This window comes from Ptychodera flava, chromosome 4 (assembly GCF_041260155.1).
Source record: "Ptychodera flava strain L36383 chromosome 4, AS_Pfla_20210202, whole genome shotgun sequence".
Classification (NCBI taxonomy): Eukaryota; Metazoa; Hemichordata; class Enteropneusta; family Ptychoderidae; genus Ptychodera; species Ptychodera flava.
The window spans coordinates 23,174,476-23,236,941 of NC_091931.1; the positions used below are offsets into that span (position 1 = coordinate 23,174,476).

Here is a 62,466-nt window from a genome sequence, read left to right on the forward strand (position 1 = left end):
AGGGGAGAATGTTTTCAACTGTGACAATGTATGTTCTGTTTCCTTTGTAATACTACATAATTTTGAAAATGGCGGGTAATCAATATGACCATTAAAGTTTGAATTTACTTGTCAAATGTTTCACAAAGGAGTGCTTTCCTAATGCAGTAAAAGCCCATATCCCTTCAGAGGGTAGAATTCAGCGAAAACCAGGAGAGAATAGGAAGAATGATATTTTGAGGTCAACAAATTTCAAGAGCTGCAGTTTGTGGGGCTTGAAACAACAAGGAGTGACTAAACTTATGCGGCAAATTTGTAGCGAGGTTTTGTAGGCCTGCTCAACATTTCGCATCATGATCACGTCAACAAACGATTGGGAGAAGATCTGCTTACGAAGATGCATGTTTCCTGTAAATAGTGGGAAAAGCTGAAGTTGTAACACCAGATAGAAATATTTTGCGACAGAGTGTGTATTTGTTTATGAATAATATCCGTCAATCTTTCCAGTAGTGAGATCAAGCCTGGGCCAATGTTGTGATGTTATCAAACTAATGTGATGTCGAAGATGTCACTGATGAAACATTGCGATATCGGAGAGTTCCTAATGTATCTGCGAAGCAGGCCCGTTTTCTCCTATGTGTAGCATCTCTAAACGACTATTGCCACACGCAGTTCATTCGGCTACATTTTCTGTCCAAATTTAGCAAAATCTTGTCGGCAACTTTGCCTCACCACAAGTCAAGTTTACCTCCTGAAGACATTTTAGAAGGGGAAGCATATCCTCCCCGGGGTCATTCAATTTCAACAGCTGTGAATATTTATTGTATCATTAATATTGCCGTCACATTGGGTTGGGGATTGTCATGTAATGAGGATAGGAGACCATTTTTTCGCAAATCCTTTGTTCTGTTGTTTCCTCATCACGTCTATTTTTAAATCAACAACAATCATCTCATCTCCCTGCCACCGGATGGAGACTACACATCCGTCACGCACGCCACTCTCGTCTATTCTTTCCTCGCCGTAGCAAACTAAATACTTCCTCCCGTAGAGTCTGTCAAGACATCTCGGAGTGCTTAATTTGCTGCCCTTCGGAACAGGAAATCAAAAAAATATCTCGCAGGAAATGGATGTCCTGTTGGAATAGTCTCACAGATTTGTTTCTGGCAAACAAATATACCTTTTGTAGTGCTAGTATATTAAACCTATGTACTCCAATCTAAAAAGTATTGTAGCTTTCGTAAAAATTAAGTTTATCAAAGATTATTATATTTCTCAGTCGCAGCGGGCAAAAATTGCGTAAAACAATATCTATCGATATGGCCCATTTCCCAAATATATGTTGCAATGTACATTATTTTTGTAAAGTTTGATTGTATTTTCATCAGTAAACTTTCCTCTTGAGAACCAACCGGGTTAGGTTTTCCATAGACAGTGGAAGTCCTCCGTTCATTTGTCCATAGTGTATCAACCACACAGAAATTTCTGTCCCTATCAATATAATTATCAAAAAACAGGATTGGAACTGCTGAGGGATGGTTGGATATGGACTAAAGGTAAAAACACTCTAATACATCATCAGCTATATTCGCAATATAGCAGAGTTTGAACATGCAGGCAAGGGCCCTCAGAGAAAATTTCCCTTTTTTGACATTTCACGCCGGAATTTCAATTCAATATTACGATATAATGGCAATAAACCAACTGAGTAACGGGTATGCCACTCGATTCTGACCAGTTCATTCCAATTACTTCATCGCTATCGCTCGTGCACTTATTCAAAATTTCGTGATACACCGTCGCTGGGTGTGGTTTATTGCTTAAATATACTATCGTTCAATTCTGACAAGTATTTTTGGCACCTCCAATACTGTTATCTGTGGTTTAATGGGAACTATTACAGCTTCAATAAGAGTCCGACTTGGCACTCCCAGAAGCTTCCAACTGACACAGTTTTCTCAGAATCTTTTCAACGGCATCTTAATACTGGAAACCCCAGATTTCCGCTCCATATCAGAGGATTGGCAATGTCATTGAGTGAAACAGTTTAAAATAGCTTTCGTACGGTAAAAACTCAAGTTTCCAGCTGGCAATGGACAGAAAATACATGCAGCTATGATATATTTATAAATTTCCTGAGAGTTGGTATTTCATGATATGACGAAAGAAGACGTTTTCCCAAATCTGTCTACAGACAGGACACACTAAACAGAAATAAAACTCATTTTCAACCTGGTTCAAATCACATGACAGGCATGGTCTGCCTTCCCTTGGCATGTTCTCAAATTGACAGCTTTCTATTCGGAGGCTATGATTTGAATCTGAATTTACAAAGTGCCCTTCTAAATTTTTCAATATTAATAACACATAAATATTTTTCAAGAACAAGGTTATATTTAAACTGTCGATATGTATCTAACTTGGAAATAGTGTCATGATTCATTTTCTATTGCTGGGACCCAATATCAAAGGATCTTAGTTTGAAAACAGAAAGAAGGGTAACCGCATTACCTTAGGTTTGCATTTCCAATACAATGGAAAATAATTGATCATATAGAAGGGGTGAAAAATTTTGAAGGTATTGAGGGTGTCTGAATAATGATGTGATTTTTAATCACGACTCCTCCGCCCTCCCTTCATCAGTATTTGTGAATACAGCCTTACTGTCGCCCTGAAAATATTTTTTAAAACTTTATCATAACTGCCCTGAAGAAAATCAGCCAATTTACACGTAATGACATAAAGACATTCGTTTTAATTGAAAATTTCACGATTAAATGCATGTTTCAAACTTCTCTGTCGAAAGCTCACCCTAAAACGCAACTTACACAATGTGTGTAAGCGTGATTACGTACAACTAAATCCCTCTACTGGAAAGTCGCCGTGAAACCCTACAACTGATATAAGGACTCGGTATGGCTTTCACTGTAATTAACTCACTGGGTCACTTCAACAGAAGTCCTTACATAGATTGCTCATCTGACATCAATGAGACCCGCAACTGTATTATGTCATGTGAACTGTCCCTTACCTGATGACCCAAATACGCTCCTTCCGTAGAGTTCGTCTGTTTTCTCCAATAACCGCACATATTTCCCGCTTGCTCTCGACCAGATACGCACAACCACCGCCGGAAACACACGGTTTTCGATCATGACGGGTTTGTTTAGACTGGTCGTGTACAGAAACTGCAAATCGTCGAAGTCCACTCCGCATACGTGCCGGTAGCCCATGTGATCGGCGTACTTTTCCGACAAGTTGACCGGTAAGACGAGTCTGCTGTCCCGCTCACCATTGTCAACGTTTTCAAGTTCTGGTCCCGCCTCGGTCGCTCGAACAGCAGGGTGCGGCAAATTGTCATTTAAGTCGACGGCGGTGTCGCGACGCCTCTGATTTTCTACTTTGGCCGTCATAACGACAGCTCCCGAACGTACCAACTCGGCTGTGGCGGCGTGGCGTTGAGCCTCACGCCCATGCCTATGCATTGGGCTTGATGGTTGGCTCATGTTTTTCACTGGCCGAACAGAGGAATTACGCACCTCTATTGAACGATTCGTGCCCTCCGGGTAAATACTTAAAATCACAGAGCAGTTACACAACAAACTCAACCCCTTGTTGAATGAATACCTTGCAGACAACGCGTGGTATTACGCGCAGAACCAAGCTGGTCTCTCACAGGTCAATAACATGAAAAGTGTGTCACAAGTAGAGTATACGGTCGAAGTTTGTTGTCAAAACAATTCCCGCCAGGTAAACAGCTCATTTTATACACCACTGAGTTTATCACTGACCCTCTTTGACTACAGGTCACTGGAGACAGTAGTTGGACACTCCGCCCTTCTGTATGAATGTATATGCTAGGCAGACGACAATTGTTATGTACTATCAAGGTACCGCCATGGTACTATTCAAATAGTGAACAGATACTCTTTGCAACATAGGTTATTCAGAATGTCAGATTAAAGGTGACTGGTTTGAAATTTAAATATCGTCCTCTATCTTTTCCTCTATTCGTTTCGCCGTGATATTATCACGGACGTTACGTCCGTGTTAGTATGAAGCACAGAGCGAGGCATCACACGTCTGATTCAGCCTGCAGGCACCAATCCGGTTTGAAGAGCCGCGAGACGTCATTCGTTTATTCTAGGGGCGTTGGAGCCTTGGCCCCTACAACCCAGCGTAAACAAATCTGTTGTCAAACAGTACGTACGTTCCAAAGGGCTTTTTTACTCAAGTCGGGGGGACGCACTTGCAAAGGTATTGTTCCTTTTATAGAAAGTAAGTACGGCCAGGAAACTGAACATTGATATAAACCGGATAACCCCGCGCAGTAACACAGCGAAGCACGATTTGCTTCTTAAGTAGAACACGCCTCGGTATTACAGTATTTTTAGACTCAATACAAGATTTTCTGGTCTGCTGATTATGTGGAATTATTTTGAAGCTCGTGGAGTTAACTTTTCATCGTCTTGCTTCTAGAGATCACTGGCATAGCGGCTGTTTTGAATTTCAAAATATCGGTAGATATTTTTCCTCTTAATCCCAAATATCGCAATGTGACCCTTGATTTTTATAAGTACCTGATTTTGAAAGAGCAAAGATCAAAGTCTCTCTGTGATCAATTTGAGCGAATGTTTAAAAACTTTGTGTTTAGAGGCGCACACAGAGTTTATCGTGCCACAATTATGTGCGCGTTCACTTTTCAGGTAGTATGCACCCCGACAGTGAAAGACAAACTTTTGCAAAAACTTTCCTCACTGAAACTATCAACCATTCTCTTCCTAAATCAAGACTAAAAATGAGGGGTCACCGTGCAACGTTTGGTACTAGAGAAACAAATTACCTAACATTTACCGATATTTGACATTCACAATGGTCGCTATCCCTTTACATTCAAAACGGTCGCTATCCCTGTGTTATCTATGTGGGGTAAAATAAAATTTTCGTTTTATGAAAATCTAAGACTTTGAACAGTCTTTTTATTCCAAGGGCTTTCAAATGAGTCCCTACAAGTGGTAGATCAGGAAAAAATTGTAAGAATTTGAGGGTCCTAATAACTGTCCCCGAGGCGCATTCTTAACAACACATCGCTCTACGACGAGCTTTCACCCGGTACATCAATTACTAAAGAGCCATATTTCCAATTGAGTCAAATTTCAGTTGAAAGCAAAAACTTTTCAAGTGTGGACTACACACTGAGCAACAATAGAGTACCGTAGATTTGACGCTTACAAAACACACCTGACGATGATTGTGGCCATAGAGGAAGACAGCTAGCCGTGGAAAAGTCTAGGAAAGGAACTGCGATAAGTGCATTGTGAGGAATAGTAGACGAACAGACATTGAATGAAGTTCATTGCCAAAATGCACTTCAAATTCTTAGACACGTGGAAGAGTCTAGGGGTCTGTTTGGAGGTCATCAACAGTGAGCACGAGGGACGAAAAGAAGGACCTATTTGATTTGTTAATATAATGTTGGACTACGTTTTTTTGGTGCACTTTCATTTCGCTCTCGCGTACCATATCAGAAACAGGAAACAACCTCTCTTATATGTTTGATCTCAAGTGGTACAAGTTAGGCGTACTTCAATAATTTACCATTCACTATCAAGACATATGTGCAAAACGCACGGAGGTATAAGAAGAAAAGGGAGTGTAAGACGCTACTTCCGTAGAAGCATCACTGTACATCACCAACTGATCGTAAACCCAATGGCCTACCATGAGTATCTGTTCTCTTTTGTCGGATTATTACGACAACGATTTCTTGCGGATGTAAGAATAATTCGATTGTCTCTCCTTCTTCAGTCGAATATCGCAATTGTCTACGAATAACATGAAACGTCAATGAATTAATGAATATAAGATGAGATGACCTTTGATTCTCAGAGGACTTGCCCGACCACGACTCACACGGCTTGAAACGCCATCTGTCCCCGTTATGCACTGCAGCTCGTCCATGAAACGGCTTGGACGTTTTAAAATATACTTCAATAGGAAAATTATCGATTAATCGACAGCTAACATGAAAACGACCTTCAAAGTAGAGCTCACATGCACTGAATATCAATGGTTGACGTGTTAAAAGTATATTGTAATATGCGTTTGATGTGACATCATTACTCTGACCTGTAAATGTGGGTGTACAAATGATATATAATGCACGCAAGCTCTGCCTGTTTTGGACGAGCTGCGAACGTCAATTGGAATTTCAGGTAAATTTGTAGCAATTGGAAGTAAATTTTAAAGCGTCACACACGCGTGCAAACGGCAAATTGCAATAATGTCGACGTCTTTGGAATAGACTTTAGGTACCTACAAAATAATGCTCTATATATAGGATGACAAGATTAATCTTTAATCGAAAATTTATCTCCTGTGCAGAACACTTTATGCCGGTTTAAAAAAGAACCAGATGGAATTTGAAGTAAATGATTGTTCACTTAATAAAGCGATGGAGATTTTCTATGGGGTTGAATTTTATTCATCATCGCATCGAGATTGAAGGATATTTCGAACAACATTCATCATTCCGATATTCATTTGACCTTCAGGGAAGACTCGATCGTGTCAAGAGGTTGCCGTTCTGTGAACTTGCTGGAAATTCCCGCGAGACTCTTATGTAAAACGACAATGGCCAAGAGGACATTGAACAATGTCGTCACTGAATCAAAACTATCTCTGCCAAGTAAAAGTATTATGTTAATAGTCATGCTGGTCACCCAACTCACTTTATTCTGACCTTTTTACCCTACGTGTCATTTGGTAACGAGCTTTCCTTTCATCTCAACTAACAAATATTAAAAGTATACTTGCCAGAGACATTGTTGGGGAAGTATTTTTTTCTATTTTGGCCTCTACGTAAATGAGGTAACCTTTAGTAACCAGCCAGACACACTCCATTATTTATATTGACGTTTTTCAACATGATGTCTTCTAAAATGAAAACTTCAAACATACTTCCTCTGCTTAGGAATAAGATAAAGAGTTGCAAATTAAGAACTTTGTGAGCAGTTTGTGTGTGTATAGGCCAACGTTAATCATCTTCCTACATGTTGCATAGCCAAATTCAGAAGTCTACTTAGAAGGTTAATATTTCCTGTCATGATTTTTAAGGTGTTATAGCTACTTAAAGGGCCTGTAACTCGAATTTTTGATAATTTATTTACTATTTTTGGTTTTAATGTCAACCATAATTTCTTCTTGTACTCCCGAAAGCATGTTAATATAAACACAGTATTGAGCTGCTCAGCTCAGCCTGTACAAGTACAGACTGCATTGTAATTGCTGACAAGTGAATTCTGGTCCGGACTACAATTCAAATGTAAATAAGTAAAACAACGCATTTTACACACATAGACGCGATACTGACAAGCTTTAGCAGTGGATGTTTCAACATGTTTAAAGTAGAACAAGAACTTGCAATTCTCGGTACCTGATATGTGGTTTGCCACCTGAGTGAGTCATAAAACTCTAAGGCTGTCGACCATATTTTCAATATGGCGGATTGCTACAGGTAAAAAAACACCTAATATATTACAGACGCAACAGTAAAGTTAGATTATACAGAAATTTAATGCCAGAAATGCCTAAAAAGCTGAATGAGTTCAGCTAGTTTCGCGAATAAATAGAACTTTTTGCCGTGACAGCAGTGTTACAAGTATTTACGAGATCACTATCTCAAACTCTTGCCGGGTGAGCAGTCGCTTTTTCCCACAATGCATTTGAATATCCTGTATTTTGTACACTCCGGAGCGCAGGACAAAACTACTTAAAGTTGTGAGAATTGTCATACAAAATACAATAATGAAGAACAATCATTAAAAAAACGTACACTTATCGGCCCTTTAATACGTCGTCAGAAGAATAATGCGATCAATAGAGATTGTTATAGGTACGCGTATACGACGTAACTCTAAACGCAGTTGAGAAAATGAAAAGCATCCGTCTTGGTTGATGTGCCCAAAACTTACAAATTTCCAAACTTTTCAGTGAGTAGCCTTTCTTAATCATATTGGTATGTAAGGCACATTCCAATGCGTTACTGGTAATGTCTCTAACCTTGAAAGAAAACTTCAGGTATTCAGACACAGAAAGTTGCAATTTAGCAGGGTTTTCTCTTCTAAGGACTCAGAATGATATTTTCAGCTTATAAGATTCGGATAGCACAAAAGTATCAAGTTTACTATAAAAGTATGAGAGAGCAATGATAGCTCAAAGTTTACATTCCATGTGGGAGGGTTGCACAGTTATCACGTGTACTTCCTAGTGTTATGCAAAATATAGTCTGGCGACCCCTAATTGATTCATGAAGATATCACACAATAAATATGCAAAAATATATCCATGAAAGAACAAAAAAATGTTGGTCGATAAACATGTAAATTTCTGCAATTTTTATAAAAAACGATGAATTTCAGAGTGTAGAATCAAAATGCTAAACAATGTGCATTGTCAGTATTAGTCCCTTTAAACATTAAAGGCAGATCATAGCTGGCTATAAACACAGACAAATACAGACACAGACTGGCAACGCGGCATGCCTTTTGTTCCATGGTCGTCTCGGTAGACTATTGCCATTTCATATTAAAATGAGCTTCAAAGGTGTTAAACTTTTTGGAGACTTTGTTTGTGGTTGATAATTGCACGAGATTATGCGAAAAATACGACGAGATGGCATCATGCTACCAGTCGCGTAGCAACCATAGTTATTTTGTGAGCTCTCAGGGCAGAACCACTGCTTCACGCCAATCAAAACATAACACGCCAGCAGTTTCATAAACATGTCCTTCCTTGACGCACGTGTACAAGAGGGTATGACTGACCGTAAACCATTGAGTAAAACCAGACAGTATCGATAAAAGACTCTCGAATTTGGATCAAACACACTCATTATATATTCATAAAAATATGAGAGGAATTTTTAAAACGGTAAAACTCACTTTCCTGAAGCTCAAAACACTCCCGTTTTTGCCAGTACGCCAATTCCGCTCAGCACCACACGATAACAACAACAACATAAATTTTGCCTAACATACTTTCGCTCAACAATTGGCGAAAATCCGAAAATTACCGAATGATGCATGGTCGGCACTCTTCGGAAAAGAGAGGCGAGAGCAACCTGAGGCGAGGGCGAACATGGATGGGTTACGTAACCGTTTCACGCCTTGAACAATACCCGTGGCAAGTCTGTGTCTATATTTGTCTGTGCTATAAATTATTATGAGATGGAGTACATGTAATATATTTTTATAAACAAATAAAGTTATGCATGAAATAAATAGATCTTTTGTTAAATTCCGGTATAAAGGGCACAAGAAACCCAATTTTATCAACCTATATAACTTACAAAATCGGATAAAAATACTAATGTTTTCTGCAGCTTACACCCGTCTTATTTCCGTTAATTTTCTTAGCATGAATTTAATATATCTATTACACAAATGTTAAAGCAAGTGTTGGATAAAAATCTAGATGACAGAAAAGACATGCATATTAAACTGTTGATTCTTGAGAATTAAAGAACAATATTAATACGGTTTCATCACAATCTGAAGGTGTATCTGAAAGCGATGCAAGGGGAAATGTTCTTATCAGTGACACCTTCATCCTATGGACAAGATTCGTGTATTTAGCGTGTGGCATATCCGGACAAAAATTACGCATGCATAGACGTCAGACTAAAATGAATTTTAAGACCCTAGTTAGTGTAACGATAAGTTTTGACTTGTGTTTCTTTTGTTCTATGCATCAGGCATCATAGTTTGTGTTGCTACTAGCTGTAACAAATGGAAATACTCTGTATTCGGCTAGTAAGTAATGTTTGGGTAGTGTCTTTGTTTATATTTGAATCACCGTCCTGGCGTTAACTTATTGTCAACACTAGCAGTGCACCTAGCCCATATATCAACTTTTTGCGATCAAAATATTGTGTTTCGTTTCCTTTGATATGCTCTCTGTCGAGTACGCCGAGTTTGGAACAAAATACTGAACATGATGCTGACAATCATACTTGGAATTTAAAGGAATAGCAATTTTGATAAACTTAACGTTTTGCGAGCAAGTTTCCATCATTTTTTGTGAAAACAAAACCAAACAAAATAAGTACAGTCTCCGTGTCTTCTCCCTAAAATGTCTTGAAATACAAAATAATTGCCTTGCCAACACGGGGCATTTTGTACAGTATGCAAGATTAGGCTACTGTTGATAAATGAATTCTAGGTTGACTAATAGTAAGGCGTAAACTGTGAATCTGGACGTAATTCATATAAATACCGTCTTTGAAACTGTTTTTCGGCATTATGTTAGTGATACACACAACAAGTCATGTTACAGGCCTAACAATGGTAATAGAAATCATTTAAAACTTTATGCATTTGGGGCTTCTATTCCAGGGCTTTTATTCCGAGCATCACGAGGAGTGAAATGTTCCAACTTGTTTCGACTGTTCGAGTCATTCGCCAAACTCAAACTGATTTCACTGATGATCCAAGCCGCTTACATCAAAGTGAATATATGGTGAAAGATGTCGCAATATAATAGTGATGAAAATACATTAATATTTTAGGAATTAACTTAAGGTGAGATAAAGACTCACAGGATAGAAGATATAGCAATATATGCGCATTTGCCTCGCTTTTTCTAATGCAAACTTAAGTCATGCAACAAATCCATATTACATAAAGAAATTCCGTATATTATCCACAGCCTAGTTGCTGTCGATTACGAGATTGTGTCATAGCTGCCGGTCAAGAAGCGGCGCTTTGCCTTTGAGAGTAGGTTTCCTGCCTCATCGTTATTCATAGGAAAGTTGCACTTCGCAGAGTTCACTTTATACGGTTTTATGTTTTCCCTATATTTAGATTAATGAATCCTATCAGGTGTGCCAAACAGCTGTTTTCCTTTATAGTTTTGTGAAGGCGAAAAAATATGAGGTTCTGAACATGTTGCCCTTTTAAAATAGGTTAGGCAATTATTTACGTGACTCCGTGCGTTCTAATGGATATTAAAGTTTGTAAAGCAGCGTGTCGATTAAAATGGTTTTTCCTTTTCTTTGAATGAGAATTTTGATATAATCACCTTATAACCCAATGCGTGCCCCTGTGGATATTTCTGTTAAATTCTAAAGTTACTTTGTGCAGTAGACTTGCTTATCGCCAGCTGATGTTACTAATCGTATGTCTCAAAATCCACGTCGTACACAGATGAAGAATGGAAAGGGTGCCTTTATTGTGGTTTCCTACTTATAAATCTAATACTTGTACTAGGACATTTTCAGGAGTTCTTTTATCTATGGCAGCGATTTGTAAATTACAAGGTAATATAACGCCCACTCCACGTGAGAAGACGATACTTTATTCTGGGCGGACGACGCCATGACGGTTTCTTCGAAATCCTCTGTCGTTTTGTAGTAAAGCCCCTCTTTTTCTCGGTAAATCTCGGGCTTAATTTGCTCACTTGAGAATACGTTGATTTGATTTACTTTGTGTGGCGCACAGTGTATGTCGGGAATATGCTGTCTAGTCAAAATATTATACAGAAATAATCATCGTTTTTGCGTTTCTAGCTAATTGGACGCAAAGTACAGCTTCCATCGCCGCGACGCTTACAAGTTTTGACAAGGTTACTGAGAAGCAAGAGTGATGTAGATACCCGGTATGCTTGAAACCAGTCATATAGACTGCTCGGATTTGCCTTAATATATCCGTCGTGAAATTGAATGCAGTTGTTATACGTGATACTGAAAGCCCCTCTGAACAACATAAAATCATGATGCGCTTCTCTTGCGTAAAACAATCTTTGGGATAGGAAAGCGTTTCCTATCCAGAACCGGAGGTAACGGCGATGACTTTTTAAAGCCTAGTCGCTTCATTCATACCATCTATCCAAATAAATTCATATTTGACAACGCTATTATTTTATTAAGTCCTTCCAAGTTTTCTGACAGGTGAAAGTGACAATCCCATCGATATACAGTTTCCTTTCTCAGTGTTTTACACATGGTCATGGCAGTTCATTCGCCATTGCACTGTGACACTAACCTCGTATACGCCGGGACACCATTGTAACAACTGCCAATTAAAATGAATATCTGAGGACAGTGTCGCTCAGCGCATCCAGCAAGAACAGTCAGTAGATTAACGTGTAAATATTTCACCCTCAACAGGGAGTGAAGATTCAACAGGTTCAATACTTGATAAACTTAGTGGACATTTTCAGTTATTCAGTACGCTAATAAACTATATATATACCTTTATCGTCTCACTTAGTTTCTTTGTTTGTTTGAAATGGTCTTCATTCCTGCGTAATGTAGACCTCCGGCCATTATATGAGATTATAATTTTTACGCGTTTTCCAGACACAAGTATATTTTTAACAGAAAAAATATGGTATAATATATTTTGTTTGTTTTTCTTGCAAAAAAGTAACAGAGTGAATGAAGAAACTCAAGAAAGTACAAACACCACGTGGCATCAGGACAACAACTTTCAATCGATTACATTCACAATTCCCTAAAATACAATTTCAAACCAGGGCATTTATTTCAAAATGATAGTTTTAAACAAGCGACTGATTTAAAGAAGCTGACGATTGTTTCAGACATTTTAATAGTATGATAAAACAAGAGTTGTGTAGCACAGTTCAAAAAAAATAAAGCCCGACTTGAACAGAAATACTAACAGAGACATGACATCAAATTGTAACCTTGCGAATTATTATGTCGATAAAAATACATATTCCGAATGGAGTACAGTGCTCGATGCAGAATACATATATAATAAAGAGCATTTTAGTGTATTGTAGATTTTGATATTCCTCAGAAGAAGGGAACGCCATGAAATTCAGACTAGAAGCTAAGTCAGACGTAAATATCAACGTGAAGAATCGTGACACAATGAATAATTACGGTTGTATAAAAATTAAAGAGCTGCACAAGATCGAAAATTGATGGCCGAGGCAAAGAAAATAATTACCAAAGTAGATGAGGATATGATTGAACACTGGACAAAAATATACGGCAAATTGTAACCAATAACGTTTTCGGGGTTTTCCTAAGGCCGTCTGCAGTGTTTGTTTTTCATTACTTCCCGAATATTGGAAATCGCGCGCCGGAGGCAAGGAGCGAAAGGTCATACAGAAACACCTTGGCGGGCAACCGATGAAAACTACAGCTGAATATTTGGCAAGTATTTATCTATTGGGATTAGCATGGTTAGCAGTGCAGTCTCGCGGCTGTCGCTAGAAATATCAGCCGCCTTCAAGAGTTATCCTGAGCATAATTGGCTAGATTTCGGTGACAGCACGTGCGCCGTTGAGATGAATTTTGAATAAGTATTGTTTTAAAATTAGTAGATGTTATTTTGATGCTGGTAAGAAGTTCTCCCTGGCCTATTTACTTAACGTTTCTGTGCATTCTGCTATGTTCTCATGTAGGTCAGGATTCTGATGAATGTCGTTCAAGTCAGCTCCAAATCCTTTATAGTCTGAGGCCATAATTTGCAATTTAGGCACATTCGTCTTTTTGGTGAAAAGTAATTATACACTATATGCCCAAAGATATCAAAGAATATGTCGAGTATTGCCTTTTGTGATTTATCATCTTGATATATTTCTTAAATGTGCAAATCATAACTATATAGAAAGGGTGAATCATTGACAAAATTTCCAAATGATATTTTTTATCTCGTTATCTTGTTAGATTTCATCATCCTGGGTCGTGTTTGTATATCCCATATCATTTGATATGCTATGATTTGCACTAGTTAGGCTGAAGGTTTAAAACTTTTTGTGAAAAGTAGCATCGCAAAAAAAGTGCAAACGCAACCGCCCTGGACGCATAACTATGAAATTGATGACTCAGGGAAGAGGTCAAAATTTAGCAAAAAGGTGCAAAATAAGATACAGGTAAATAGATAAGTAGACTGAAAGATCAAATCATGCATGGGAACTCTGCTAACTCTAACTCTTAACCCCTAAATGGTAAGGGTCGTAGACGGCGGAGCACCTATACATGACGTCACGAATATTTCAGTCTAACCTTTGACCTACAAGTACACAAAAATGAGTGATGTTGCGTATTATGCAAAGAATGGGTGCATCCGGTCATTGTGAGCGTTAAAGGGTTGCGTTCGAGCTCATTTTCAAATTTGAAATATCAAAGACATAGACACTGTTAAATATAACCCTGTGAATTTCAATCGTTCCGTGGTGCCAACTTCATATAGCTTGAGCTGTGTAATCGCTCGTACTACAGGAACTTCATCTTTTTCATCACAAGTTATTAGAAATCATACGTAACAGAGACTGAGTTGCTCTGGTCCACCCTTTTAATACTCGATCAAGTTCATGTAAATGTCGATACTGAAATAGCTTTCTGATAACTTTAATTCATGTCATCAACCTGGTTCAAACAGACAACTTTGTCTGTGTGAACCGGGTAATCATGTCTGATTCTGGTTCGCATTCGGTTGTTCAATAAACTGTATGTTGGGCACAACTCGCTGGCGACGCCGCTTCTCCCTCAGTCGTCTGAAATCTATCGGTATCTGTCGGATCTTCCTCCTCACGTTGTCGTTGAGGAGGACGTAGACGATGGTGTTGACCATGCTGTTACTCATGGCGATCGACTCGACCACGTAGAAAATGCTGATGCTGTGAACGAAGTCGTGGTGAAGCAGCGGGAAGAAGTCCCTGTAAACGGTGTAGCTGTAGTACGGCAGCCACGAGAGCGCGAAGATTACCACCAGAATGACCAGCAGACGGATAGTTTTCTTCGTCGAATCGGCGTTGCAGTTAGGCACGTTGTGGGGCTGGCGGACGACGGTTGGCGTGAAGCGATGCTGCCAAAGCTGTCGAGAGATGCTGGTGTAAAAGAACGCCATCAAACCCAAAGGGGCGACGTACTCGCCGATAAGAAGGAATACGTTGTACGCCTTCAGGGCGACTATATCGGACTGTTTCCAGAACTCTCCGCAGTAGTACATCATGACGCCGTTGTCCCAGAACTGAATAGTCTTGGTGAACATGGCCGTGGGCATCACTATGGTTGCAGAGATGGCCCAGATAGCAACAATGGCTATGCAAGCAGCCATAGCTCGCATACGGGGTTTTAGCGGATTCACGATGACAATGTATCTGCGAAAAGAACAAAATAATAAAGGTGTAAAACTCAGGTGTGAAAGAAAATTAGAACAGCCTTTTTGATTTTTTTCAACAACAGATTAATTTGAAGATTAGCCAAAGTGCCGTCAACAAAATTTACCTGTAACACCGTGGTGTCTTGGAAGAGGTTTTGTTGTAGCTTGGATAATCTAGTTGCACGTGAAAGTAAATGCAAGTGTAAATATACCATTATACATAGTGGGTTCACGAAATTCACATATCCTTCCGATGACACCGTATTGGCAAACAATAGTGAGTGAGCAAGCACAGACGGTAGATGACCCATCTAGCATCTGTGGGTCAGGTGATCAGAGGTCGCAAGTAAACAGAGAGGAGACCTTTTATAGAAGTAGTATTTTTTTTAAAATTCTTATTTGGCAACCTCACAGACACAAAAATAAAGATGTGTGAATTTCGTGCTTTCCCCTGCGGTAATAACCCATTTTGCACGCGTGTGGCATACACAGAATTTGCAGTTCGGCTAGTGCTACATGGAGCGAATCGCAGCCAATTTGAGTATGTATGCCCGCCTGCGGACTGGTCTTTGCGTCTATATTTGATAAACATATATGTATTGCTTGCGTTTTAAATTGGATTTCTCAATAGTTCGAGCACTCATACCGTAATGGGAAAGTGGACTTCAAAATTGGGCGATCGCCTTAGAACGAAAATTCAGAGCCTGGAGCCGAGTATTGTAACGTCGCCGCACGCGTATTTGGTAATCAAGCAGATGACGAAAGGAATCAACTCTAGAAAAACGAAACGTATGCCAAAATGTTCAAACGGGGTACTTCAGAAAAACACAAAAATGCGATTTCAAAAGTTGCCATGGGTTGTTTTTTAACCATTTCGTATTTTTACAAGTCTTGCAACTTATTGTCATTATGTTGTAGTGGTATAATAGTACCTTTTCCTTCTTATTTCAATTTTAAAGGTCAAATCTGAGTTGTTCTAAATATAATATTGGCAAACACAGGACTGCTGGCATACATATCACCCAACGGTGTAATGACAAGACAGTGAAATTTCACATGGAACTTTCACATGTATTCCAGTATAACACTATGTCGGTCATTTACGCAATGTGGACATGACAAGGAAATGGACTTCGACTTCGAACAGACAATAGACTTCCTCTTGGATTTTCACGACAAAAATCCGGTGTCTAAGTTATACAAAGAATCTTAAGAGCGGCCTTGTCAGCTATTTTTCGACAGTAGAAGGAACTAATTTATCGTAAGCACTAGCCCTAGGGACAGGGTATGTCGAAAGAGACACCATAGAACTAAGAAAAAAAACTCGACGATTAGAACGAATTTAGGATAATTGGATGGTGAAGTAATGTCGATTTAATCTGCAAATGTAACCTCTCCCGCTTTTCTTTTTACGGTACATGCTTGTTTTTATGAGTAATTTTCAATATTGCAACATTCAGCTATAGGGCACCTAACACTTCTAAGAAATTTGAAAAATATAAAGATCCAATTATCCAAAATTAGTTCCAATCTTATTAAAAATAACTGGTCAGTGGGAATTACAACGACTGGTATATTCAACTATTTTATTGAAGTATTTTCGAACAATTTTCGCTTTAGAAACACTTACTTTACTATTGTGCGTATGTGCATCTATACATAGTAAAATATTCCTGTGTCAGATGTTGTTTGTGATAAAAACGTCGGACGATTCATACCTTACGATTGCCGAAGTGAAAAGTGTAATGTTAAATTTGAAGGACAGCGTTTGGAAATTTAAAAAATCAACCGTATCTTCTTTTTCCAGGTAATTTTAGTTGTGTTCAAAACTACAGCAACAATCGAATACGAACGTTATTGTATTTTGTCGTTCTTTAAACGATTCCTCTTAGCACTGGAGATATTAAAGATCAAAAGGTTTTCAAGCTTCGTCCAGCGCCGGTTTCGTAAGCGCGAAATACCACTTCAGCCGAAATGTTTATGGCCAGTACTGACACCTTAAACCAGCAAGAACGCAAACAAAATGAACCGTTAATATGAAGGTTAAAACATCTGAAAAGGATAGCATCATTATTTACTATATGAGAGATAGTATTTATGACTAAAAAGCGTTTAGTCTACTTTTTAACTCATAACATTTGTTCAAGGAGATAAGTTGTTTGAGAGTACAAGTAAACATCATCTTTATTTTCATTTATTAATGGGCTTTCAATTTCTTCTGGCCCTACAAACTTCTCGAAAGCCGAAACAAAAGGAAAGAAATGCCAGTAAGAATGGTAAACCTTACTAGAGCGCAAACAATACACAATATATTCAGAAGCGACACGTTGTGAGCAAAATACTTTCCCGCTATGTATACTTCATCCTTTGGACGACCAAAACGGCACCGATTCTGTATCTACGTCTTCATTTGTGCATGTGTGTGTTTTTTTCGTCGAAAACCATATCATTCTCAGAAAGAATGCCACAAGCACATTCCAAATAATATGATTGAACGTAGCCTGAAAGTCTTTTTAACATGCACGTCTCTTTACCAGCTCGAAAGTCTTTTAAACATGCACGTCTCTTCACCAGCTCGAGACGTAGTGACGGGCCTTGTAAATCTGATTGATCGTGACCTTCTTGGTAACGCCAGACTTTTTCGTGTGTGAACATTGTTTTGTCCATGTATTCGGCCTCGATCTAAAAGCGGGGGTATTCTGTAGATCCAGCATGTGCATGCTATCAGATATCTGATTTCAAAGCAGAACCTTACTTGGGACGCTTACTTAAAAGTTATTTATTTTTATGATTTCCGAGTGTGGTACTGAACTCATGCCTCGTGGACGCGTGAACCTGTTTATGACGCTGCTTGCGAAACACAACGCCACGGTTTACGTGTGCCACTTAATTTACTTCAAGGTTGAAGAACAACACGTCTGCTAGATTAATATTCGTTCCATGGGTTCGTAACGTCCAAAACGTCATCTGATATTTCGGACGCGTTTCGGCAACTCTCTAATTGGCCAGATTCGAAAGTAAACGCTCCACTATGCAACGATCTTCTTAAGCTTCCCTGCGCCACCTGGAACGCTGCCCGGGTGAATAATTTATACTGCAGCGGCTGAAAGTACTAGAAGTCTCCTTATAAGCGCCTGAAATGCGTGTTGAAAAACGGCGAAATTTTCATGAGGTAATTTTATGAACAGACAAAGAGGCGTGAGAAGCCAAATTGATTGAATAAAATACTCACTGGACATTTGTACTCCCTCCAGATTATATTTGGTTTGTTAATTGCAGTGTCTTATCTCAAACAGATTCAGGAGATCTGTAAGTGTAATTTTCTCCTCGTTACGTATTTAATTTAATGTACAGCTAGATTTACTGTTTTTGAAGGTGCTCTGCATGTCATTGATAGACATACGCATGACAAGCGTGCTCAAAAAAAAGATGAGAGTATCATTGCCCATCGCTAATGCACTAATGGCTAATCATTAAGAACAGAAAGACTGACTGTGCGACTTCAAATAGACGCAAATGCCTATTCTGAGTGCATGAGTCAGGCATGGTCTTTGTATGTGTGTGTGTGTGTGTGTGTGTGTGTGTGTGTGTGTGTGTGTGTATTCACGTGACGTATTCTGGCGAATCGCGACACGGAATGAGCATGTGGCGTGTTATAAATGGAAATAAGTGACGAAATATAATGATTTTCACTATCGAATGGTGAATGAATACATAGTGAAAATCATATTTCGTTACTTATTTCCATGTATATATATATATATATATATATATATATATATATATATATATATATACAAACACCTCTCTATAAGGACACTTCTTCTATCACCTTAGGTGTCCTTAGACAGGTTCATTATATATATATATATAATATATATATATATATATATATATATATATATATATATATATATATATATATATATATATATATATGTACGGTTATATATATATATATATATATATATATATATATATATATATATATATATATATATATATATATATATATATATATATATATATATATATATATATAACCGTACTCTCTGTGCCCAAGTTCAGAGGTTGCCATAAAGCCATTACGGTGATAACCGGGAGGGCACATTGTATACATTTTGTGTATATATATATATATATATATATATATATATATATATATATTATATATATATATATATATATATATATATATATATATATATATATAAATGAATATATTTATGACAGACAGTATAAGTAGAGCGTTGTAAATAACAAATTAAGTAAAATTTCATAATATCTGCGTCTGTGCGTGTTGTGACATGTGTATTGTGTTATGTTCTCCTGTCCATCTACCCTCTTGCCTCTGTCCGTAGCTTTGTCTGCGGCAAAATCAGCGAACTCAACTATATTGGTTGATGGAATTATCAGAATGTAGTTTCCCCGCGATACAACTGCCAGGGTATAGGTGCGCTTTTGATCTCAGTGGCTTCTTCTTTTCCTTGTACATGTTAAGGTAGAACCCGCCTCAGGACACTCAGGGATTCGAACTTTCACATTTTTACAATACCTTTTGGTCCGTGTCCCACTATAGAGAAGAGGCTCGTCATGTTGGGGCTCACAATATATATACAGCTTTATGTATTTGTTGTTGTGAAAAGCGAACAGTTAATTCCCCCATAGAGATAACAGCCTGGCGGCCATTTTGAATGCCAAGGTTTTAGCTACGCCACACCTTGCACAAAGACCCCTGACTTTTATCCTTGACTTTGTTGTACGTATTGTATACTGTGGGTTTTGTTATGTTTATAGTTTATAGTTCACCTCAACCGAATATTAGAGGGCTGATGCAACGAGTATGAGAAGGCATTCTTATCAGAAGGGGTGATAGAGCGGGAAATCTCTCTCAGTGTCCAAAAGCTCATATTCTGTTACACTGAATTTCCATTTATTTTAAAAAATGTAGAATGAAGACGCAAGGAGAAAAAACATAAATATTGACCTTTGAAGATTAGTAACGGTGAACGAGAACTCCTAATATTCCGTATTGGAAAAATAAGTGTCATTATGACAGTGGTCAAGCGGCGAAAATCAGCCGAACGAATCAGACGACCGAATAAAGTACTGTACATGTGTCTATTGGCTCACATTATCTAAACAGACATTGCTCCTTATAAAAAAAACCACGAGGAAAACTTCTCTCTGGACAAGATTGGCTTCTCAATCCTTAAATAATTGTTTTTTCAAAATTGATTTTATATTAATGTCTAATTCACTTCCGTCTCGAGGTGAATTGCGCTTTCCTTAGTGTTCTGACACTGCCATGCAGCTAGTGAGAGTGGAAGTGTCACAACTCACTCTTATACCGGAAAAATTTATGTTTATTGTAAAAAAACAAACTGCATTCTATTACCGCCGTCTAAAACTTGATAAGCACTCGCTGCTTCGTGTGCGCCCATAATGACTTCATATTTTATTGAAATACATTCATCACTGCCTTAGATCTTTTCGATGTCGATTTCGAATCTACGCGTTGCCGACGTCATTGCCTGTATAGTTAATACAAGGCCGATTACAGTGTTTTCGCTATTGGATTTTCACAAGACAGCTATACAATAGCAATAGCAATCGACGAGCAGGCACAGATCTAGCTTTGACTATACTGTAGATAGTGGCATTTTCCACGTCTTAGCGTTTCTGATGACGTCACAGTGTGCCCGCGCACAATAAAGGCTTATTGCCAGTACGCGCGTCTCGGAGACTTGTTATGTTGATGCAAACTTGCTATGCGGGTGTCGCAGTGAAAAGTTAGGGTTAGAAGTTAGGCTTACTGGTAAGCAATACCAACATGGCATATTTCTGCATCTTCGTGGCATTACCCCCCGTTTTACGCGTTCTGAACCCATCCAATAAGGTGTCCTTCCCCGTCGAATGTGAGATTGAAATTCGCCAAAGCAGCAAGTTTCTCTGTGACGTCAATGCCCGGTCCATTCTTTTGCATCAATAACAAAATCGTCACAGCTTGCGCTGCGGCCCGGAAATTTGCTAAATGCCACATTATCCCGCTTTTTTTCTTCAAGAGGTAACATTTTTCAGATGTAATGGATTCTCGTCTTCTGGACATCCGTCAGTCTTACCTGAAAGCCACTTTGCGTATATGGCATCCGGATCGATCCAGAGATAATTATCATACTATTTGATGTGTGTGCGTGTGACAAGATCAACTTATCTGATCGTGATGTGCCTGAATGAAAATTCACAACCAGGGTTTATTACCCTATATTGTATTTGTACTCTATGTCGCCATGTGAAGTCGGCTTGTGTGGAGGAGTAAGGGCAGAAAATTGCAAAAATTAAGCTTCTCTTTTTGAAGCACCCTTGCTAGGAGATGGGTATTTAGCTGATGAGTCTGGAGTTCCGATGTCGTCACTATAGATGAATAGATGTCGTATGTTTTGAGGTCGAATCAGATTGAGATTTAATGAAACCCTGGGTGGATAATTATACTTTGTTCGAAGTTTGTAATATATGATACATATGTATGTACGTTTGCGAGTTTGGATGTGCTATAGTGCTTCATGAACTTTACAGCGTGTTGAGGGGTATATAGCGGTCAGAAAATCGCAACAACTTAGCTCGATAATATTGAACCTCCGTATTTAGAGATTTGGCAGAGCATTCTTGATTGCCGCTTTCTTTCCTTCGTTGTGGGTTTCGAATCAGGTCGAGAATTTAATGAATTTCTCAAATCCTCAAATCCTCTCCCGTATAACCATTTATATCGTACCGGTGCCTCATTTAGTCCTGATCTCCCATAAATGACTCAATTTTACGATGAACTCTCGCAAAGACTCAACAGCTTAGTAGTGGTAGTTTGTGGTATCGCATGCAGAAAACAAGAACAACCAGAAATTGAGCAGCATCGCGACAATCGTATCGGACACAAAAAGTTTATCCGATGATCAGCATGTCACATTTCCCACACGCCCCTTTATTTCATCCTTTCATATCATTTCCTAAAACACGTCCACCCAGAAGGCGGATTAACGAATTGTGCCATCACGTTCCTTCGTACAGATTGCTCGAAGAAGATGAAATGAAGATCGCATTAACAGAACGCACTTTCTATCTTTTTGAAATGATAATGCCCATATTCCAGTCATGAAAATGAGTGAAAGAAATTATCTTGTCGAAAATTGTTAAAGGAACCCTTACGATGTTTTTAATCGTCAAGTGGTCAGGTGCACACATGGAAAGAGTTTCACAGTACTTATCCGTTTTTATCCCATTAAGTGCATGAAGATACCAGTGATACTTCAAAAAAAAAAGAGAGTCGAGGGGATCATTGCTCATTAGTTCCGTATATGTCTTACTAAGCTGATACATCGCTTAATACATATAATATTACATATATATGTAATATATATATATATATATACACACACACACACATATATATACACACACACACACACACACACACACACACACACACACATATATATATATATATATATATATATATATATATATATATATATATATATATATATATATATATATATATCGAAGTAGAGGTGTCCTCGTGGGAAATTACAGTACTTAATGCTAAGCAGAGCGTTATAAATAAACAGATTACTTCAAACTACAAAGTAATGAAATCTATTACTTAAGTTTCATGCATCCTGCAATCCTCAGATTGCAGGTTGCATGAAAATTAAGTATGAGATTTCATTACTTTGTGATTGAAATAATCTGTTCAAATATATATATATATATATATATATATATATATATATATATATATATATATATATATATATATATATATATATATATATAATATATATATATGCCCTAAGTCTACCCTCATCCCAATAATTTATAAGTCTGAATCAAGCGGGTTTTTTTGCGACTTTGTCAATAGCCATTAACGGTAATTTGACCTCACGTGGTCCTGTGCATAGTGTGTTCCATAATCCAATGAGTATAGATTACGGGGAATGCAGGTCAGAATGATAACACCTTTATCACGGACCTGATAATGTTCTGTACGGTTGAGTCTGCTAAACGTTGAATTTATATAAAGATTTGTCATCGCGAAAAGTGGCTTTACTTCTTTTGTTCAAAGAGAACGTATGAATCCCTCTTGATTTTTTCAAAATAGATGTTGCGCCATTGAATGTGTAATCATCCGTACATTCACCCCAGATTTTCTGTTGTCTCTGCTCTATCGAACACACCCGGTGGCGGATCTATCTCCGTGAAATTTATACTGAGAATAAGCCTTCGGCGAAGAATACAAAAAAGCAGCGTTGATCTGAAGGACATGATGCCCTGGAAGTACTGTAAATGAGACCGTTTATAATTTGTATTATCTAGACTGTAGAATCTTCAACAGATCTCGCATGTCGTTCAAACTGTAGGATTTTACTATTGCCAATTCGGCTGTGTCTTAACACCCCCCTCCCCGGGTGGAAAGTCCAAGGGACGTCTCCCAGGAAAATACAACACTTTTCTGTTTCAGACGTAGCTCCCATGCTAAAAAATCAGACCAGCAATGAACTATATTGAAGCGGTCAACTTAATATTAAGTAAACCTTCGCTGAAAAAGAACGATATAAACAAGGAAAAGGGTCTCCGACCAAACATTTCTGAGCTCACTCTATGCTTAATCTTGTTTGTTTTACTCGAGGGGCCGTGAGTTAATCCATGAAAAGAAATTCTCGTGTTGCCGATTTGTGTTTAAATACATACCCATTTACCACGGTGTATATTTTAAAGCCCATTAATTACGAGTTTTCTTTTTTATTATTTTCGATATGCTGGTTTAGGATCAAATACAGTTTATCTAAAACTGCTTATCTAAGTGTGATAAAGCAAATTAGATTTTAAAATAATAAATAATTTTCGAGTTTCAACTTAAATACGACCCTGCAAATGCACGCGTCAGCGACCGAATTTATATGACCAGTAAATGCATCACCAAGGATTGAAATAGTGACATTTTAAATGATAAAATGACTTATCAACGGGATTCTAAAACATCTCTCCCATGATTGTACGGTAGTTTTAGTAAGCGAAATGTAGAAAGATATAGTAATGGGGCTTTGACATGATTAAATGCGATGAATTGTGGACTAGGTTATGTATTTCTGTAAGGTTAACACCTCTCGCTCTTCACCGCCATTCGCAAAACCATGGTGTATTGTGAGACGGTTAAAGATAGATAACGCTAATTGATTTAGGCAGAAAGCAAATTCGTTTAAACTGATTTGAATACGTTAGAAAAATGTAAATTAGCTAGGAATGTATAGATTTCTAGAAAAAATCGATGCACCACAAGTGATACTTTTAGTAAGAGTGTCTCACTGTCTGTGAAATATTTAGCCAATATTTTGGGGTTTTTTTTCCTTCATAGAATCTTTGCCGTGCTAAACTGAACCGAGACTCCTTCACAGTGAGGCATGCAAGGTTTTGAACGTTCGAGTTCTGACCTGACCTGGCGTCGACCAATCGACCGTTGGAAATGAAAAAGCACGGTTGATTAAAACCACCTTGAGCGAAACCTTCTGTTCCGGCGAACTCGTGGACAGTTGGCCATGCCGTGCCTTCTGAACAATTTCCACTTGATATGTAATGCATGGTTACGTACTAATTATTTCTCTCATGCAAGTGAAAAAAAACCCGCGCTGTCTGCAGGCCTTACTTTGTATTTAGTACTTCATACTAGTATGGTTTGAGAACCAAGTATAGCCTTCCGCATTACGTACGACAACAGGGAGGTCAATGAGATTTGCCCTCTCAACTTATCGATAAACAAAGCGGAGACTCAATTTCTAGTATCTGCAAACTAATATGCAATAATAAATTGAGAGTTTGGCTAACAGACCGGGCTACATTGTGGCGCCCATTTTCACATAATGCATCAATAATACTTCAGCCTTTTGTCTGTTTCCTTCGTGGAAATTCGAAGATTGCCTGCGCCATCAACTAAAAGTCGAACTCGTGTGATATGGTCGTATATCGTCTGTGGACTTTCATACAAGATAAACCCTGTAGATTGTTGAAACATGCACACCGGAAGCATTTTTTCATTCTGCTACTTAAGATAATAGCAAAATGCGAGCCATTATGAATATGTTTTATTTTTATTTCGTAATAAGTCATGTGCAGTAACTGCTGAATAATGCTGTCTAAGCAAATGAATAAACATAATAAACAGGCTTGGTTATTAAGATACTAACCTGTGTTAACCTTTTATTAATACCGAGATGTAATTTCGCTTGTGCTTTCCTTGGGACAAGAGGCTGAAATCACAAGACTGTAATTATATGAAATGTATAAGTACTTTCAATAACAAAGAGAATGTCAGCCGAAATTACAGTACTGTTCCTTGATTGCAGCGATTTACGTTGACTCTCAATTACTGGGAAAAAAATCCCGTTAATGCACCATTTAAACAACAGCCTACATTAGAGCCCTTCGGGCTGGTACAGACGTAATTGTTTTTGCATTTGAAGATGTGAATCGGAGCGCGCGGTCACAGTCTTCAGGAGTAGGAAATGGACATGAGCAACAGCGTAAATGAGCGTTGCAATTCTATACCTTAGCGTTTGATGTTTATGCCTTCTGAAATTCGGTCGCAATGACGTCGTATCCGTTCGGTGAAATTATAAAATCTGTGATTTGCAAGCTTTGGTAAAACTTCTCTTCCACATTGCACGGCAAGGTGTATGTGCTTGAAAATTTGCATAATGATTCAACGCCGTATCCCTGATAAAACTACAATGTTTTTATATCGTGTTAAACGTGATATGAATTAACCGATAAGATAGCAAGCAACTTACTAAAGACTGAGAAGAAGGCTGTAGTACTGTATTGTTAATAATTCAACATGTGCTTATTTTTGATGAGAAATATTGCCCAAAGAAGTGGGGTATATTGATTTGCCCAAGGTTTTGCACTTCCTGTCACGTGATTCTAATTAAAAAAAAACAATGGCCGTAATATGTGTGGAGATGTGTTTGCAATATCATGGCCGTCAAATGCAAAAGTATGATGGTGGTCAAACGACCAGTATTTCACATGAAATTATAAATATCAAATGGATTTATGGCGAACATAAAAAGACATGATGACATCATGCAGGCGAGGAGGTGCATCGTATATGCACTAAAACCTATACTTCGTGTCTGGTCAATCTCTCTCTCTCTCTCTCTATATATATATATGCCGACCCACTGAAGGTAAAAATCCTATCCAATAGGCAGGCTCAACGATGGTCACTTTGCGAGATTCACTTAGAATCACATAGGAATGTCATTCCGTTCACAGTTGTTGGTCAACGTTTTATGTTACAAAGAGAGAGAGAGAGAGAGAGAGAGAGAGAGAGAGAGAGAGAGAGAGAGAGAGAGAGAGAGAGAGAGAGAGAGAGAGAGAGAGAGAGAGAGAGAGAGAGAGAGAGAGAGAGAGATGTCGTCTTGGGAAATCACAGTGCTCGATGCGGAAGGCAGAGCGTTATGAATAATAACACAAATTACTTCAAGTACATTACTTTGTACTGAAGTATTTTATGGTATTAGATAGATAGATAGATAGATAGATAGATAGATAGATAGATAGATAGATAGATAGATAGATAGATAGATAGATAGATAGATAGATAGATAGATAGAATACCGAGGTCTGAGGTACTCCGGTGATAAATAGTCGCTATATGTGTTGGTTAACATAATATACCTTGCATAAATACTACTGTATTTTGCAATGTGAGTGTTGCATACATTTACAGTTTTAGTTATTATAATCACAAGAAGGCTTTTCCTAAGTGGGCAAACAGCAGAGAATCGATGTATGGGACTGGTTTGATCGATGTTACACAAATTAATAGAGTGGAGAGATACGTGTTATTGATGGTAAATCCCGTAAGATTGAGCAACATCGTGCAGCATTTCTCAGAACGAAAGTATCGACTTTGAAAATGGATTTGGACGTTCATCGAGAATCATAGGCACTTAGTGCATGTATTTCGACATCTGTTCTCCCTCAGATTGACCGCAAACAATTCTAATACCGGCTTTACTTTCTACCAATGAAATTGCTTCCATGATACTAAAAGTAGCTCTTTAGTTTTACTGAAGTTTGCTATGAAACGAAAAATCTGCTGCTTTGTGAAAAAGAAATCAAGTTAATCGTTAAAAGGTTTACGCCCTCGCATCCATTTGCTTTTCAACTTCCGTCGTTAAGGAACAGACGCTTAGATTAAAAATAGACATTTTTTATGACTGGGGACAAACAACAGAAATACACATAAAGTAGTACGTATGTGTTAATTTTCGAAAGTAAACCTTGAAAGTAAAAAAGGAACAGACCAGCTAAAAGAAAATTTACGATTATAATATTTCACAGGGTACGTGCTTACTCTATGCATGATCAATACCACACGATACACGAATATACTTCCGTTATTTTCGCGTTCTAAAGCAGCTCGCTTCAGTTAGTTTGATTGATAACGGGGGGGGGGGGGAATATGCAAATTACGTCGCCTCCGTCTACAGTGTACGGATCTTCGAAAAGTGGAGTGTTTCTTCGCAATAAGTATCTTAATTAAAGGGGAATTGAGAAGAATGCAATTCTCTAATAAAATATAACCACTTCAGATACGTCATCTGTGGTATTCAATTGAAATTCACTCTTTGAGTAAATGGCGCATTTTATTTGAAAAAAAAGGCCAATCAGTATGCAAGTCACGTAACATACTTGCGTGAAAGGAATGCTGGAAATCCCCAGATGATATGATATGGCCGCTTTCGGTTCCCTATTCTAAAACTGTAAGTTTTAGTATTTTGCAAATTCATTAAGCTTTGCGTCTCCCCTTTTTAATGGCTTATGATTAGCTATGAATTTATGCTGCTGCAGAGACATTATTCCGGCAACATCTGCGAACACTGTTTATTGCGCTGTGCAGGTGGACAACTCTGCGTGGTTTGGTGTACGATCATTACCTCCCCGCACCGAGATTCCAGGCTACCGAACGACTCTCATTATGTTTTCAAAACTGTGACCACGGTTGACTGGAAAATTGCCCTTACTTATCGGAAAGTGCCGGAACATTAAGTAATGTTATTATTATAATATAATACTATTATAATATTCAACACCTTCAGACGCGACAATATTGATATCCTTCACAGTAAAGCTTTTCTTTTAGGGACCGTCTCAGATTGTCGCATAAGTTCAAGAAACGAAATTCCTTCATTTAGATCAAAACCCCCTCCCCATCCCACTAAACGAAAGTTCAAAAATGTGAAATGTTGATGTCTGCTTGAGAATACAATGTAGTACTTTGCTATAGCTGCTGAAAAGTATGTTTCCCCTGACCACATTATATCGTCAAGTAGTCGATCAAACTTGAGTTCTAACCATCGTAAGCATGACACGAACGAGTTGGAAATAGTTACGGCAAATATTGTTGGTACGAGTGCGCAGTTTTTATTAATTTTTTACACACAATGTAAAGAGAACTTGTAATCACAAAATAAAAGTGCGAAATTGAAGTTCACTAATTGAATGGAGGTTAAACCCCCTGCCCCTGTAAACGAATGAATTTCGCTTTTTGAACTTAGGGATAGTCTGAGACAGTCCCTTACGCAAGCGCAGTGATCTTTCGCTTCCGAGTTCACACCCGGGGAGCTTATATCATTCCTATTTCTGTAAATGTCTCTGTGTGTCTGTATGTACGTCTGTCTGCGTCATCAGTATATCAATGCCGACCGCTCAAGATGAATCTTGTAAATAGGTCTTGTAAATAGGTCTTGTAAATAGGTAAATAGGCTCAAGGTGAATCTTGTAAATAGAAAGAACTGAATCGCTGTCTCAGCAGTAGCTATTACAGTGTCAAAATTGATGATCTTACAGATATGAAGACATGTGTAAAACGAATAAAAACTTGTCAACCGCGCGCACTACATATGCTGAAGTGCGGGAGCATTTTCGGTTATCATTATGGAAGTATTTACTGCTTGTCATCGTCAACAGCTGGTGAACGGTAGAACTCATTCATCAAACAGAACTAAATCTTGAGGGATCTGCAATCCCCGGTGCATGCACATTACCACAGTGGCTGCTACGGGCAGATTGTGATCCTGGTCTACCATTCTGTTTATCTGTCTCTCCCGAGATTTTGGCCGCAATGGGTTATTGTTGTTCAGCTAGCTGTGGCTTGGTCGTCAAATCTTACTTGCCGACCTGTTTGAGTGTCAGGTGATCGTCACCTCGCTGTCGATGATTCTATCCGGTCTTGATTAAATTGTCATGTCCAAAGACGCAACAACCTACTACAGCTGTACGAGTAGACACCTACCGCACATTCAAATAGCCGCCCTTCGCGCCATTTAGACAACAACAAGAGTCCCTCGGGCTAAAACAACATATCTTCTCAAAGGGCAATTGAAATACCACGGACAATCAATATGCTACAATTTCCTTATGTCTCAATCAATGTCAAAATGGCGTCTGAAGATCACACTGCTATTACGAAGAAACGCTCAAAACTATCAGAAAATCCACTTATATGTTACAAGCAAGAAATTCATTTATAGAACACTCTTGGTTTTTTTTTGTATACTAACACATTACTCTTGACAGCATTCACGAACAGTGGCCTCTTCCTGCCGACCAATTAAAAGGTAAAAATCCTATCCAATAGGCAGGCTCAACGATGATCACTTTGCGAGATTCACTTCGAATCACATAGGAATGTCATTCCGTTCACAGTTGTTGGTCAACGTTTTATGTTACAGAGAGAGAGAGAGAGAGAGAGAGAGAGAGAGAGAGAGAGAGAGAGAGAGAGAGAGAGAGAGAGAGAGAGAGAGAGAGAGAGAGAGAGAGAGAGAGAGAGAGAGAGAGAGAGAGAGAGAGAGAGAGAGAGAGAGAGAGAGAGAGAGAGAGAGAGAGAGAGAGAGAGAGAGAGAGAGAGAGAGAGAGAGAGAGAAACAGACAGAGAGACAGAGAGACAGACAGAGAGAGACAGAGACAGAGAGCGAGAAACAGACAGAGACAGACAGAGACAGACAGACAGAGACAGACAGACCGACCGACAGACAATAGACAGACAGACAGATAGAGAGAGAGACAGAGAGAGAGAGAGAGAGAGAAAGAAACAGAGGCAGACTGAGAGACAGAGAGAGACAGAGACAGAGACAGACAGACAGACAGAGAAAGAGAGAGAGACAGAGAGATTCGCTGCATTATTAATGAAATTCAATGCGAATTTTCAGCTTACTTAAATTCAAAAAATCATTAAAAGTTTTTGTGTTAGATAATCAGCGAGTTTTCGCAATATGGTGAAACATTAGCGATTAAAGAAGTATTGCAAGTTGTAGTTATTGAAAATTAATGTGTTAGCAAGTTTTGGCATCATTTCCGATGCCGAGTGTTACCCTCGAGCTACTTCCGTCGTTCACTTAACTGTTCGGGATCGATTACTGCGCCCCTTCTTCAATTAAAGCGTATGGTATCAATGACGTATGGTATCAATGACGTATGGTATCAATGACAAATGCACGAAAACGAGAAGTGCAGTCTCCATCAGTGATCTGGACAAAGTCCGCCAAAAAGTTATCATTTGCACTCATTTTGTGCGCTCGACAGAATGACCGTGATTCGAGCTGAACTTGATGTGGTCATTCGCATGCTCATGGCAAGCTAAAGTTTTGGGTAAATGACTAAATGATGGATCGTCTTCCTAAACGACGGGAGAAGGGGGGGGGGCATATTCAGTTCGCATGAGATCTAAAGTTGATTAATGATGAACTAGGAGCACGTCATAGTCATTTCATGATATATACACTGCAAGATTCACATCTTGAATTAGATGTTCCATGACGGAGAGCTTGGATCTAGAAAGAGGGGTTTAAATTTCGAACATGCACGATATGTAAATCTGGAGATCGCAAAAGTTGGTTGCAGTGCCGCGCTGAGGATCATGAATGTCGAGGGCTTCACGGCGACGCTAATTGCCATCTCCCGACTCCTTGGCTAATTCACAGGCGCAAATCAGCTCACCTGGTCCGGCGTTTTGATGTGCATTGCGATTATCCGTATTGCGAGAAGTTCTTACAGTGGTCTGAGATGGTATGAGGTAGAGGGTAGACGGAAATAAGGAGAGGCAGATATACGTAATATTGATCGAGATTGGGAGAAATAGAAAGAAAGGGCGGAAAGGCGACTAACCTAACAGTTTGGAAACGTTCTTCATCATTAGACGATGTAATCGTTGCAAATCCATGCGACTATTTCAGCGAATCGGAATTATTGTTCAAAAAAAATAAACCGCGTTGTTCACGACAGAGTTTAATGAGTCCCTTTGCTTAAGTTTCCATACGTTGCTGTATATGTGAAGGATTGTCATGTACACTTGGCCTCACTGAACAGGCAAATTAATAACTTGCGTATGCACGTCGCTTTCTGAGGCGCTACATTTAGTGCTCAGCTGTTGTTTTTGCCCGATATCAGCTGGCTCAGCATGTAAGTGAACAGTCGGACGCAAATACATTTCCAAAGACACGCTTCATTCGATAAGAATATACCTAAGAAATGGCGAAACTGAATGTTTTGAGGACACGGTCATAAGTTAAAGAAAGGGAGGGGGGGAGGGAGAAGCCCACTCTAAGAAATGTAGAATATTGTATCATTTAACTTTGGTTGAGGCTTGTTTTGATCTCTATTCCTTTTCATATATCGCAACCTCTTATTAGCCGTCATTTGATATCAATAAGTCCTAACACACACCTCATAATGTTGCATCTGGGAAAATTTTCACAAAGAGTATATGTCTTTAGCCATATGCAGTGAATCATGAAAGATATTGTAACGAGACTTTTTTGTGTAGCAACAAATTATCCGAAGCCCAATTCCGGTCACTACTTGTAGTAAAATGAATGCTTCACATCCGGAATCCGAAACTAATTTGTATGTGGTGCTCTAGTCCAGGCGTCTCCTAGTGATTTTCGTAGCGCAGTATGATGAATCAAAATGATGAAATTTGAGCAAGGTCTACCAGATTCTAGCAGTCGCGTCTAATTATTCAATTATCAAAAGAACAATGTGTCATCACGGAAATGTGATTTATAATAGTTTAAATATGGAAAATGCTCGTTCAAGGTCATCTCATGGATCTTTTCATGCGAAAAAGTAATCGATATGAACTTGGAGCTACGAATAGATAAAGCTATATTCATTGCCATTTAAAAAACAAACCATCTGCATTAGCTCATCTGCTGCTTCCCCTTCTTACAGTTACTGCGAATGTAATAACTTTCACTGTCTCTGTTCGAGAGTTGAGGCAAACTTTGCCAATCTGTCAATTCTGCAAAAGGATATTGCCTGAAAAAAATGTCCCTTCCCACGTGCACGTGCGCCTACCCCCCTCCCGCGGTACCTTAATCAGGTTAATCCCTAAATTCAAACTTGTTTGAATGCCTGCAACATCCTTTGCCGTATTCGTGAGATTACTGAGAATTCGTTGTGCATTGAGATTGGAATATTGCGATGCGGAGACGTAAGCGTCAGAAAGCTACATTCATCTACCGCTGAAGGTTGCCAGGGTAGAACAATTTACTGAAGTCACGCGACAATATACTGATTATAAGACAACAAATCAAAACCTCACCTGTCGATCGCGATCACGAGAAGCGAGTTCGTCGAGACGTAGAGCGAGACGAGCTTAATGTAAGCGGCTGCGACGCACATGTCTTCACCGAACGCCCAGTTCTGTTTGATGTAGTACGTCAAATTGAACGGCGCGCAGAAGACGGCCACGAGGAAGTCAGAGGCCGCCAGGTTGGCGACGAGCAGGTTCGGTACCGTTCTCATCTTGCGGTGCCGCAACAGGACGTACATCAACATCGCGTTGCCGACACCACATATCGGCATCATCAGGGAGTATACGATGCAGAGTATCACTTTGGACGCCGGGTGTACCTCGGGTATGACAGCGAGCGGCTGCAAGTCATAGTGCAAGTTGTACTCGTAGTAGTAAGTATCGTAGTAACCATCCTCATTGACGTTGCCGATGAATTTGCTCTTGTCCGAGGCGTTCATGCTGAACGACTGAATCTGAACATATTGCGGAGTCCCCCAAGCTCATCTGATAAAAATCGTCTGTAGTGGGGGTCGTCTGTTTGTTTGCATTTCTTTGAGTGTGGTGTTGCGTCACATCCTCGTCGCGCAAAGAGCAGCTGGATGATTATCGATGCACGCTCGGTTTTTTCCTTGTTGTATTAATATAGACTGTAAAGTGATACTATAAAATTTTATTGTGTGATACAACGGGGCACTTTCATTCCCGCAAAGGAGAATCAAGGTTAGGTTTCACTTTTTTGAAGCGACAGTCCCCAATACCACGTTCTCGCATCGTTTCTCGTTTGTCATTTTCCTTTTATTGCAACATATATCGCGAGTCATTTGTTTTACCTTGCAAGCATTTATCAAGTCAGTCAATTTCTCTGAATTCAAAGCTGACAAACAATCTATGCCTCTGATTTTTGATCGCCGGCCGAAGTATCTTTAGCGCGTCTTTGGGAGCGATCTCAATTTATCAGGAACGATACTTCCGTGACAGCCGGCACCCGTGACTTACGTTTGTATGCACACATAAATGTATATCATAAGACATATATACATACATGTACGCAAGTACGTACGTGCGTGCGTACATGCATACATACATACATACATACATACATACATACATACATACATACATACATACATACATACATACATACATACATACATACATACATACTGTCAATTACTTGAGTTTCACTCACTCAAGCAGTCTTGAGTTAAATATTTGTTTAACTAACCAAGAAATTTAAATTTCTACCGTGCTGTTTGAATGTACAACAAGGGGCTGTGGTAGAACTGAGAGTCGTGGAGAAAATCGACGAGTTGTATTATAAGTATTTTATGTTCGTGCGTACAGTGTTTACGACAATGTGCACCCTATGAGAATAGGATTGGAAAAGAGAGGTGATTCGGAATTAGACCCTTCTGTCCTCAGCCTTGTTTTTTCACACTTCAGTGACAATTTTGTGGCAATTTTGACTAATTGCACCATTAATATTGTCTATTCAATACAGCAACACCATCCCTTGTGGTCCATGACGTCATTTGGCCATGTATTTTGAATGGATGGTACTTGATACACTGAATCGGTTCAATTCTGCGTTCAAATCACACTTAATTTGTGTTATCAGAGTCTTTGAAGAATACACGACAGAGAGCCATCTGGCTTCACCTTGTGGGAATGAAATGTCAGATAATCGTTCGGGTAGAAAAGCATTATGGCAACTCAGAGAATTTTTATCACTCTTGTTACACAAATTTAGTGTCGCATGTTGTGATGCTTATATCTTCGAACCAGCTCTTCATTGTAACGTTTTGAATTATATTTCCCATATGATAAAATCTCCTCAAGGCCGTCTGGGGAAGAGCGCTAAACGCTGTCACGGAGACGCCGAACATCCTGGCTTATCTTTTATAACATGGACATTATGTTGTAATGAATGACAACTCATAAAATATAGCGAATCCTCTTGACAAGGGCCATGCATTAACAAAACGCACAGTTATTTCTTTTAAACCACCGCTCCTGTGTGTTGCTTTGTCAAAATTGTACCGGGATATATATCTTGAAAGGTGAGCCATTTATCGTTAAATCTTCGCAACAGCATTCCGGCTGGAGGCAGGGAAATTATTAGTGCAAAAACCTATTACTTCAATAGGATTGTACTGTGGAATCTGGCTGCACACTTTCTCCCTACCTCTGGGCCTAACGACTCCTTAGGCCACTGGCGATTGATACCAAACACTGTCTGGGTCTGGTAATCTTCACATTTGAAACCATTTCAATTGTTACCAGCTTTTGCTTCTTAAGGTAGTACGCGTCTCGAAAGTGAATTACTTACTAAATCTTTTGCCCAAACTTTCCTTAAAGAATCTTTCAACCATTCTCCTTCAAAAGCACGAATAAAAAATTGGGAGGGGGGTCACCGTGCAAATTTTGGTACCAGAGAAACAAATAACCCAAGATTCACCCATATTTAAAATTCAAAATGGCCGCCATCTCTGTGCTAACTCTATAGACCAAAATAAAATTTTCGAATTTCGAAAAACTAAGCCAGTGAAAAGTTTTCTTAGATCAAGAGCTTTAAAGTGAACCCCACAAGAGGAAGATCAGAAAAGAATTGTAAAAGTTTGAGAGTCACAACGTCTGTCCCCGAGGCGCATTCTATTGAAAAACATTTGCCCAGATTCAATAGAAAATCTGTCTACAGAATCGACCGTCTGTAAGCAATGCGATATGCAATGATTTAAGTAGCGATAAATGTTTTAATTTTCAATTACGGACGGAGAAACAATATTTTAATTCAAGCATTTATCATGACGAGCATTTCATTACGCCCGTGTTGCTGACTTATCGTCGCCAAGTGATTTCAATCTTTAGTTCACGAGACAATTGTACTATCTTCATTCTTCTCATGAGCGCCTTTTCGCTCTTTCGCTCCAGTAGCTGTGAAACTGAGTACGATTTATACGTGACAGGTCATGTTTAAGCGAGATATCTGGCGCTTCTTGCCTAAGGCACAAGATCAGCATGAATCGATCAGTCTGGCTATGCTGAGTTTGATCTAAGGAATTCGCATAGAACGGATTCCAGTCTGGAAAGGCTAGAGTTTTTCTGGAGAGAGAGAGAGAGAGAGAGAGAGAGAGAGAGAGAGAGAGAGAGAGAGAGAGAGAGAGAGAGAGAGAGAGAGAGAGAGAGAGAGAGAGAGAGAGAGAGAGAGAGAGAGAGAGAGGGAGAGAGAAGAGAGAGGCAGACAGACAGACAGACAGACAGCTGACATGACACTGAACTCGGAGTCGGCTCAGTTTATGAGTGTTCACATTCATACTTGTTGTTGAACGCAGTCGTTTCGGGGCTCTTAGCAATACCAGCTGAGGAATAACTATCACAGCCATATTGTTAATGTATACATGCCATATATTGCCAGGCCCAATTTTATCTGCTGGCACACATGTCGAAAGTTATCACCTTGCCAAACCGTGTTACAGAAAAGCCACCGTGTGACGTGACCCGGAACAAAGAATCAGCCAGCTTCAGTTACACCGCTTTTAGGCGACAAGCTACTGGTCTTTCGAACTCTGTGTTCCCATCAGTCGCTATACATTTAGTAGGGCAAAAATTGTGGAAAATCTGGCTCTAGCTAAAATATTTCCCATTTAATGAAACCGACAGGACCTATTCAGGCCCTTTGAAACTCGGTTACGACGTCAAAAGTGAAAAAAAGGTTTGTTTAAAATTCCCTTTAAAAACCGCAAAAAAAAAAAAAAAAAAAAATTGACAAGTAGACAAATTGGGTTGAGTGAACGTTATACAACTGACAATGTTTAAAAATTTTGATTCAGAAACCTAATAAATTATTAATATTCAAACACTTGTTTTAAAACTAAAGCAGTGAAAATTACTACAACAAACATTGTTAGCTTAAAAACGTTTTTCAAGTTGATTGTACTATCAATTGTTGGTGGTAGTTTAGTCTGGAAACCGCGGCGTTTGTGCAGGGGAAGGGAGAAACCGATCTTTGAGAATTTTACCGTCATATGATCATTACGTAAACGATGATAACAAATTAGAATCGAAGCAATATCTAGGCTTGAAGAAAATGTATCCTTTAGAGGAATTACGGGCTTAATTTTTGCAGAGAATTGATTGTTTAGAAGGGCCTAACACTTGTCCCCATCCCTTTGCGCTTCGTCCGCATTTTAAAATTCTTGACCCTATTATTCCTTGTCGAGTAGAAATTACATACTGGTGCAAGAATATGATGGTGGACGTGATGTTCGGTTTTCAAACTTCCCCTTACAAATTTCTATCAAATATTTTGCTATCACCTAGTTTCCAAGGTGTGAAGTTTTAGTAAAATGAAATTGGGGGGGGGGGGGGGGTGGTGGATGGGTTTTGAACATTGTACAAATCCCACTGACCTACTGACCTTTGCACGGCAGAATATGTAAATGTGGTGTCACCACATGTTCGCACTGTATAGATCTGCGCAGTGAACTCCTTGACAGCCACATTGGTGCATGTTAGACTCACCGCTGCATGCAAAGATTATTTTTTTTTGTTACATTGCAATTTGAATTCGTGAATGAATAACAAAAATTAAAACAAACGCGTGGATTCGCCATTTTGTAAAAGACAAACAAAAAACTACAATGTTCTGGGCTTCAAAGCGAAGATCAATCATGGTGATTTGCAACGTAAAGCACAGACAAGTGTATGTGCCTAAAGTGACACCAGTATATATTTTCATGTAAAAAGAAGAGCGCTATCGAAACAGCGTCAAAGGAGGGCGACAGTCTCCGTTTAGAGTAAAACAGTTAGTATAGGTCGACTACTACCACTGCCTATAGGTTTTGGAAGACTGGAGAATCTTTTACGTGAGCGTAACACAACCTTGTCAAATAGTACGAATGTCGCCTGGTGCAACCCCTGCAAGAACGGCTAGACATCCATGCCAGTTCTACAACATTACACAACACACCTTTTCCGGGACTTTCCGACAGAGAAGACCCATTTTTTTGAAAAAAATATGGAAGAAAATTAGATTAAAAGACATCCCGTAATTGACAAAAGCAAGAAGAGGGAAATGTACGTCACGAGACATTTACAACCATGCATGAGCCCTGCCACTGTTGTGAATGGCGCAATAAGATTACATTCAATACTATCATTTATAACACGCCACATGCTCATTCCGTGTCGCGATTCGCCAGAATACGTCACGTGACGAGAAAATAGATACGTCTAGTCCCCACCGGATCGAAAAAAGTGACGTGAGAGGGTACTTTTTGAAAAGCTATTTCCCTAGGGAAATAGCTCTGACCAAATTGGGAAAAGTGCCCGGTCACGTGACCGTCACGAGCGGAGTGTCGTCTGCAGCTTTGCAACAATGGCGGGTGACATACGTGCTGTGCGTCCGGGATACGTGACGACACATTCTCTAAAACAGATTTTCCAACATTTTCCAACATTCCAACAGCGTAGGAACTTGAACAGCTCATCGACGGAAAAGATTAAAGTGCAACTAAGATGTCGCTAGGTATGCTTAGAATATGTTTTGAAAGAAAGTGGTACTACCACGTACAACTGAAACCGCTGAGGAAACATCGCCCAGTAAACTTGTTACAATGGATTGTTGCGGTGCAAAATATCAAAACACATTAAAAACTATATAACAATACAACATGAGCATGTGGTGTGTTATAAAACACCTATAGCCTGGTCTTTATCCGGGCTGTAGCGCTCGTCTATTACCCCTCGTGGCCGTGTGTTACCAGAAACACATCGCTATACCCCTCGGCGCTATAGCCCTCATGACCAGGCAATAGGTGTTTAATAAAACAAGTTGAAAGTGGAAATCAAAATCAACTGAAAACACCGGGACATGTTTGAAGTCAGGGACATGTTTGAGGTCTTAGCAACCGTGACGATGGACAAAACACCCCTTTCCTGTAATTTTGGGAACGTGCGTGGATACCTATTAGTTCTCGGAGAGCGTACCAATGGCGATCAAGGTCTAACCTCTTCCAGTGCGACTCTCTTCAACAATCAGTCACCGTGTCTAGAGTATCTTCTGCATAATTATCCGTTACATAGACGGTCTCGAATGGAATTATAGGAAAGGATATTGTCAAAATTGTGAGTAATTAAATGTACTTGTTTATAGCTTCTTAGGCTATGTACGGTTACGCTTGTTACAAAACACTGTTAACATTAGGATCGTACACCCATACCCTCATCGTGACATTGAAAGTAATAGCAATCAACAGTCATTACATGTAGATTTAGAGTGTTACAAAGTAATGGCCCTGTCACATCTTGAAGATTTAGCCAGCGTATGCCAACGTATGAAAAATTTGGCGAATACGCTGGCGTACGTCGAATACGTTATGGCTAAGTTTTGTATAAGATAATACGCACGCTGAAGCACTCTGGTATACGTCGTAGTACGGCGAGGTCGGTGCATGCACAAAACTTTCCGAGGTATGCCAGCGTGTGGCCCATACGCCCCGCACACACGGGCCATAAGTTGTAGGTAGGTTATGCGCTCGTTGACACACGTTCACACACGTTACTTGTAAGTTACTCATAAGTCGAAGTGCGTTGAGATAATTGTCTAGCGTACCCAAAAAGTATTTTTAACCTAAGTGTAACGTGCTTGGAACGTATATCGAACTTACCTCCAACGCATATTGACGTATGTAGACGTATTTGACGTGTTCCGGACGACCACAGAACACGTTTCTACCTTACAGCTACCGTATAATGGCGTATTGGCAGCGTTTAGGCGAATTGTTATATAAAAATGGAGTTCACATGAGGAACCCGTCAGTACTCCTCAAGACTCCATGGTGAGCATATGTCTATATTATCCGAGATACAGGCTGAGACGAAAATACCTACCACAGGCATTCGACTCAATGCAAGCAGACCGTCACTGATGCAACTAGTAAGAATAATGATTCTTACTGGCTGCATCAGTGACGATTTTCTTGCATTGAGTCGAATGCCTGTGATACCTACTAGCTGTCCTCCGATATCAGCATGACCTCGTCGATTTGACACTGTACCAGTTGCTTGCCAATAGAGCCAGGAGAAGAAGATGCGAACGGAGAACGACTGAACTTAAAGGCTTCCGTCGACACGTGATCATCGGCGATACACTGCCACGCGCTATGCATAAGTTAGACACCGTTGGGCACAAGTTTCGAACGCCAGCAACGTGCTAAGGGAGCGTTCAGATATTATGGCCGGGGACGGGCCGGCAAAATCCGGAGGGGGGGGGTTTCACCTCAAATTTGAAAACTGCAAAGGGGAGGGAGGGGGGGGGTCATGTATTTTTCAAACAGCTTAGAGGGGGGTCACTTAATTTTCATAAGTATCCGTCCCGTCAAAAAGCAGTACCAGTGTTCAGAAATATTCTGGGAGATAAAAAGGATGCATTGCATGATTTCATTCTCTGAAGTTATTCAACTGTAAATCTGAACAAAAGCATAATTATCTGTCACACGAACATCTTGACTTGGCAACTCTGGGGCTTGTCTTATTGTAAATCAAGCTCACTGAGGGCAAAGAATAATTCGTATTACTTACATATTAGAGATATAGCAAGTTTTGTCAGGGAAATTATTTAACAGTTACCTGTAGACTACTAGTACCATGAAAAGTGAAATTATACTTTTAGGTGAAATTCCAATATCATAATTGTTGTCAACATCTTAACTTTCAAATACCCTATTTGAATCAAGTACTTTTGTATCAATTATCAAACACCTATAAAAGCACAAATTAATTTAGTGTAGCATTGTAAAAAAATTATTCATAGTTTTCTCATAGACTCCAATGTATAGTTAATCAACATTTCAGTGAAATTCTAAAAATCCAATTTCTTGCACACATATCAACCTTTAACCATCCTAGGCTAACTAAGTACTTTAAAATGAATTATCAAACGTCTATAAATACACAGATTTTGATAATTTTGTATTTGAAAAAATTATTCATAGTTTCCTCGTAGACTCCCATGTACAGTGAATCTACATTTTGGTAAAATTCCAAAATGAATTTCTTACCACCCTAGTCTAATCAAGTACATTAATATTAATAATAGAGAGTACATAAATACACAGGTTTACCTATTTTTGTATTGGAAAAAAATTATTCATACTTTCCTCATAGACTCCCATGTATAGTGGATGAACATTTTCAGTGAAATTCCATAATCAGATTTCTTGTACACATAATATGCACCTTGAACTATCATATTCTAATCAAGTACAATTATGTTAATTATTGAACGTCTGTATATGCACAAGTATAGCAAGTTTTCCATTGGAAACAAAAATATTCACAATTTTATCATTGACTCCCATGTATAGTGGGATGAACATTTTCGGTGAAATTCTAAGTCAAACTTTTTGTCCACATACCAGTTGTAACAACCCTATTTCATTTAAGTACATTTATGTAAATTATCAAATATCTATAAATGCATAGATATAGTTTTGCATTTAAAAAGTATTACATAGTTTTTTCATACATTACCATGTAATGTATGAGGTAATTTCAAAATTATAGCAAGTCAGAAGGGGAAATCTGAGCATTAACACCTTGTGAGTTTGTAAGGAAGGTCATTTAAAATGTCTTAGATTTTTTTTTATTCTATCGCTCCATACCCCCCCCCCGAGGTGTTTGTGTGTGCAGCTTTACTCAAGCAATGGGGGGGGGGGGTAGGGGGGTGCATGAAATTTTTGTCATCTTAAAAGGGGGGTTATCAATTTTTGGTACAATGGGTAAGGGGGGGGGTTCACTTATTTTGACTGATGCGCAGGAAGAATTTGCCGGCCCACCCCCGGCCATAATAACTGAACGCTCCCTAAGCAGTCGTAGGTATAAGTTATCTATAAGTTATTGAAACGTTCTATATAAGTCACTAATACGTTATGTATACGTCGAGATCGTTATGTATACGCCCAAAATTGAAAAATACATCGTAAGGTTCAACGTAAGCAAGCGTTTTAGAGAAATTTTGATATGTCGGCATACGCTGACTAAATTGTCAAGTTGTGACAGGGCCTTGAACAAACAAAATGGCTGCCGCATTTTGCTTACGATATATATAGGTCCTCTGACCTTGACGGACAGGGACATTTTTGGTGACGAAATGCAATGATAATACTTGCATTCTGCATTTTGTGTCGTTTTTCTTCCCGGGATCTTTATAAATTTCATTAATTTTAAGATCAAGTGAACAGGGAGAGGTCACAAAGCACGGCATGCGAGCGCAAGGGTAGCCAGAGCCTGCGGTTGTCACGTTCGTGGTAGGCTGTCGCAAAGATCTTGAGTAAACGCGCTGGCCAACAGCTAAACCAGCCAATATAACAGCTTCCGAGAAAAGCAAGCGGCTTTGGCCGGTGTAGGTATGCTTGTATCGCGGTAGGTAGAGTAACCGAGCTTGTATCCATCTCCATTAAAGTAAGAATGTTTCTTAAAGACAGATATTCTGAGTCTCAAACTTTTACAATATTCTTGTGTGGCTCACTTTAAAGCTTATGGAATAGGCCTAATAAAGTTTTCATCTGCTTATTTTTGTGAAAATCGGTAATTTTATTCCCCCCAGGAGATAACACTGGGATGGCGGCCATTTTGAATTTCTAATATCGGTACTAAATATTGGGTAATTTGTTTTTCTACTCTCAAAATTTGCACAATGACCCCCTGTTTTTTATTCTCGATCTTGAAAGAGAATGGTTGAAAGTTTACCCGAGAAAAGTTTGAGCAAGAGTTTAAGTCTTTCATTTTCCATAGGGAATTTTATTCCCCCCCCCCCAGAGATAACACAGGGATGGCGGCCATTTGAATTTCAAATATCGGTAAATATTGGGTAATTGGGGTTTTCTTTCTCTCAAAATTTGCACGGTGACCCCTTGATTTTTATTCTTGGTTTTGAAAGAGAATGGTTGAAAGTTTACTCGAGAAAAGTTTGAGCAAGAGTTTAAGTTTTCATTTTCAAGACGTGGCACCCGTACCAAGTATACAAGCACCGCCGATTTCTGTTCGACTTTGTACAGTGCCCTTAAAGCGTGACGAAATAGGTTTTGAAGAGTAGGAACTTTGTATATGCGGACATATATTGTAAAACCACACTTCTCCCTTAGTAAGTCTAGCTAAACTCACGATGTACGGTGTCGTAGCCACTCCAACTTTGCATCACACTCTCCAGTAGCGGCGACGTCGTACAGTCCTAAGGCTGTGGTCTGTTTACAAGAATATTTACGTGTTTTTGCACGCACACAGAAACAAAATTAAAGCCCTTAATGGCTTCCCCGTTCTTGCCTGTAAATGTTAGGCATGGACGTATGCTAAATTCCTTGCTATCACCACAGTTACGATTCGAAGAGTTGTTAGCTCGAAGGCACACGTTCAGTTTTTATCAGGTGAACTTTGATCAACAAAGGACGCTAGACTTCATCCCATGTCTGGCGCACTGAAAACGACCTTGAAGCTAATGTGATGAAAGTCTTCATGAGTAAGCAGCGGAGAGCGGTAATTTTTAACATGTAGCGTCCAGTAGGTCTAAGTTTTGGATGAAGTTTCGTTTGGTCAAACTCAATGGGGTTGTACAGAAACTCGTCCAACATTTTGATGCAAATGTTTATGGAGCAACGTCTCATTGACTATCGCAAATCTCGGAGCAAATCTTCATTAATATTTAAATACACTTCCAAGTATTCGCCCCCCCCCCCCCCCATAATTATATGCGTTTATCTTGGTACAAATGATCTACAAGGCCAAACGGTTCGGTCTTCATACGGTGTGAGGTAACCAGGAGACAAAGCCGTACTTTACAATTTAGTTGTCTGTTGGCCATCTTTAATATACGCCGACATGGATCCCATCAGATATATTTTTAAAATTCTAGCCGTTTTTGGAATCCGCGGAATATAATCTAGACATCCGGGCAGTTAATATTGAATAATGTATGTACAAGCCCTAATAATAATGTCCATCGTTACTCTGTGGACACCGCCTCTGATCATGTTGATCTCGACAACCGAAAATCAGCTATTATAGCCACTCTTCCATCTGGCACGTATCTTCCCTGGCGACATAGGACAACGTTTCGAACTTTGACCTATGGTGTACAAAAAAGTATTGACATGGACTGACAAGTCTGTTGCGCATCGTTGTCTCTCACTCGTGAAAGTCCAGGACCGCGACCCTTGTTTTGATGCGTTCAGTAATGATTGACAACTGTATCAAAGTTTACATATTTACAACTTTCACGTTCACGTTGCTGAAGCTTGCTATGTTGTTGAGGGAGCAAAAGTCTGGTCAGTACAAGGAATGCGGAGTGCTTTTCTCAGGAAAAAAATAGCTGGTTTCCATAGTGACAATGAAAATTTCGGCCTTGACGTGGTCGATGTCCCAATCCAGTCTTCGATGTAAGTCGCGAGCTGGGCCGTAAAGAAAGGTTCGAATCTGTCATGTTAAAATGACAGTGACTGATGAACTTTTGTTTTTTATTGAGGACAGCGAGTCAATTGAAAATTGGAAATCAAATGCCAGGGAGTGAATTAAACTTGCTCTAGGCACACCACTGGAAATGACAAAAATTACGTGGAGTCTGTGTGCATTCGACATCATCACTCTATCATGTTTTTGCTGTTCTGTTTAATATAGGTACGACTTTCTCAAGGGTGAATTCACTTGCGGCATTGACGTTTTTTATACATTTTTGATTAAGGCTCCTTGGATGTTTAAGTATTGCCGTTAATTTTACTTAATTTTACGCTCGAGGCTAGGTTACCTGTACGTCACATCGGAACCGAAAGCGGTAACGGTCGACCGGTCACGGACTGTCTGATGGTGATTGCTCTTTCCAGCTCCAGCCCGGACATTTCACTAAAATGTCAGTAACGTTGTTTTTTGCTGGTTTGGGGACTTCATCTGCAACATTGCCACTGTTTTCGTCGTTTCAAGCCAACTTAGTCATGAGGATTCTTGGGCGTACGCGGGTTTGCCAATGTATGTGCGTTCCGCGTCCATCCAACCATCTAATGCACGACAGACTGCCAAAAACACGATTGGAACTAATTTGGGATAATTGGATGGTGAACTAATGCCTTTAAAATCTGCAAATGTAAGCTAATCTACTTTTCTTTTTACGTTACACAAAGTCTTGTTTCTTATGAGTAATTTGTAATATCGCGACATTCAGCTATAGGGCACCTACCATTTTTGAGAAATATGAAAAATATGAAGATCCAATTATCCCAAATTATTCAATCGTGTTCAAAGTATTTTGACTCAATTTCACGATCACTTCTTCATCAATGCGATAATCCTGTGACGTTTATTCTTTCCGTTCACTGTAATATCATATAGGGCTCAACCTGTCAGTGGTTAAGATTAGAAATTTTATTTATATTTATTTATGATAAATAATGGTAAAGGATAAAATAGAATTAATTGTTATATGCTATATACATTTGTACGACCACTATATCCAGTTTACCCTCTTATGACAACAGTTCACAGACGTACATGATGTCAGACTGTAAAAATGTTGGACATAAATTGGCAATTTTTACCATGATGACAACCTATTGTGTTTAACAATGAACTTATTGTGCCATCATTATCGTTGCTATAGTGACTGCATTGCCCAACTTTCAATAGCAAGATGAAAACTTGCGTGCGCGTCATCTAATAACTGGCAATTTTAGCATCTAGTTATTGACACAGAGGGCGCATTTCTAAAATCAATCCCAGCATTCTTTGCGCATTTCCTCTTACATATGCACGACAGTTTTCTTTCTGTTCTATATTTTAGGCGTGATAGTAACGATATTTTGTATCAGTGACAAGGTTATAAATTAATACTTTGCACATTTTTGCATTTGTTTATCTATGAGCACTCAGAAGAACATGGCGGCGCCCGAGAATTTAGTCATGTTCAGTTCATGTTACTCGGATAGTATATTATGAACCTGCGCATGCAAAGTCAGTAAGCCTCTGGCGCAACTATTAAAAGTTCACAGAGGTTTAGCAAACTCGTGTTTTAACTGTCTTAAATAAAATATGGAAGACATGAAAATAGAATTACGATACGCAAAATAGTTTAAGATATCTAACAATCAAGCGCAAGTGGTGAAGGCGAACAGATATAGTTATGTCACAGTCCCTGACGGAGGGATTATACCGACAAGATAAAACAACATTGTTTGAAGTGGTATGCTGAGAGAGAGAGAGAGAGAGAGAGAGAGAGAGAGAGAGAGAGAGAGAGAGAGAGAGAGAGAGAGAGAGAGAGAGAGAGAGAGAGAGAGGAGAGAGAGAGAGAGATTATAGATAACGGTTCGCACGGATGCTTCGCACGTCCATAATACATCTAATTCCACCGAACACTAGAACGTAAACATAAATAGCATAACACAAACTTCCTTTTGTTTTTGGAGCCTGGGGCAATCTATAAATCAACACAGGCGAAATCATGTGTTGAGAAGGGGCACAGGGATTCTTTCGTTGTCCGTAGACGAAACACTTGGAATGGGAAACGGTAAAATTACAGTCGGTAGAAGTCATCGGAGCTTGCAGGTTTACTTTATTTGCAGTCCTGTGATAAGACACGACACCTTACACTCTGGAAAAGCCATAAATTATCTTGCCTACTGTATGTCCTTATCATGAAGTTGTGTATCTGCGTGATGCCAGTGAATGTTTACAAAAATATGTAAAAGTAATTGGCAATACATATCATAGTCAAACGTATTGAAATAAAGTAAACTATAGCAAGAAGAGACCTGTGCTGAGACCAACATACCCCTACCCACGCCCCTATCCCTGGGAACGGACATTTCTACGACCCCTATGGTCTATCCCAAGTCCAGCCTGAGCTACATGTCTTACAGAGTTAGTAGAACTTCCGACTTCAGTCTTCGTTACAGTCCACAACGTATCAGTGCATGGCCCAAAAAGAAAACTATTTTTTAATATCTTTACTCTGTACAGCCATACCGATCAAGTTATTCTACCACGAGGGCTAGAGTGACGAGCCGCGTACCGATCAACATTTCACGATCACGATCACCATATTTTGTGCAATATAAAAAGGCAAGATTTGGTTGATATAGTGCTTCATACAAAAATATCAAATCATGATACACGGAGTCTATCAGGCAGTACTATTGACAATTTTTCCCTACAAAACAATATCTGTACATTTATATATGTTTGCTGATGTATTTAAATGTACTTTGCTTGAAGTGTGAAGTAGATGGTGCATTTTTGTACAAGAAATTAGATTTTTGTATTTCGTCGAAAATGTTGATACACTATACATGGTAGTCTATGACAGAACTATGAACTATTTTTTTTCAAATGTAAAACTAGCAATATCTGTGCATTTATGGACGTTTGATAAATTTAATAAATGTACTTGATTAGACTAGAGTGGTTAGAAGTCCATGTGTGTGCAAGAAATTTGATTTTGGAATTTCACCGTAATGTTGATTCACTATAAATTATAGTCTATGAGAGAACTATGAACATTTTTTCCAATATAAAACTAACAATATCTGTGCATTTATAGACGTTTGAATACTGATATCACCTGTCTCATATGTTTTGTCTCATTTCTTTCAAGGTATTTGATGCATGAAACCACTGCATCTTCTTCGCTTGTGAAACTTGTTGATAATGTGTACGTATTTAGAAGAATCGATGTATTTTGTCGATGATTTCCTCCTATTCAGGGAATGTCCACATGGACAATCGAAGGTTTGGCCGTAAAATCAGCTTCTAATCCATTAAAAGTGACCCTCACCAAGATAGGTTTATAAAAGTTACCCTCCCCTTAATTGGAAAGTAAAAAGTGACCCTCCCCTCACTTCCCCCGGACCACCCCCTGTAATTACTGAGGGCTCCCTTAGGTGACATCAACATGCTAATCAAAATAGCAAAATTCATCAACTTTTGTCATGTCCTTCCTTCCTTCGTGTCCCTAATTGGTAAAGGCATTTAATATGCAAATTATAAATTAGCCGATGTAAAACTGCTAGATTACATTAATTAATGTCATATTATTAGTATCTTCAATGTAGGTTGCATGTTTCATCAACTTTGGTCAAGACTTTATAGATATATATTCCTATTTAGAACAGTTTGTAAAATTTGCAAATTAATTATTAGCTGATGTAAATATGCTAAACTACTTTCACTAATGTCAGTGGATATTAGCAAGTTTTGTCAACTTTGGTTGGGTCAATCAAGATATATGTAAGGGAAGTTCATAGCATATGCTAATCAATACTGTCCACGTCATAAAATAGTACTTGACCATGAAATCTGTCATATGGTTCCTTGATTAAGAATTTTGGGAGGTTCATAAGATATGATACTGTCATTCCGAGAATATCTGATTTCTGAACAAATAATTATGCAAATAAGTACTAATTATGCAAGTAACATGTACCAATCAGATCTTGCTATTTCCGAAACACAATTCCGATCCAAAAAGTTTATTATTGAAATTGCTCCAACGGACAGAAAGACATATACAACTTAAGACAGCTATACAGAGAGAATCACAGGCATCTGTACGACATTAGCGCATGTGAATTAGCACGTTACATAACAAAAAACTCTAGTCATAGCTGCACATAACTATTTGTCCACGTCATCTGTGTCCCGCACCTTATTAATATAGCGCACTCTCCCTTGCAATACAAATTAGAAAAAATAAGGACTAGTTGAATTAATACTTCGAAATTAATTTGTGCTTAATTTATGCAATCTTCTAAAACCTAATCAGACCTGGTTTAACCCTGAAGGTTCTGTGCACCAAATTACATGACATTTGATGATGAAATCTGAGAGCTATCGATGACACAAAATCCTTAAGACACAGACATTCAGACATATTACAGACACACAGAATAACACACGCCAAACGGCAACATAGGCCCACTTTGGCAGCTTAAAGGGGGATTTAATTATACCGCCCTTCCATTATGATTGTCCTGTGGTGAGGTTAACTACTTCTCCAAAGTGGGTGTGTTGACAACTTAGGAAATCAACATCGTGTGGTGAGTTCTCGAGGATACACCTTTTACGAAAGAACGCCCCCACTAGTATGTTTAACCTTCATAGAACAATTTTCACCACCGATTTCTCATACAAATGACGTACTGCTTGCGTAAAAGTATGTCGAGAGTTTATCAAGATAAAAGAGTTACTGACGATCACAAAGCTCGGTTTTCAGTGCCCTCAACCGAAACGTCATATCATTTAACATCGCAATTATTTGTGTCTGCCAATGGGCACTTTATCGTCAATTATGACTTCTATTGATAAACAAATTTGCAGTCAAGCTAAGGAAGATCAACACAATAAGTAATTCTACAGTTGTCATTGACCCCATAGTAACTATCCTGAATAACATGTATCTCATACATGTAAATCAGTACTAAGTGGCGCGGTCGAACAACAATGGACAAGACGTGCGTAGCCCTTTTCTTGACAACGATTTTCAGTTGACTTCACACAGTCGAAAGCCCATGGCAAGCTGACAGGGTCTTAAGAAGTGGTTTTGTAAATTTTACTTCGATTTTTGGAATATTTCCTGATTGTGCACATTAGAACAGGTTGCTTCGTTTTTTTCTTTACTTTTGGCAAGTCCGAGTTTTACTCTTTCGTTTTCCCGTTAATATAAAACGAAATACCATTCAGGAATATTTGTGCATAGAATGGGGCTCATTTGTAGGAAACGATTTTAACTTCACTCATTGCTAGCATGAAATATTTCCTTTCATGACGTAAAAGGAAAATTAGGCTCGGAGACTCGTATATTATAAACCCTGCCGCCGATACTTAAAATTAAAATGTTTTATTTAACCTAACACTGACCGATATTTGAAATTAAAAGTGCCCATATCAACTCTATGCGGAAACAACATTTTCTTTTGTTTTACAGAAAAAAGGAAACAAAAAACATAACAAATGTTTGAAATGTAATTGTCCGTTATGTTTCAGATGGAGTCCCCAACAAGGCTAATAACCTAGTTGATGTTTTGAGGTTTAGACGTTCAATACCTATCTCATTGTCTTATTCTGCCTTAATAAATTTCCCATCAAGAGAATAAGGCTTCATCTTTGCATTGAATGAAATTATTTCCTTTGTAAAAACAGGTCCATCAATCATTGTCTCACTTCCATATTTTATGACTGATAAAGCTGTCGCTTACGGACTTGGCAACGTGGATTTTGGTCAAAAACACTAGCATATTATTCACCTGACATTCGCTCTCCTGATGTTTAATGTGATGTAACGATCATGTGCTTTTTCTGCCTTGACGCTCCTTTGCTTTCAAAGGCAAAGCACCATTGTCTCAATGACATATCTGCGCATATTTTATTTCATCTATGTACATTTCATTTAAAGGCCAATGAGCTGCAACTCTGCCAAATTTGTCCAACCTCAACGTTTATTCATGGCAATCTGCAAATTGAACGATATGGTCATTAACTATGCCCCAACAATGTTTGCTGTAGCAGAATGGGCAAGAAATTGAACAGACTTTTGTTCAGTTTAAATTTCCCGCCGTTTTCAAAATCTTGCCCAGTTATGTGAAAAACGAGAATTTTTTGTCAAAGTCGAGTGAATCCCTTTCCCGTCCTTTTAGTGGCTTGCACCATGTTGTGTCTGTAAAGATTCATATGTGTACATGCACAATTTACGCTGGTTATCATGTATTTGTATGGAGGCGGCCATATTTGGGTGCGGCACCCGTTTATTATTTTTCTTCCTGAAACCTCCCTTTCAGTCCCACTCAGTGGATAATATAATTGAATAAACATCTCTGAGTAAAAACATTCTATGCACTTATTTTACTCTAAATATAAAATCATGAAAATAATGCCAAAAGTTACAGCTCACGTGCCTTTAAAGAGGGTAGTCTGATTTACAAACTGATTGTAATTTACATCAGAGCCCACGAAAATGTACATCACCAGTAGAAAATCATCTGTCCTGAGTTAAATACATAGAACACAAATAGGGACAGATGAAAGAAAATTGGAGATTTCATAAGCACACCAAAGGTGTGTGAAATGGAATCATAATTCCATGAACAAAACCGAGTTAAGATATAACCTATGCATTTCCCCAGAAATGACAAGCGCCCTCAACGTTCAGCCATTCAAAGCAAACAACTGCACATGCTCAGAAGCATTCATCCTTCGACAAAATGATGCACGATTAAACCAAGTCAGTTACATTTCCCCTTTTTTTTTTCTTTTTTTTTTACCAACTTTTACTTTTGTCAGCTACATCAGATACAAACTTTTCAAACAGTATCTCATAACAAATGACATTAACACAGTATAACAATCTTAACAGTAACTGCACAACATCAATATGATTGTCTGTTCTGTCTAAATGGTGTAGCATCTTGTGAATGCCAAACACAAATTCAGCCTCCATACCACTGTTAAGTCAGTGTCTGAAGAGAATTATATTAAACAACTATGGTCACTCATAGATTCCACCAACAAAACCCCTCATGGGAGGGAAAGGGTGGGAAATTATATCTTAACTCGGTTTTGTTCATGGAATTATGATTCCATTTCACACACCTTTGGTGTGCTTATGAAATCTCCAATTCCATCTCACAAAACCTCGTTAAGATATAACCAATGCATGTTCAAAGCTAATTTGCTTGTTGCAAAACACCTTCCACAAAGCCTGGTGTAGGCTTGTTGGACTTGTGTTGTTGAACCTTCTGAAAGTAGATGGCTTAGACCAATTGGCTCTGGACAAGATATCATCCAGTGATACACCTTGGCTTTTGGCCTTTGATGTTGTAGCTGATCTTGTGGAATGGGCTTTGAAAATACCTGTATCAAGGCCTGCAAAGTTCATGACTGCTTTCAACCACCTAGCTAGTGTGCTCCTTGATACTGGCCTATGTGGTCTGGTGTAACTAATAAACAATTGGTTTCTGTCTACTCCATCAGGCATCACACGCCACTCCTTTGTCTTGTCTAAATATACTCTCAGACAGGTAAGAACACACAAAGACTTGTTGTGGGGATACTTACTAAATGAAAGAGATCCTAGAGGACCACCTGACCCTCTTGCCAATTTTGAGAAGGTGGTTTTCGATGATTTAGTCAATTTTGTTAAATTGAATGTAACCTTGTCCCCAGAGTCAATCATACTATCTACCCGTAGGCACTGTAGTTCAGACTGTCTGCCAGCACTGGTTAGGAGGGCCATCAGCATACACAACTTTGCTGATAAATCTTTCATACTTAGGGCTGAATTTACACCCATACCTTTCAAATAGGAAAGAACAGGGTTTACATCCCAAGTTTCCTTGTACCTTGGTTGTGGAGGTCTACTATTAAACACTGCCTGTAACAACATTTTTACCCTTGGGTGTTGTCCCACTCTGAAACCATCAATGGTTGGATGGAATGCTGATATAGTTGATCTGTAAGTATTAATTGTTCTATACTCATAGCCTTCATTGTACAGAGTTGTGAGGAAATTCAAGATATCGCCCAAAGTGGTCTGAAATGGATTAATTTGTTGTTCACCACACCAACTACTCCATTTTCTCCAGGAGGAGTTATAAGAGCTTGATGTTCCGTCACGCCATGCGTGTGACATAAGTTCGGCAGTTTCTTTTGAAACTCCATCTGCAACAAGTGATTTCCTGAAACCCTCCAGGCCGCTAACTGTAAGGAGCCTGTTTCCAGGAGAGGATGGACTTGTTGGAGTGGTGAGATGAGGAGTCCCTTGAATGTTGGTAGGAGAATGGGGAAGTCTATTGACATTTCCATGATCAAGGGGAACCAAGGTTGAGTGTGCCATGTTGGGGTTATCATGACGATTGTGCTCTGCTCTTTCCGAATTTTGGATAGGCATCTCGCTATTAGAGTGAATGGTGGGAAGGCATATCCCTTCATGTGCCCCCAACTGATCTGTAGCGCATCTGTGGCCATTGCTCCCGGATCTGGTCGCCATGATATGTATTTCTCGAGCTGATGATTTATTCTGGATGCAAATAGATCCACTTCCAGGTTTCCCATTTGTTTGTTTATCAATTTGAAAATCTGTGGATCCAGTTGCCAGTCGCTGGAATCTGTTACATGACGAGATTCCCAGTCTGCTATGACATTGTTCACCCCTGGGAGATATTCTGCCGTTAAGTAAATTTTGTGAGCCAGGCTGTACTGCCACATTTCCTTTGACAAATTGACCAGTGTGGGAGACTTTGTACCCCCCATTCTTATCACATGGGCCACAGCTGCTCGATTGTCCATTTTTAGGTGTACATGAATATTCGTTTTCCCTTTCGTGAATGTTTTTATAGCAAGAAACGCTGCTGTCAATTCCAATGCATTTATGTGCATGGATTTCTCTGCTGAAGACCATGCTCCCCCTGTTCTCTTTCCCTGGCATGTTGCTCCCCAACCCATCAGTGAGGCATCCGATTCTATTGTCATGTCCGGAAAGGGAGTGATCAGTGTTTTGCCATTGTTGTCTCTTAGATGTTCGATCCACCACTGTAATTCCTCCTTGCAACCTGAGGTCAGTGTCACTTTTGCTTCGTACGAGTTTTGGTTTATCAGGGCTTTTGTTTTTGCCATTTGGAGAAATCTGCACTGAAGGGGAGCAGGAACTACTGCTGCCATTGATGCAGTCATCTTGCCAATCAAACTGGCTAACTCTCTGACTGATACAGTCTGTTTGTGAATTACTTTGGCAGAGTGATTCATAATGTGGTTCATTTTCCCCTGCGGGAGTGACATGATCATTGAAACTGAATCTATTTGGAAACCCAAGAACTCCAGTTGTCGAGTTGGAACCAGTTGGGATTTCTTCCAATTTATTATGAACCCCAGGTTTTGAAGGAGAAATATCAGGGTGTCTCTGTCTTTTTCTAGGTGTTCTTTTGACTGGTTCAATAGGAGGATATCGTCCAGATATATTATCAATCTCAAACCCAACCGACGCAATGTTGCAATTACTGGTTTCATCAGTTTCGTAAACACTCTTGGAGCTGATGCCAAGCCGAATGGGAGACAAGTGAATTGGAAGAATTTTCCTCCCCAAATGAACTTTAGGTATTTTCTTTGGCTTTCTGCTATTGGAATACGAAAGTATCGTTCTTTCAAATCGATTTTGCACATCCAGTCCCCTTCTTTGAGGAGATCTTTTAGCATGTACAAACCTTCCATTTTGAAATGGTGATAGACGACATAACTGTTCAGACGTTTCAGATTGATTACTGGGCGATTCCCGCCGTCTTTTTTTTTTGAATCATGAAAAATATGACTTATGAGTCTCCGCTTTCCTGGCCTGTTGGCTCGATTGCCTGTTTTTCCAGCATGTCTACTATCTCTTTGTCTATGCTGACACACTCCGCTTTTGAGAATGTTGGTGCTCTTGGAGTGCGAGTTTGAATTGGTAGTGAAGAAAACTCTATTCGATGTCCCTTGACTGTTGAAATAATTTGAGGATCTTTTGTTATTTTTTGCCAGTTTTCGACAAACTCTTTCAACCGGCCTGCCAGAGGTAGACCTTTTTGGGTCTTTACTGACAAATGCAACTTTTTTATTACTGGATGTACATTGCTTTCTAGTGGTATCTGAGACGCTGATTCTCTGTTTTTGTTACTGATCTTGACATGCTTTTGGCTTCGAGACAACTGACCAGTGAGGAGGAATTGTCTATGAATGCCATACCTGTTCTTTCTTTGTTGGTTTGGGCCTTGCTTCCTATTGGACCTGAAGGTAATACGGCGCCCGAAGTGTTGCCCACCTCTTGGGGCCCCTGTCGAAAGGGTTGTGTATTTATCTGGAAGAACCTTCTCTTCTTTTGAGGGTTGGTATATCTGTTTGTGTTTCCCAACTCATTAGCTAGCTCTCTGGCTCTCTTTTTTGACTTGGCAATTTTGGTGATCACTTTTTCAAACTTCTCGCCAAATAAATGAGTTCCTGGTTTTTGCAGGATATCTTCATGCTTTGCCAGAATTGACTTTGTACGTTTAGGGTCTTTTGTGAGTTTAGTAAGGACTGATACTCGACGCTGGTAGTTCAGTGAGACATTGGCTTGTCCTACCAAGAGTACACTTTGATCTAGCAATGTCAAAGTTTCATCTAAGTCTAGGCTAGGAGAAGCCTCTGCAGACTTTACCTCATGCAAGTTGTTCCATATGCGGGCCAAAGGGCCCATAGCATTTAGTAGTTTTTGCTGTACTTGACATAGAGCCCTATCAATACCCTTTTCAATGCTAGCGCCCCTAGCTTGATACAGATGGTCTATGTAACTATCAACTTTTGGCGCACTGAGTGATTTGCTAGATGGTACAGGGTGTGGTTTCAGTACATTTTTTTGTAAAGTTTTATCCTTGATATACTTAGTGAAATGTTTGTCCACATAAGACTGTAGGTCTGTTGGCAAATTCCATTTGGAATCATCAGACTCTGGATCAAACATGCTGTAAGCCCCTTTCGTTTCGATTGGGGATCGGTCGCCGAAATCTTGGCGGGTTTTCTTTGTTCTGTCAAAATGGCGTCTGCTTCTGACGTCACGGTCAGTATCAGTGTGGTCTGAGCCACTATCAGAGTTAGAGGAGCTAGAAGATGCACTTTTGTCAGATTTCGTCGACGAATCCGACGAGCTTAACTCTCCATCAGTGTTTGAGTCACTATCACTCTCGTTTCCATCGAGTGCTTTCCCTTGCCATCCCGTTTTTGAGATCTGATGTCAAACCCCGACTCATTACCTTGGCTGATTGTAATGGTGTCGTCTCTGTCATCTCTGCTCAGGTTTATCCTGAGCTCGAGGTTCATTCACTGCGTTTGAGCCGTCGGTGGACTCATGTACGCCAGTATCCTTCGAGTTAGGCATCGGATGGCAATTTTTTGTAGCTGAAAATTGTGGATTTTGATTAGCTACTCAATGTTAGCTGTCGTTTTGAGGGCAGCCATTTTGGAGAAGGATGAATGCTTCTGAGCAATGTGCAGTTGTTTGCTTTAAATGGCTGAACGTTGAGGGCGCTTGTCATTTCTGGGGAAATGCATTGGTTATATCTTAACGAGGTTTTTATGAGATGGAATTAATCTAAGGAAGAACCTTCATACTTAAATTTAGCAAACAAAAACCCAAGCAGTCGTTTTTTGAATAACGGCACATTTTCGACATTTCTTATATAAGGGGTAATATCGTTCCAAAGTACAGTAGTACGAAAAACGAAAGTTCTTTATCCAGCAGATGTCTTAAAAGAATGTTGTTACTTGAGCTGCGTTTCAGTGTTATATATATATATATATTATATATATAATATATATATATATATATATATATATATATATAAACCATATATGACCATATATGGCTGTACATATGGTTTCATATATGTAGATGTAATGTGAAGTATAGGCCCATGTTATATATACATACGACATAAATATATACATATGTACATTGTGTGTGTAAAATGTTACACATGTTTTCGTTTAATCTATCAACGATGTATATATATATATATATAATATATAATATATATATATATATATATATATATATATATATATAATATATATATATATACATATATTGTCCTTTCATCTAAAGTTAACTCTGTATATATACTCATCAAAACTACAATAGGCGAAAATTTAAAATAAATTTAGCAGACATTGTGGTACTCAGTCTGTTGTTTCTGAAAGTTAGGTGAAGTTAAGATTTGTCTAATGTTCGTAATTACCTCCTAGTTAATGCTTTTATTATTGGTAACGATGATAAAACATAAAAATAGTTTCGTCGACAAGTCAGAAAGATTCAAATATATAGAACTTTGTACACCAACTCTCTTTCTCGAAAGATGTAACATTTACGAACAAGTTTCTGGGATTATAAGCCTGTCCGTCTGTGGTTTTGATAATTTCGTGATTGATTGTCTTCATGTTCCTTACCTTGGCAACTTGTATAGTGAGGCCTTCAAATTAACAAGCACCTAACATTGACAAAATACATTCACGAACGGAAAGACAGAAACAATTTAAGTGGGCAACAGTGCGAGACGAGTAGAGCGAGAGAAGACCAGTCTTGACCAAGCAGTTACATGTATTCACTTGTTGAAGATTCAATATTTGAGAGTTGAGTAGACGCTCTGAATTTAAGCCTTTAAGAAAAGATTTTAAAAGTGCGGGACACAATAGAACATGCAATCACATTTTTTTAAAAAAAGAGGGTTTTGTGTTGCCTCGTGATGGCGCAGTGTACAGTCCACTGCAAATCGGATACACTGTATTTCCAATAATTGGGAACAGACGTTTGTTATAAAATTATATTAAAAGTAAACACGTTTTATTTAAGATTACATCACCCACTTTCGAAGTTAATGGTTTTTTATTGTTGAAGGTAATTTTCAGCTAGCTATGCAAATTATCGAAACGGCGTGGCGATTTTGGAAAGAGCTGCCACGTGCACAATTACATCAGTTTAACATGTATGCGAAACGCTTCAGGTAGAATGCGCCTCGTGGACAGATATTCTGACTCTCAAACTTTTTACAATTTTTTTTTCTGATCTACCACTTGTTGGGGCTAATTTTAAAGCTCTTGGTGTAAGAAAACATTTTAAACGTCTTCGTTTTTCGAAAATTGATAATTTTATTTTCCCCACAGAGTAAACACAGGGATGGCGGCCATTTTGAATTTCAAATACCGGTAAATATAAATTTGTTTCTCCAGTACCACAATTTGTACAGTGGCCCCTAATTTTTCGTAATTTTGAAAGAGAATATTTGAAAATTCCTCAATGAAAGTTTAATGAGCAAAAGTTTAAGTTTTTCATATTTAAGGCGCGTATTACCTTAAAGCGATTTTACTGCCGCGTAACGTCACGAATTTCTGCGATAATGTCATCGACTTGTGCGTACGTTTCTCCACGTACACGGAGCCGGCGTCGCGTATTTACGTTGGAGACAGCTGTTTTCACGTAATTTGTAAACGTGTAAATTTATTCTCATATTTAGGTATCAAAACATCATATAAACTGTGAATCATTCATGCACGTTGTTCGTTTGATATATGATAATGACATCCTGAAAGATATTCATGTATTTTCGTTATTTTTTCGTTATTTTTTATGTGCAATTTCTTTGTCGATTCGCGGCGTACGGGCTAACCATTGAGCTATCCCTGTGATGCGGAAACAGACTACGCGGACCCAAGCCGAGCCGAATAATTTCTCGCGCGTGCCACAAGAACGGTGGCGTAACGCGTAGCCAAACGGATTTTGCACGCGAACGTGTACGTCAACGCCAACGAGGATTCTACGCGTTCACGTTCACGTAAAACGTGTAGCCAAACCTGTCTAATATCTAGCGTTCTACACACGCGATTGTGCAACACCTTTGGCAAAGCTTGTTCAAAGCTCAGACGAAGCTTCACGCCCAAGCTTCGAATACCAATTTGCGTACCAAGATTATTTGAAGATTCGTGATTTTAACCTTCAGCCAAGGTTTGCCTATTTGTTGAAGCTTTGATGAACCAACCTTCGGGAAAGCTTTACTGCCGAGCTTTGTTGAATCTTTGACCTCCTGACCTTTGTCGAAGCTTCAACATACCAACCTCTTTCGAAGCTTCCTCTTTCTGACCTTTGTTAAATCTTCAAACTACCTACCTTTACTGCAGCTTTGATTTCCTGATCTTGTTCGAAGCTTCATCGTATCAACCATTGTTGAAGCTTCGACCTTCCAACCTTCAATGAACCATTGACCTTCTGACCTTTGACCAATGTTGTCATATGCAACCCTTCTCAAAGCTTTGTGCTGCCAATATTATCTGAAGGTTTATTCCTTTTGAGGTACAGTAGTGGTAACTTTTGATGATTTTTACAGTAATTTTGTACTAACTTGTTACAGTTGCACTTTCTTGTTCTGTAGATGATACATCATGATGAAATGCCCAGTGCTTGGCTTTTCAACATAACCTACAGGTACAGTGTATATAGCTTACAATATCGTTGACAACTAGAGTGAAATTCAATCCTCAACAATAGCAAAGCACAATACATTTATACAAGTTCTGTTCAGAAATTTAATATCAGTCATTTTGGCAATTCATGCTGTATGTGGTAGAACTAGAAAATCTAATTGTAAGGCAGAACAAAATTACTGTAAAAATCATCAAAAGTACAGGTTACATCTGCTGTAATTTATCTCAGGTAAGTATTATGAAATGTAACTTATTGCTTTTAAGTATATTTTCCCAAAGTTTTATTTTTATTTCTCTTTTCTTTCCTTCTGAAATACTCAATAAGTCTTCTTCACACTGGTCTTCTGTTAACTGTGTTTGCCAATGTGGTTTACATTTTGCTTTGTTCAAGAATCACAAGGACCAGTTTGATGATTTTTTCATTTTTTTTTGTTTTGAATGTCAGTTATAAGTTCTTGTGTAATCCTGGAAGCATATTGAAACAATTACTTAGCTCGTCAACACAGGGTCAATACATGAATTTGTAAACTACACAGTTATTGTTTGCATTTTAACCCTTATCCAGACCAGTGTTCACTTAATTTGTCAACACTAATATCGCAGTCTGTCAATGTACAGGCTGAATTTACAAATTTGACACTGTGTAACTCAGCATGGCTTAGGGAGTAGAAAAAGAAACTGCAGTTGACATTAAGGACAAAAATAGTGAAAAATCATTGAAAATTACAGAGCCATACCAGCCCGTTACATCAAATTGCCTTTTTGTCACACCAATTAATCATTGTCTTTTCAAGTGATTGTAAGCACTTGTATATCATCAAGAACACAACATATTTTTAGTGAAAATATATTTTAATATATTCCTTTAAATAAACTTGAACAACAAAAGGCAGCATATTAAATGACACAACATACTACACTGATTTGATAATTAATTACCTATATCTCTAATTACAATGCGATGTTAATTATACTTTCATTGTCTGTAGTATAGGTACAGAATTACATGTCATTTGATAAATATTGGCAATAAGTGTCAGCAAGTCTACTGTTTAGCTGAAATCACTAAATTTTCCTGACATTGCAATGAGATTTTCTCAGTCTGTATATTCCCCGCTTAAATTTAAGATAGGAGCATTTTCTGTTTTGGGCACATTTAATTTCTAGGGTTAGAGACAACTACCAACTACAAAATTACCAAGAGCTGTTTCAAAGAGAGGCAGCTAGGTTATCAAGGTTGTCTGGAAGCACTAGGAGTAATTGTACAAACTTGTGATGTTGCAATAAACTCTCCTGCAAATGTGTCATAAAGTGAAAATCAGGAAATTCAGTGTTCATGGGATTGTTAAAAGTGTACTTTTCACGCATGCTTCACGACAGCTACACTTTGGTTTCACAAACTTTTTGCAGGAGTCGTCTCAGGCTTTAAAGCTGTGGATCCGGGGTGGTATATGCCATCACTGTGGTACAGATGTGTTGCTCTAAATCTCTGGAACAGTTCTGATCCCCATGGTTTTGTAGTGTGTAATTTGATACAGCATGGCAGACATATGGTTGCAAAACCCTTTCCAGGCTGTACATGGCAGTGATTTTCCTTCACTGGCTTGTTATTCAGATAAGTGATCTACAAAAGACAAGCAAAGTAATTCTATTAATGACAATTTGCCAGTATTTTTACATTGCATCACAAACATTGTCATGGACAACCAATACAGATTGTAGAGTTTGTCTTTCAGTGATTGTTATTGCTGACTATTGAATTTAAACCTGAACATGGATTCATTTACTGACATGCCACACACTATGTGAACAACGTGATTTGGAATCCTGACATATTGACTGCATTGATGAGGAGAGCAAAAAAATAACAAAAACTTTTAAAAATGTTAATGTCACCCTCTAGCCATACATTTCTCAAGATCTGTTCAAGATAAATTGACTGGTTCTTGTATTTTATTTTATTTTCTTTTAATGTTTATGGAAGGCAGACCTTTCTGATTCATGAGTGGAAATTTATATATTTACTAGATCACTGGTCATAAGTGGAAAATCAATGCATACTTTGATCAAGTTGAGAATTTGATAAAAAGCATATTTATAAGTACACCTTGGTACATTAATATTACCTTGTACACTTTTGAGAAAACCTAATAAAATGTATTAAATACAAAAAAATACTACTGTGATTGTGAATACAATTAACATACTGAGAGGATTCAATACTTACAGACAGTTTATGAGGAGAGTCATCTTTTCCATTGACGAATAACAGAAACAAAAATTTGGCATAACAGCCTCCCTCAAGAACTTTCACTGAAAAAAATTTGAAAAAAGAAAATCTGTCAATTACTCTTTTGCACCCATCGGAGACAGCAGCACTTAGGGACACTGCAAATGCAATGTTGGCAAATAGGAACATCTGTCAGATTGAGACGCTACAACTTGATGAAGACAACACGTATACACAAAATCACGGTCAGGAGCAGCTGCTGGTTTTGCCTGGGTATTTGGGTCGGACGGTAAAACCAAATTTTGCCATCCGATCCAAATACCCAAGCAAAACCTCGAGCCACTACTGTACTGCAGCTAAGTCAGCGGTCAGGAGTGACCGTGACAAAATCTGGGACTGTGTTAAACGGATCGTGTCAGAACATTCAGGGAGACAAAACCACTTTGATAAAGGCGTCCTTCTGGTGACCATCGCGTCGTGGTGCGATATTGTCAAACTACATGTATCATCGATAAGCCCACTGCTGATACTTTAGTTTTGTTGGTCATGATATTTTCCATATATTTTTCACGAAATTACTCCATTTGTTTAAAGATTAGCCAGGTACAACGTTCATTTTCATTTTTTCGATGTAAAGTATTCACAGAAGGTAATTTTGAAACATTTTGTCGTCTGCATACGTTACGCGGCGCGTGGCAACTTACCTATCGGTAAGATCCGGGAAAACATTCTGGTCTTTTGATAAATCCTCTTCGGAGCCCTCGCAAAATGTTCAGCAGTCAGATCTCCGTCTCTTCCTACCTCCATGCTTATAGTGAAGTCCACTATGTTTGCCAGATCGTTTGTCAAAGCCGGATTACCAGGACGGGCACGAAAAACAACATTCAAATTCTTGTATATAACCTCGTTTTCATTTCAAGATGGACGATGGTTATGTTGCCGAAACCACTTTTGAGAAAGATTCTCGGTCAAGTGCAAGTGAAAATAACGTTAGAATTATAATGTTTGATATGATATTGAACTTTATGATGAAGCAATTTTTCTACTCAAAAAGCGAAATCGCCTGTAAAACACGCTTTTCAGTGTAGTTTCCGCATTTCTCGGTCGCTTCTTTTTTGCTTATCCCTCAAGGTGTAATACGGACACCCCTCTTTTCAATGGTATATGACCAGCGCTGACGACAACACACCTTCACGCGACATACCTATTAGAAACAACTATCTGAAGGTTCAAATCAAATCTTCAACAAATGTTCCCGGTGCGAAGCTTTATTTAACCTTCTGAAGGTAACCTTTGTCCAACCTTTCAGAAAACTATGGTTGTCGAAAGGTTCAGTGTAAACATTTGACTAAGGTTCTAAGGCTGAAGCTGTATTTAACCTTGTGAAAGTAACCTTTGTCTAACCTTTCGGAAAACTAAGGTTGTCGAAAGGTTCATTGTGAACATTTGACGAAGGTTCCAAGGCTGAAGTTGTATTTAACCTT

At 38.8% G+C, this 62,466-nt stretch overlaps 3 protein-coding genes across 3 annotated transcripts in view; all 3 read right to left on the reverse strand.

Moving 5' to 3' along the window:
* The window catches only part of LOC139131213 (uncharacterized), a 17,314-nt gene extending 13,579 nt beyond the window's left edge, over nucleotides 1-3,735 (reverse strand). Inside the window, exon 1 of the mRNA XM_070697185.1 lies at nucleotides 3,011-3,735. Within this exon, the coding sequence (XP_070553286.1) occupies nucleotides 3,011-3,485 (475 nt within the window). The 5' untranslated portion in view covers nucleotides 3,486-3,735. The remainder of the gene's footprint in view (nucleotides 1-3,010) is intronic.
* Nucleotides 3,736-12,453: 8,718 nt separating this feature from the next.
* LOC139131214 (prokineticin receptor 2-like) lies at nucleotides 12,454-33,309 on the reverse strand. The gene is made up of 2 exons (XM_070697186.1): nucleotides 32,776-33,309; nucleotides 12,454-15,114 (listed from the first exon to the last, which is right to left on the reverse strand). The coding sequence occupies exons 1-2, from the start codon at nucleotides 33,204-33,206 to the stop codon at nucleotides 14,421-14,423; spliced, it is 1,125 nt and encodes a 374-aa protein (XP_070553287.1). The 5' UTR covers nucleotides 33,207-33,309; the 3' UTR covers nucleotides 12,454-14,420.
* An 18,978-nt stretch (nucleotides 33,310-52,287) lies between these two features.
* Nucleotides 52,288-53,553, reverse strand: LOC139132166 (uncharacterized). Its single transcript, XM_070698557.1, has one exon. It carries the CDS (start codon nucleotides 53,551-53,553, stop codon nucleotides 52,288-52,290), a length of 1,266 nt encoding a protein of 421 aa, XP_070554658.1.
* Between the last annotated feature and the right edge of the window lie 8,913 nt (nucleotides 53,554-62,466).

What these genes read in the sequence shown, in the direction of transcription:
- LOC139131214 (XM_070697186.1), bottom strand. Translation starts at nt 33,206, where the DNA reads ATGAACGCCTCGGACAAGAGCAAATTCATCGGCAACGTCAATGAGGAT. An exon ending in CTCGTGATCGCGATCGACAG is followed by an intron (nt 15,115 to 32,775) that starts GTGAGGTTTTGA and finishes TTCTTTTCGCAG; the next exon opens with ATACATTGTCATCGTGAATC.
- LOC139132166 (XM_070698557.1), bottom strand. Translation starts at nt 53,553, where the DNA reads ATGTCACTCCCGCAGGGGAAAATGAACCACATTATGAATCACTCTGCC.